The sequence below is a fragment of the Vicia villosa genome, linkage group LG3 (assembly GCF_029867415.1).
Source record: "Vicia villosa cultivar HV-30 ecotype Madison, WI linkage group LG3, Vvil1.0, whole genome shotgun sequence".
Taxonomy (NCBI): domain Eukaryota; kingdom Viridiplantae; phylum Streptophyta; class Magnoliopsida; order Fabales; family Fabaceae; genus Vicia; species Vicia villosa.
In genome coordinates, this window is record NC_081182.1 from 108,792,104 (window position 1) to 108,864,192 (window position 72,089).

Genomic DNA, 72,089 nt, shown 5'->3' on the forward strand with positions numbered 1-72,089 from the left:
TGCATAACAGGTCCCTAAAGAACAAAGTTTCTCATCTTCTTTCGCAAATCCCTAAAGTCGGATACTTACAACTCATGTGTGGCTTCATCAGAATCCTCTCTCTAGAAGTAATCTACAAGTTCAGATACGAAAGCTTGGTTTGGTTTCCTCTTTGGGGCACTTGGTCAGTCGATCAATAATTGCCAACCAGTCCGAGATAAGGTACAAGACCTGATTGATGCAAAGGCTATCATATTCACACCTGCAGGCCAGATTTGAAGTTCTCCCTCGACTCAATGGACCTTCTGAAGCAATAAGTTCATACGGAGAAAATCTCCTCAATGTTGGCAATTCGTAATTTCTCATGCATTTTCATGCGTAATCTTTCTTGTTCTTGTTCAATACTGCCTATATGTAATACTTGTTTGTTTTTGAACTATAATAACGATGCATTGGATGTGTTTGTCTTGAAAAAATTCATTCGCTCTCGCTCTAATATGTTCTTATTCGCTTGTGATACCAAACTCTCAATGATAAAGCATGATGACTCTGAGGGGAGAATGACGAACACATAATACCAATAATCTCAAATGGTGTGCTTTCGAGTAAAACCCTGTTGATGATGTACAGGCATTGTTTCAAATTCCCAAACACTGGAGATATAAGGAAGTTAATCCCTTGCCAACCCCTTTTGAGCCTTGAAGTAGGAGTTTCTTTTCTATACGAAAAAACCCTCACATTTAACCTAGGGGCAGGGTAGTGTTCAGTTAACCTGATTGGGCATTCAAAATTCATCAGGAGCACGCATCTAAGGATACAACAATAGTTATCTTTCAAAAGGTTGAGGAAAAGTCAATACCACAATGGTTATCCCTCGTCAACCAAGAAATGAGGCAGTTACAATCTTTCCAACAAATTGAAGACGTGTCAGGATCATACGACTTGTTCAAAAAAAAAAAGAAGAAGAACGAATAAGAAAAAAAAGGAGAAAGTAAAGCCCGCTAAGTCAACAAACTTGAAAACAAGTGACTTAGGCAAAAATTAGGGCTTCCCGCTGGACTGCAAACCTGAAATTCAAAAGAAATTGTCCAGGCAAAAGTTAGGGAAACAAAAAAGATCCTTAAAGATCGTGTGATCAGACACCAAGAATAAAAGGTAAGTGACTGCCATGTCCAGACACCTCATCGACTCCTCAATCGTACGTCTCAAGCTCCTCTTGAAGGATGAATGCTCGCGTCAAGTTAACTGAACTTAGGTTGAAGAACATCACGAAGGGGGTGGGCGCCAATAAAATTTTGAGCCTAAAAATCCTTTCTTCTAAAACCGTGAACTTGGCCACATTACAACCCTCAAAAGTCCTAATTGAAGCAGGGTTAATTCGAAAGCATACTGTAAACGGGAATACGGTAAACCGACTCCTAGGAATTTTGCTAAACGCTTGAGTTGGTATCACACCATCTTTCAAAAAAAAATCGATGTTTGACATCCTTTCAAAAAAAAAAAAAAAAAGAAACTTCTTTTTTTTAAACTTCAGGACAAACATGAACTTTGCATTAGATTTATATTTCTCATACTAAACATTCTTTGCATATGAACAAGTACTTGACACCAGGAAAACTTCCATCATGAGCTGCAGATGAAAAGTTTAACCCTCTCAAGGGACAAGTTGTCTTCAGAACTCCGTTGAGTTCGAGCATGAACATCTCAAATTATAATCACCCTCAGGGGCACAAAAACGGTTGAAATACCCCATGGACTAAGCGTTCAGATATTCGGGGCAATCAAGCCAAGATTCAAAGGATCTCTCAAAACTGCTGAAATTACCGGGAGCCTTCACCCAAGCACAGCTAGAATTACCTCCAACCCTGATCAACCAGGGGCATGATTCCTAAGTTCATGATACAGGGGCATGTTGCTTATGATAGCACGAATATCAGAAAGTCCCCCGATAGATAAAGCTGCAGAGACGTCTCGTACGCCCGACTCAGTCAGTCAAAAGCTTGTATATACAAGGGGCATGACATATCTCATTCATCAGGGGCAATCAAGTCAAGATTCCGAGAATCTCTCAAAGATGCAAAAAACAATCAGGGGCATGTATCCAAGTAAATCTTAGTCTATTTCCAATCAACATGGGGCATTGTCCTGGGCCAATGATTACGAGGGGCATGACGCCCATAGTGCACATCTCATAAAGTCCTCACGAGGCGAATCTTTCCGAAGTCCCTACTAACTGGGGCAAATCTATGCAAGTCCAGTTTGACAGCTTGATCAATACTCAGTAGGGTGTCCTAAATCGAATGGTAGTTACTACAATACTGGGGGCAATTTTCAAGACACCCATGTCTCCCCACAGAGCCAGGTTCACAAGATCATATCCCCACAGAGTAATCATTAAGAATATATCTTCGAACATACTCGTCCCGACAAAGACATGGCTCCCCACTAGAGTTTACATCTTCAACACCACCGGTTCTCCGACACTTTGCTCTTCTCCAACATGGCTTACTAATATCTTTATCTCCAGTCAGGGTACATCAAGTTACTGGTTATCCTCAAGCAAGAATCATAAATTCCCAGCTGAGCATCTTCAAAACAAGATCAGACATCAAAACCACAAAGGCATAGAGATTTATTTTCTCAATAAAGACAACATAAATCATATTCACATATCATATGGCATAAACATATTCATACATTGCATACATTACCTCATAATGAATTCATCCATAACATACAAAGTTTCTCTTTTATTCTGAGGGACTCATTACATAATACATGCATCATGACATTGCATAACTATACCTATTGCAGGATACAGGCACAGACAAATGAACGAAATCTCCAACCTTCCAAGATCTAATTCAGTTACTACGAACGGTACTGACACGGTCAACGCTCGAAGATCTAATTCATTTACCACAAACGGTAATGACACGATCACTTTCAAAGATCTAATTCAGTTACTACGAACGGTACTGACACGGTCAACGCTCAAAGATCTAATTCATTTACCACGAACGGTAATGACACGATCATTTTCAAAGATCTAATTCAGTTACTACAAACGGTACTGACACGGTCAACTCCCAGAGATCTAATTCTATCATCACGAACGGTGTAGACACGATCACTGACCTTCCCAGTCTAATTCAGTTACTACGAACGGTACTGACACGACAAGAGAATCTAATTCTATCATCACGAACGATGTAGACACGACTATCTCTCTAAGATCTAATTCGGTTACTACGAACGGTATTGACACGATCAACTCTCAGAGATCTAATTCCATCATCACGAACGGTGTGGACACGATCAACTGCTTCTAAGTCTAATTCAGTTACTACGAACAGTGCTGACACGACCAGCTCTCAGAGATCTAATTCCATCATCACGAACGGTGTAGACACGATCATCTTCCAAAGTCTAATTCAGTTACTACGAACGGTGCTGACACGACCAACTCTCCAAAGATCTAATTCATCTACTACGAACGGTAATGACACGATCAACATTCAAATACTCCTCAACACAGGGGATCAGTCTAACGCACGACTTATCCTCCAACCTAACGCACAACTCATTCCTTCAACCTAACGCACGACTCATTTCTTCAACCTAACGCACGGTTTTCCAGACATCTGCTGATGCAAGCTAGACCCAGTCTAACGTACGACTCAACCTAGGTCTTTTCCTCAGAAACAGTCTAACGTACGACACGTTCTGACTCTTAAGTACATCAAGTCAGATGGCATCTTCAAGCCCATCTCCATCATACATCTTCTCGACACACCTGGATGGCATCTTTAAGCCCATCTCAGACAATTTTCTGTCAATATCCGGATGGCATCTTTAAGCCCATCTCATACAAAAGTCCCTCCATCAACAAAGGCAAATTTCTGGGTATTCTAGTGTTCAATCCTCTTCCACCTTCAGATTCCGATAGGCACACAAGCCAATCTACATCCTCAGGTTTAAGAAGATTGAACAGGGGCAGCTGTCATACCCCAAAATTTGCCCACACTTTTCAAAAATTCAGAAATATTTTCAAAATTGGATTTTTATAAAATTTTGGGTTCATTTACATTGACATCCTGAATTTTATAAATATTTGATTTAAAGTCTATTTTAAAATATAATAGTTACTCTTAAATTATTTATATTTTAATAAATAGCAAAACGCTGACCGATGCTTCATATACTTTCAATTGGCTTTTTTCAAATAAATAATATAACACAATTGGTAAGGAAGTAAGGTTGCAAGTACAGGGTCTCGAGTTTGAATCTCACTTCTAACATTTTTTTTCCTTTTTGCTTCTAACTGTAGTTTTAATTATATTTTCATTTTATATCCAAAAATCACAAAAAAAAAGAAGATATTTTTATAATTTATTATTTAATTTTCGTTTTTTAATTTTAGGTTTTTTTAAATAATAATTTTTAATTCAGTTTATGCATATTTTATCAAAAAGAGTCCAAAAACCCCAAAAAAGAATTCAATATTTTCCATATTTGTCATAGTTGTTTTTTATTGGTCATATTGTGTCATGCTAACCTCTGATTGGTCCAAATAGTGTCAGCTTGTTCATTAAGAAAATCATGATATTATTTAATTGATTATTGGTTAATTCTAATATTATTTTTCCTTTTATGTTAACCTAATATTATAGTATAAATAGGCTCTAAATATCACACTTTTGAGGACAACAAGATTAACCCTAGCATTCAGCCATTCACGGTGCATACACCATACCAAGAACCAACCCCTTTTTTTATTCACACTAACTTTTGCATATATTCTATTCACCAATTCACTGTTTACAACAATTTACACACACAAGTCACTAACTAACCTTTGTTTCACGTTTTCATAAATTCTTGTATAGCAACATGCTAAAAGATAAACTACAATTACTACCGAAATCAAACCTGCAAAATATAAACCTTCACTAAAACCGCATCCAATTCCATCGCCATAATAGTTCGGAAAATAGATGCAAATAGAAAACTCAGCATCAACAATTTGAACACAATACTCAAACTAACGAATCTTATTCCATGTCCAAATTGTTATATGTTTTTTGTACAGGAAAAAGGAAAAAAATCGGGTTCGCCGAAGACGCATCAACATCATAGCTCTGATCCATAGCCACCGCCGCAAGCCACACCGGCACACACAGTCTCCGAACAGCCCCAGCGGTACTCCCGTTCTGTTCCGATCTCCTCCGCTGAACCGCTGAGAGTTTGCCGCCAGCAACAAGGTTCCGACGAAGCCGCGCGTTCAACCGCAGCCCAAGCACCTTCCAAACGCACTGCTCCGGCCGAGGACCATCACACCGGAAACACGGAACACGCAGTATTTATTCTGAATCTTTCATTTACTTGTTTAATTTAAGTGTTTCTTTTAATTATTTTTAAGATATTATGCTGTGATTTTGTTTATGAGGTGGTTTTTGTTTTGTTTGTCTTCTGACTGTGAGTTTAAGAAAAGAGAAATAGAATGGACAAAAAAGAGATTAGTGAGAGAATGAATCAAGACACTACCTCTTGTTATTCACTTTTAGTTTTAATTTAATTTTACTAATAAAAGGGGAGACATGTGTCGTGTACTTATTGGAACCAAATAGTTTTGAAAAGTCAACAACAATATTTAATTTTCAGGTCTTATACATCAGAGAGGAAGTACCCCTAATGTACATCATGTTTCCTATGTTTTTTTATTTTGTTTTATTTCTATTATCTAATTTAATTAGTTCTTCTTATGATAACTTAATTGGACCTTAAGTCCATATTTTAGGTTAATCTAATAACACCCTATGTATTTATCTCGTCTAAGTTATTTATTTACTTTTATTTTGTTTATAGTTTTAATATTTTCATTTTAACACTTAATTTTAGCTTCATTATAATAAATTAATAAAAACACCAAAAATATGTTTATATCTTTAAATTAGATTTTTACTTCTCATATAAAAATACAAATATAAATATGTCTTATTTTCACTATACGTTATAATATTAAAAATACAAAAAAATATATTTTATCTAGATGTTTATATTTTCCCTTTCTATATAAAAAAGAAAAAAAGCACAAAACAAAATATATTTTAAATTAGTCATTTTCTTTTAGAATTCAATATGTTTAATTTTATAGTTTAATTGATATTTGTTGGTATTTATCTCACCTATTCATACATTATTTTCTCTACCCATACTAACATTCTCTTAATTTTGCGAGGTACTATCATTGAGGCTTCATGGACATTTACAAGCTTTATACTCATATTTTTGTATATATTTTATTGTCGCTTTAATTTCATTTTGGGGGTTTGTAATAATTTTTTATTCCCCACTTGGTTTATTGTACTCCCCTCCCCGAAGCCTTGTAATAGTTAGGATTTATTTTCTGCTTTTTACTTTCTGCATTATATACTTGTTAGATGTATGGTAAGATTTAAAAACAACCGATAGATCACTTTCAAATCAAAGATAAAGCATAATTGAATTCAACACACTTGCACGCACTCACCCTTAGGGTACGCCCCTCTTGGTTGCCTTACGAATAAAGGTCATGTCCCTCGAACGTATAGGTACCTATTAGCAAAAGTCCCTCGATTAAAAATCATTGTAAAGATCATAAGTCCCTCGATGACCCACGATGTTGCCTCAGTAATATGATCTAGTCCCTCGAACGGTTGCCTTCGGTAAATGATGATTGTCCCTTCGGATTGCTAAGGTATCTCTACTTGTTGCCTTCAAACGACCTCGATGACCCTTCGATGACCCGCACGTCCAATATAAAGGATTTCCTACTTCTACATAGTATGGATAATCCTAGGAACCGTAAAAAGTATAGAAAAGACCAATTAGTTAGGGTAGTGTTCTTAATCTGCCTGGCTCAACAAAAATATCTTTTCAACACTCTTTCGAAAAACTAAGGCTACGCATTCACGCTAAAGTCCTTATGCCTCTTTTCAACTCAAAACAAACAAACATGAGCTAAGCAAATTAAGAGCCCGTAGATAACTACGGATGAAAAGGGTGCTTGCACCTTCCCTTTTCATAACTTACCCCCCGAGCCCGTTTTCTTTCAAAAAGGTCTTTTTCTGTACTTTTTTACCTTTCCTAACATTGGACAAAATAAAAGTCGGTGGCGACTCATGCTCACCGCAACATTTGTTGCTTAAAAAATAAAAGTCAGTTCACCGAGTTACAGTATGACACCTGTACCTAAAAAAGACGGGAAAGTCATAATGTGCGTGGACTACAGAGATCTGAACCGGGCAAGCCCCAAAGATGATTTCCCTTTACCACACATCGATGTACTGGTTGACAATACCGCACAATGCAAGGTATTCTCCTTTATGGACGGATTCTCAGGGTACAATCAAATCAAGATGGCACCCGAAGACATGGAAAAAACAACCTTCACAACACCCTGGGGAACCTTTTGTTACAAAGTAATGCCCTTTGGTCTGAAAAACGCAGGAGCAACCTATCAACGTGCAATGGTAGCGCTATTTCATGATATGATTCATCAAGAAATAGAGGTGTATGTCGATGACATGATTGCAAAATCCAACACCGAGGAAGAACATTTGGGTCATTTACACAAGTTGTTTGACAGACTCAAGAAATACAAGTTGCGACTGAACCCAAATAAGTGTACCTTTGGAGTAAGATCCGGCAAACTCTTAGGTTTCATCGTCAGCAGCAAAGGTATTGAGGTTGATCCCGCCAAGGTTAAAGCCATTCAAGAAATGCCTATACCTCGTACTGAGAAACAAGTCAGAGGATTCTTGGGACGCCTAAATTACATCGCCCGATTCATTGCCCACATGACTACTACTTGTGTGCCGATCTTCAAACTGTTGAAGAAAGATCAAGTGGAAAGGTGGAATGACAAATGCCAGTTAGCCTTTGACAAAATCAAAGAATATCTCCAAAAACCTCCAATCTTGTTGCCACCTGTGGAAGGCAGACCTCTGATAATGTACCTAACTGTGTTAGAAGACTCAATGGGGTGTGTACTAGGACAACATGACGAATCCGGCCGAAAGGAGCACGCAATCTACTATCTTAGCAAAAAGTTTGCCGATTGTGAAACAAGATACTCACTACTCGAAAAAACTTGTTGTGCTTTAGCTTGGGCGGCTCGCCAACTAAGACAGTACATGCTAAATCACACCACTTTCCTAATCTCCAAGATGGATCCCATCAAATACGTGTTCGAAAAACCTGCTCTCTCTGGAAGAATAGCGAGATGGCAAATGGTCTTAACAGAATATGACATTCAATACACTTCACAAAAAGCAATCAAAGGAAGTGTGGTAGCTGATCATCTGGCTCATCAAGCAGTGGATGATTATCAAGCATTGAACTTTGACTTCCCAGACGAAGACATTATGCTAATCAATGACTACAAACAACCAGGACCAGAAGAAGGACCCGAGCCAGGATCCCGGTGGACTATGGTTTTTGACGGAGCTTCTAATGCACTTGGCAATGGCATCGGAGCTGTGATCATTTCCCCCGCAGGAGGTTATACACCATTCACTGCCAGATTATGCTTCAATTGCACTAACAATATAGCCGAATACAAAGCATGTATTCTGGGTCTTAAAGCTGCAATCGATCTAAGAATCAAATTCCTGGAAGTCTACGGAGACTCGGCCTTGATAATCTACCAAGTCAAAGGGGAATGGGACACGAAGCACACGAATCTAATTCCTTACAAAGAATATGTGCTGAGTTTGATTCTTTACTTCGAAGAAATCACTTTCGAACACATCCCACGCGAGGAAAATCAACTAGCTGATGCTTTAGCTACCATGTCATCCATGTTCAAAGTCAGGTGGGACAACGAGGCGCCTATGATCACCATTTACAGGCAAGATGAACCATCCTATTGCAATGAGATCAATACCGAAGGAACCGAGGAAAAACCATGGTTCCATGAAGTAAAAAGATATCTCGAAGCTCAGGAGTACCCTGAAGGGGCATCCATTAATGACAGAAAGTTTCTAAGGAGATTTGCTGCCAAATTCTTTCTAAGCAATGGAACCCTATACAAACGCAACCATGACTCGACTTTACTTCGCTGTGTAAACAAGAAGGAAGCAGAACAGATCATGGAAGAAATACACAATGGTGCCTTCGGTACTCATTCCAGTGGACATACAATGGCTAAAAAGATCCTGAGAGCAGGATATTACTGGTCTACCATGGAAACAGACTGCCATCATCACTCCCGAACATGTCACAAATGCCAGATATACGCTGACAAAGTACATGTACCTCCAGTTCCATTAAGCGTCCTGACGGCTCCTTGGCCTTTTGCAATGTGGGGTATTGATATGATTGGAGAAATCAAACCTACTGCCTCCAACGGACATCGCTTTATCCTGGTCGCTATTGACTACTTCACAAAGTGGGTGGAAGCAGCTTCATTTGCTTCTGTTACCAAGAATGTGGTGGCCCGGTTCATCAAATACAATCTCATTTGTCGGTACGGCATCCCTGAACGGATTATCACGGACAATGGCACAAATCTAAACAACAGAATGATTACTGAACTTTGCACACAGTTCAAGATCAAGCATCATAATTCCTCTCCATATCGACCAAAGATGAACGGCGCGGTGGAAGCTGCCAACAAGAACATCAAGAAAATCATACAAAAAATGACAGTAACCTACAAAGACTGGCATGAGATGTTTCCTTTTGCTCTTCATAGTTATCGCACATCTGCGCGTACTTCAACAGGGGCAACTCCATTCTCTTTAGTCTATGGTATGGAGGCAGTACTTCCAATTGAAATTCAGATTCCTTCCCTAAGGATTATGAAAGAAGCCAATCTAGACGAAGACGATTGGATTCAAACACGGTTGGACCAGATAAACTTGATTGATGAGAAAAGGCTCGCAGCTATTTGTCATGGTCAGCTATACCAAAAGCGTATGATCAAAGCCTTCAACAAAAAAGTCAAAAGTCAAGCATACCAAACTGGTGGCTTGGTTGTCAAACGCATCATCTTACCACAAGGTGATCCCAGAGGCAAATGGACTCCCACCTACGAGGGACCATTCATAATCAAGAAAATATTCTCCGGCGGCGCCATGTTGCTTACCACCATGGATGGCGAGGATTTCCCACACCCTGTGAATGCTGACATAGTCAAAAAATACTTCTCTTAAAAAGAAAAAAAACAGCTCGCTAAGTTGAAAACCTGAAAGGGCAACTTAGGCAAAAAAATGAGCGTCTCGGTGGATTGAAAACCCGAAAGGGCGGTCCAGGCAAAAATTAGAGACTAAACAAATATTATCCCGATAGGCTGAAAACCTGAAAGGGCAGCCTAGGCAAAAGTTAGGGAATGAAGCATACAACTGTGTTCCGTTCAGCTGCCTACTCACCATCAAGATTCAACACCTCAAAGACACCGATCAGTCCAATCACTTTCTTCCAACAAGTGAGGGATGAGATGCTCGAGGACAGATTGGCAATAGCAGAGTTGAAACTTGACTGGATTATTTTCACATAGCTATTTATCTCTATAAATATTTTCCAAAACTTTCTGACAATTTCCTACTTCTAGGATTGTTGTCTCCCTGTGCTAACCAGCCTATCATGGCTCTTTTTCAAAAATCAATGCAGCTTAGGCTCAAAAATCACTATTTTCACTTTTTCTGTTTAAATACGTAAGCGTCCCAATGATGATTTTGAATGAACATGTGCATTTGAATATGATTGATGTTTACCAGAAAAAACAGGAATAGCATTCAGGAAATGTCCCAATTATCTGGACATCATCCCATCAGAAGAAAATCCCCAAGAGAAACGCATTTCTCAGCAAATTCCTCAAAAAGATTTTCTCTTCAAAAGAAGTCTTATTCCCCAGCAGGGTTGTTCCAGATTACTATCTTCAGAAGGTGTGATCCCCGCACCCGGACTTGGTCAGATAGTGCATCGGAGGATTATGCATCTTCCTCATTCCCATTTGAAAGGGCATCAGAACTTCCAGCTACCTTTCATTCTCAAGAGATATTCAAAGATCCTTCAACAGAATACCAGGGTTCTCAAAGAATTTCCCCAGCCGAGGGTACTCAAACAAGACAAAAGATCATCAACGATCACAATATAGTCATGTCCAGATGACTGGCGGAAATTTATTTTCCCAAATAGAAGCTCGACATCTCACATTCATACATCACATATTCATATTCATACATCATATTCATACATCATATTCATACATCATATTCATACATCATGCATCATGCGCATATTCATACGCATATTCATACACAACATCACATGCATATTTCTCCGGGAATATCTCACATTTACATGCATCATAAACATTGCATATCACTAACTTGATTTTTCAGGTAGACGGATATCTTCAACAAAGATGTTCTCAATCACATGCAGTGTTCACCTGAATTCCATGAACAGTTCTCTCAGATATAATCAAGCCGAAGATTCATTCTGATCACTTACCAACTCAAAAACAAACATCAAAGATCTAAAGTTGATACCTCAGACGGTTCCAGAACGATCTAACATCGCAGATCTAAGTTGATACCTCAGACGGTTCCAGAACGATCTAACATCGCAGATCTAAGTTGATACCTCAGACGGTTCCAGAACGATCTAATATCACAAATCTAAAGCGATACCTCAGACGGTTCCAGAACGATCTAATATTGCAGATCAAAGCGATACCTCAGACGGTTCCAAAACGATCTAGCATCACAGACCTAAAGCGATACCTCAGACGGTTCCACAATGATCAACTTCCAAAATCTAAATCGGAAAAACTTTGGACAAGTTCCGTAACGATTATCTTCCAAGACTTAAAGCGGTAACCTTGGACGGTTCCGAAACAGTCAACACAAAGACTTTCAAATCCTTCATCAAGATATAATCAATGAATTCATTCTGATGAACAAACCATCAACACATTTACCAGGTGGCATCTGAAAGCCCATCTCAGGTAATGTTTCAATCTGCCAACAACATTTCGCAGACGACATTCAAATGCAACTTCCAACATCTCTTCTGATCAAGGTAAGTGCAAATTTTCAGGGCATCTAAATATTCAATCATCTTCTACCTTCAGATTTCAGATAATCTCTTCAGGTTTAAGAAGATTGAATAGGGGCAACTGTTATACCCCAAAATTTGCCCGCATCTTTTTTCAAGAAAACTCCAATCTGAAAATTAAGAGTCTCATATAATCATGGATTTTTATTTCAACAAATATCCTGACATATGAAATACTTAGTTTTTAGAATTTTTCTTATACAGTAATTTGGCTTGCAGTTGAATTTATTCTTACGCAAACGCCAAATACTGTTTATTACTTCACACATGCTATTTATTTATTTACAGATAAATAGTACTCACACAATTGGTACAGAGTTAAATCTTTTTGCAGGCGCAGAATCAGGAAACTCATACTATACCGGAACAGTCAGTTGACAGCCAAACTGCTGGCAGTACAATTCTCAGTGTTTTGTACCATCAATCAAATCAATATTTCACAATTCAAAATTCCAAGATTTTTGTTCTAGAAGTCTTCTGAATATCACGCGATTAGCAGAGACTCAACACTGCACAAAAATCAGGTACGCTTAACTGTCTCCTACACAAACAGTCCCTGACTAGGGTTTTCTTGTTTTTACAGGAGAAACAAGTTTTTGAGACCTCAAATGGATTTCATGCACATCCATATATCTCAAAGTACCATCATACAAATTTTCAAACTTCAATTCACTCAGACGCACCGTCAGCAGCTCAAACAGTCAACAGACGACCCGTTTGACCAAAAAAGTCAACAGACAGTCAAAAATGAAATTTTTTGTCAAAGTCCATATTTTGTCAAAGGATTCATCATTTGATCATTGGATGATCATAATTCATCAAGGAAAGATCAAAAATCAACAAAACCCTAAGATTCAAAATTAGGGTTTTTGCCTGAAAAGTCAACTCAACTTTGACTGATCATAACTCTCTCATCCTTCATCCAAAAAATTCAAACCAAAGCTTATTTTGAAGGAAATTCAATTATCTTTCAAATGCCATTGATCCCATGGTCATTGGATTCACCATTTGAAAAATATGATCAAAGACATTACAGGTCATTTTCAAAGTCAACAAAAAGACACTTTTTTCAAAAGGACACACAAGGAGCATCAAAAATCATTTTGACATGAGACCAAAGGCATTGGTTAGAGGACTCTTTGAGGTTTCCAAAAAGTGCAAGATCTCCTTCATATGACAAAAATTGAGGGATTTACACCTTGTTGAAGTTGGCTAAATTTTGGAAAATGCATAAAACCAACATTGCTCAAAAATGCATTTTTTCCAAATGGGGCCAAGTTTTCATGGTTCAAACATCATTTCCATGATATTATGGGCCTCCCACGACCAAGACTAAGCCCATAACATTTTTCATCCATTTTTGCTTGATTTTTTCTTATTTTAAGATTAAATTAAAAGGAAAAATGGAAGAATAATGGGTAGCTTATTTTCCAAGCATGACTCATCAAATAATCACTCCAATTCTGCAGCATGAGATACAAGGAAGGTCTATGGCAAGAGGTGTGGAAAAATTAAGCAAGGGTTGCTTGATTCTTAAGCTAAAAAGGTCAAAATTTCAACAAAAGCAATCAATGCTTTTAGCTTCAATTTTAAGCACCTCATGGCTTATAAATAGGCAAGCATATTTCAGCAACAAGGGGGAGCCAACACACACGAAATTATAGCTCAAGCATAGCATAGAAACATCATAATCCTCACAAAAATCTCTAAGCTATGTAATTTTCATTTTCATATTTCCAATCAATATCAATACAAACAAACACTTTCAATCATCTTTTGAGATCATATAGAGTAAGAAGGAACCCTTAATATGGTCCCATGAGAGTCGTAGCACGTGCATAGTGTTCTTCATATTCATACATGATCAATTTTCGTTTTCCTATATTCAATCAGTCTCAATGTAATCTAATCATCCTAATGTGTTCATGAGGTCCTATTGGGAAGATCTGGGCTCTAACATGTTAGTTTCCACGTGAGGATAGCTCTATGCCATTAACAAGTGTTCATGCATGTTCCAACTTTGATCTCTTCGAATCCATAACTACAATACTCAAACAGCGAAACTAACGTCATATTTGGACTCAGAGCATCCTAATTAGGGGATCTGGGTCATTTATTTTTATTCCTAACACTTATTTTTGCAGGTTGATGAAGCTACCAAAAATGGCATTTTTACTGTACAAATAGAGGAGGTTTAAAACCCCCGCTATCTGTTTAAAAAATAAAGGAGATGGAGGTTGAAGACGACCACGCGTCCAAGCGTGGTTCGTCAGTCAAAATTGACCATTCTATCTGCACGCGTGGCACATCCCATGCTCCTCATTTGCTGGTCAACTAGAATGGGTCCCACGCTGGACTCTCAAACTCTGCATGATCACATGCTGTTTCCTTATCCATGCGCCTCATGTGACTTTAAATCTGAGCCACAAGATCTCCTCATAATTTAATCTCACGCCCCAGACAAAGCAGTCCTTACCATGGACTCTCAATCCCACCACACATGATCGGTATCCTTTTACTTTCTATTTTATTTTAATTTTCTTTGTAAAATTAATTAAAAATAGTTTTAAAAATCCAAAAAAATATACAAAAAATATTTTTAGACTTCTAAAATAATATATTATTTTCTAAAATAAAAATATTTTATTTTTCTTCAAAATTTCAATATTTGCATAATTAATTAGTATATATTTATATATTTGCTTTTTAATTATTCTAACCAATCAAAAAATCATAAAAAAATTGTTCTTTATATAAAATATTGTTTATATATTATAAACTAATTTTGTACATATTTTGAATAATTTTCTCTTTAAGTTTTAATTATTTGTATAATTATTTGCATAATTATGTTTTAATTAACTTAAATCAATTTCAAATCAATTTCAAAATTCCAAAAAAAATTAGTTTTGTTTTAAAATTAATTGATAAATATTTTGTACATATTTTAAACTTAATTTCTAGGTTTAAATTTATTTTCATCTTTTTTCTTCATTTTAATTTAATTAATCATGCATTAATTATAATTAAAACCAATCATAAAAAATCCAAAAAAACATGCCTTTTATTTTTCTTGCAATTTAAATTCCTAGATAAATGTATAGGATGTCAAATTCATGTAAATAGGCTAGTTTACATTTCCTGCACAATCGATGTAATAGCGTAGATTTACTTTCCGCACTTTACATTTCCGCATTTTAATTTCCAGCAAATATAAACTGCGTGTATGTCAAAGATAAAATTGAACCGTTAGATCACTAACTTCAAAGATAAAATATCTGAATACAAACACAATCACACTTGCACCTTTTAAGGTAATCCCTTCTCATTCTTTTCAAAATCAAAGTCAAAATTCTGCTATTTTGAGTACAAAATTGAACCTTGCGTTTATATCCGGTGAAAGGATAGATTTTTAAAGGAAATAGGATAAAGACCTTACAACTCAGGGTAGATCTCCTAGTTTGCTTGCTCAAATCAAAACAAACAAATTCTCATACACTGTTGTTTTTCAAAACAAAACTTTCCAAAAAGACAATATTTTGTATACATCCAAACACGGATCATTACAAAGTTAACGTTCTTTTCAAAACATCTTTCGAAAGATAAACAAGCATTTTGTATACATCCACACACGGATCATTACAAAATTCAATTTACAAAAGTATTTGAAACCACATATGAGCATTCTAAAGCAATTGAAAAGTGATCGAAAAACAAGTGAGCTAAGCAAACTTAAGAGCCCATGGATAACCATGGATACAAAGGGTGCTAACACCTTCCCTTTGTATAACCTACCCCCTTACCCAGAATTTCTTAAAGGTCTTTTTTCTGTTTCTTTTATAAACCTTTCCTTAATTGGATAAAATAAAAGGTCGGTGGCGACTCTGTGAATTTTCAAAATGCGAAAGCATTAAGCGATAAAAAAGAGTCAGTTCACGTATCTCTACAGAACAGAGGTATGGCCCGGGATTAAAAAACGGAGGTCCACAGTTGCCTATATGCCTGAGCGGGTGATGTGTCAGTTCGGGTTCACCCAAACAATTCCCCAGGATCCTACTGTAGCTATTCCTTTGACTGTGAGACAAAGGGATATGGATGAGCTTTTTTATGATTTTGAGAATCATCTTGTTCCTGAAGAGGCCAGGAGTATCGTATCTACATGCGATTGGAGCTACGAGTACTGTTACATGTTATGGTTCTTCCGGGTGTCCCATCCATACATGATACAAGATGTTATAGGGAACCTACCGAGGCCAGTTCATCAGGAGATCCTAGAGGAGGAGCAGGCTAGGGCCGATCATGCCACTGACATCTTGCCCATATGTCATCATATCTTGAAGCTTACGCAGGAGAGTATTGACCGAGGTTCTGATGGATCCAATGCTAGACGGACTCTGGATGCCATCACCGTGGAGGCTCGGACTACTGTGCTTAATAGGAGGCAGCGGAGGAACGCCTCGAGGATGACAGACCGACTCATCATCCGCCATACCTAGTAGTTTTTGTTACTTTCTTTTTGTTATGTGGTTGTAATTTTTTTGTATTACATTTTGGATTACATTTTTTGTATCTCGTACTACTACAACACTATATATTTATATATATTCAGTAGTTCTGGTTCAATAGCTTTTTGTTATTCAGTAATTTATGACTTTTTTCCATTTGTACAGGTATTTGTATTATGCGCAAACGAATCATAAAAATATTAAAATGGTAAAATGATTTTGTTCTGCTACAGGTAACAGAAGAATCCAGAAATATATTGCCAGTTTGAAACTGCAAATATACTTCCGGTTTTCAATCAATTTTAACAACAAAAGGTGCGCACCAGAAATATATTCTCGGTTTTAAAGGGGCATTTTGTAACACCCTTCTAAACCCCCGATAATTAAATAATAATTTCAGAGTAAACACGCAAATAAGAGCGTTACAACTACTTCATATAAAACAAAACATCTGTCATGCTATTCCGAGGAACATAAAATAACTTCAACATGTTTTAAACACAACGGAAACTTCATTCAGTTGAATAATAAAAAACAACGTCTACCATACTCAAGGCATAACAAAATTATTCAACAATAAAAACCAAAACAAGAGTTATTATCCAACTCTAAAACAAATGTTCCCCAGTGTTATAAGACCAGAGCATGACACGACTCTAAAACTATCGAAACGACCTACGAGCTATCCTCACCAAGGTACGTACGAATACACTTCAATCTGAAAAATGACAACAGTAAGGGTGAGTCTCATTCACAATTAAACAATGTTATCAGTTCATAAACAATAAAACATTAACGGTATAATATTCACCCAATATCAAATACATTCAGATTATACACACATCCACCAAATCACAATCATCAATCAACATACAACATTATAACATTGGAACACTTCCATTCATGTCATAATGATTCATACACCTAATGCAATGCAACTATATGCATGTGGTACCAATCATGAGTTTCTACTCATCTCACCGATCCACCATCATCAAGGATACGGTTACTTCCTCTCATTAATTCCATATAATGGGAATTAGCGACCAGTGATCCATCTACGTCGGAATTCAGCCACCATATGATTACAAAATGCATGCATCATCTATCACATGCTAATCACCACTTTAATCATATGAACACACTATCATAATAAAATTCATCACATAGTACATACGACAATAATGCCTTTCACAATCATGTACTAAGTACATCAAACCAACACAACAACAACAGGTTATTTACATCATTCCATACCACATACAACACATCCATCACGATTCATCATTTCGAAAATACCGAGTTATAAAATAAAAATGAGCTACTTCTCTTTGAATTATTTAGCTAAATAGAAAATAAAATTATTGATTCAACGCCCAAAACGGCACTGAAATCGGATTTACGGTTCAAAAGATATGGATTTTATAAAGTGATATTTTTCAAAAACCTACAGCGGTAATCAGTTACCCAAATGCCAGTAACAAGTTACCGTATCTCACAAAATTCATTACTCTGTTTTTTGTATGGGTAATCGGTTACCCCCCTTTCAGTAACCGATTACTAACTCCCAAACAACAATTTTTTTCCTTTTCGCGCAATGGTAATCGGTTACCCAAAGGCCAATAACCGATTACTCCGTACCTGTAACCCCAAAAATCAGATTTTACAACATCTTAAGCTCCCCAAACACAACCCAATTGAACCAATACGATTGTACACGAACAAACAGAGCCAAATCATAGGTAATACACGTTATATCAACAATCAAACAACACATACAACATCACCAATCATTGCAAACATATATCTACACATAATCTATGAAATTGAACCTAAATGATCAAAACCCCAACCTAGAATATATTCTCTATCGAATCAATAGCATACAATATCCATCCTACCATCTACAACCCGATAATAGAGGTTAATCGGAAGAGTCTCCCCTTACCTTCGATTTTAGGATCCTTGAAAGCTCTCTTCCTCTTCTTCTCCTCTTTCGCACTTTCACGTCCTCTCTACTTTGCTCTTCTTATACCTTTTGGATTTCTTATTCTTTTTCACAAAATTACTTTATTTTATGAAAATGAAATAAAAGTTAGTAGGGCTTAAATTACTTAACACCCAATTTCTTTGCTAACTGCACCACAAGCCCAATAACATTCATCCCATAATTATTCAAATTTGATTTAATCACCGCATAAGTTAGTAAATCCAAATAATTAAATTAAAAATTCAATTAATTTACGAAATTACGGGTATTACACATTTTAGGAATTATATAGGGTACTTCTTTCAACCATGGAAAGGAATAAGAAATCCCTTTCTTTTTTACCCTTAGACAATTTTCTAGTTAAAATGTATTTGGCAATAGTTATCATTGAAATGATGTGTTGTGTCTCCTCCCTCATTATTTTTTTCCGCAAACTTCACCTCGTGTGTATCACTCGGGACAACCTTCTCCCTCATTCATTTTCTCCTCAAAGTTCATCTCGTGTGTAACACTCGGTCAATGTTTTATGTACTACGAGGGTCTTGTTGTCCATTGCTTTAGAACTGACAAGTTTGAATAGGAGGTCCACTTTTGAAATTTATTTTTTTAGAATATGTTGAATTTATAATTTGTTGAACTTGGCTATAAAAAATAGCAATAGATACTACCACATGATTATATAATTAGCCTGACACTTCTCCTTGATTTGCAATGTGACAAGTTGTGGGTCATATTTGATTGCTACTTTTTCTGCTTTATCTCAAGAGCTATGAATAGTCCGAGACACGGGTTAGGAGTAGGGCTAAATTTGGCTTCCCGAGAAAAATTATCATCGATCACATTTAATGCAACACACATTTTATCAACCGATCACATTTGAGGAACTGTGTATACCATATTTATGAAGGGGCGACAAAGGACGGCATGGAAGATAAATGATGTAACACCTTGCCCACCACACCTTCATGATCGTTTGTTTTCTAGATTGATCGCCTATAACAGTATGGAGAAGGAGTGAGTGAAGTTAACAAAATGTTCCTGAATAATAAGGGATTATCTGCTCCATCCCCCCACTCCTAGAAGCGGTTATTACTGCCTGGGATTAGAAATCTAGGCCTAGGAATTTATATGAATACCTCAACCTAGCCTCAAGGGTTAGGTGGACCATTTTGATAACATAAATATACTACATATATACTAAGCTTATCAGTTCCTACGTGAGCTACCTCTAAACCATACAATAAACCCTAAAATATTTGATAGCCCTTAATTAATAGGGGGTTGTCACGTATTGTACTTTTAACAAATACATGGATCATTTACATGTCTTATGAAGAAATCACTCAATGTAAGCATAATATTATATATGGTTCAATTATGTCTCAATATTGGATAGGGTGGAGTAACTCAAGTGATATGTCTTAGTTGAGTTAAATGTGTATAAAACTATAAATTGTCGGTAAAGAGTTTAATCCCACATGACAATATTTATTATATTTTTGTATTAACGTAAACAAACAAAAGGGTGTTATTTATAAATAGAACAACTTAAAAAAAATATAATAATGTTTGAATGATCCATTTAAAATTCTATTTAAATTAACATTATTTGATTTAAATAAATATTAAATTATAATTAAATATTTTTATTAATTTTAATGTTATAAAAATAGAAAAAAATAATAAATTTAACCCACAAAATAAGGGGAAAATATGGCCACGCAGCACGAGTTATAAATTCAAAATTTCCGAAATCTCGCGCGTAAACATCAAATCAAATCAACAACCGTCTTTGTTTCAATGTTTTCTCTTCAATCTCTCACTCTTAATAATTCTCCTAATTCTCATTCAATTGGTTTTAGGGTTTGCCACCATGAACAACGAAGATGACATATACAAGGTTTGGGAAATCCAAGCTATGCAGGCGAGGCCAGGTGCAGACCAAGCTCAGAAGATGTTAGAGAGAATTGCCAAACAGGTTCAGCCTATTATGCGTAAACACAATTGGAGCGTCAAGCTTCTCTCGGAGTTCTGGTAATTTACCATTTTGTGTTTTTTGTTTGTTTTAAACTTTAATCAACACTTTGAAACTTAAAATTTCCTGTGGAATATGACTGAATAACTGTTTTAAATGAATGTAACACAAGGGATGCATATTATCTTGGGTTTAATTATGGAGGTGGAAGACAGTGTAATCTCATTCAGTTGGCGCTACGGACAAGTTCAGAACGGGATTCTAACTTTTTACCATATGATGAAGTTTTAGATACCATGCTTCACGAGCTTTGTCATAACGAACATTATTCTCATAATACAAACTTCTACAAGCTATGGGATCAACTTAGAAAGGAATGTGCTGAATTGATGGCTAATCAGATAACTGGCTTTGGCTTTGATCTCCCAGGAAGGCGCCTGGGTGGTTATTCTACTCAACCTCCTCCACGTAAAACTGCACTTTCTGCTGCAGATAAGAGACCGTGGTTGGGATATCGTATTGGTGGTGATAGTCTTATAATGAAGACACTTACTCCAGGGCAAGCTGCTGCGCTGGCCGCAGAAAGGAGATTACAGGATGACTTATGGTGTCGTTCTCAATCTTCATATCACGAAGCTGAAAACCATATAAAAAAGAAGATAATTGTTGGAAGCTCAAAACCATCTGACAATTCTACTCTAGCTTTGGATCCGACATCTCGAAAAAGAAGTTGGGACAAGGATTCAAGTTTATCACTTTATTCATCTAGTAACCCTAAATTTGTTGATTTGACAATGGATACACCAAGTTCGTCTAGGTCGCTATCTAACAATAATAGAAGACTTCATTCCGAAGAAACTGCAATGTGGCAGTGTCTGACGTGCACTCTGTTAAACAAAGTAAGCATTCAATTATATTGCTTTCGCTCATCACAACTATTTTTGTTTTCATTCTTGAGATATTGATGTGGCATTTATTTATTTGAAAATATATAGTTAGTACTACCTATGGTCTTGTAACACACTGCCTTTTTTAATGCATGTGAACTGTTCTGATTGATGTTCTGATTGATGCAGTCATTAGCCCCTATATGTGAATTGTGTGGAACACAACAGCCAAAAGTTGTTACTACCAAACACTACACTTGGTCTTGTAAATTCTGTACGATGGGAAATAGTGCAAAGTTGGAGAGATGCTCAGCGTGTGACGAGTGGAGATACTCTAATGGCCCCAGCCTTGGCCCTTGACTGAACCATGTAATTGCTGCTTGGTTTTTATGTTCTCTATACCTGCAATGAACTTCAAAATTGGTGCTTGCTATACTGTATTTTATCTATACTAATGTTAAAATTTGACTTTGATATGCAAACTTCATGAATTCATGGCCACCCTATTTTGAAAATTGAAATTCTCATTATTCCTGCTATTTTATTGTGTTTGTTTTGTTTACTATGCTCAACCTGAAATAACTACTTTTTAATTCTTTTGTTCTGATTAATATAAGAGATTTTCAAGGTAGGTTAGTAATTGGACTCTTAAAAAACCAAGTGTTAAATAAGCAACTGTTTGATATATTTCTCCCCATTTGAACTCATTTATGTGACAGCTTGAGTTCTTTAAAATTAAGCAATGTTACTTTTATAAAGAACGACCGCATAGGAATAAAAAGTAGTTTTCTATCTTCAATCAACTAACTTTTAGAGCAAAAGTATGAAATCTCTGTTGCTGGCATAATAAAGCCACTTATTAATGATGAAGCAATTCAAAACTGGTTGCTAAAATGCTGAGAGAAGTTCAAGCCTTTTGATAATTTTCAGATAGGAGAATTTGTCTAAATAAGTAGTAGCTAATAATCAAATTAATCAAGTAGAAAAGTAGCAATACAGGGTTGAATGCTAAAATAATCTATCAGCATTAAGCATTGACAGAGTATACAATAAAATACTCTCACTAAAATAACCACAATCCAACATTAGACATATAAATAAATATATATACTTCTCCAATCATAGGTAGTAAGTAGTAATCAAGTCACTGTCTTCGTTATTTGAACAAGCCAAACCCATTTTCAATGCATTTTGAACCTTTAAATGTCCTCACCCTTATCACATGTCTTTGGCACTTTGGTTATAATACCTCTCAGAAGATCAATGTAAAGTGGAAGTTGTGCTGCTGCATACAAAGTCACAGGGAAGCAAGTGACTGCATAAATCAGAAACACAATGTGCTTGAACTTGTGGTCAATCAAAAAGAAATGGCCAGAACAGAAAGCAACCAACATTGCAACAATGGACAAGAAAAGAGAACTCATTCCCCAAAGAAGCTTCCTAGGCAAATCATTTCTGAAATCTTTAGCATCTTTTCGAGAAGTGAGTATAGAAAGGAACATTATGAGTGCAGTAACAGAGAAACAAAGACCAATTACTGAAGACATAGCAAATGCATCAAATGCAGGCCTTCCTTCTAATGTTGGTTCACCTGTTTCACTTTTGTTGCCGCCCGGCACAGTGCTTGACGCAGCAAAGGAAACGCCGGCAAGGAGTGCTGCTACTACAGAACAAGACTCAGAAGTGTCTTTGAGCCACGTACTACCATCTTGTACCAGTGTTGCGTGTGATTTCTTGAATAATTCCCCTGCTGTTTTGTCCTTTTTGTTTGTTCTAACTGTGAAATGCTCTGGCACTAGTCCTTTAGTGTACTGCTTCATGGTGTAAAAGTTGTTAGAAGATTAAAATTATATCCAAACACAATGTGACCCTATTTGGACAGATAGTTTAATTCAGAGTTTATAGGATAAGCATTTATATATACCTGAAACCATTTGATATGCCACATCATTTGCAAGGCAGCTCCAGAAATGTGCCAATCTTGATCACTTCTTGTAGCTGCTAAATGTAACACAGTGTTCCCTTCCATATCCACATCTTGGATTAAGTTATCAAATATCGCTTTTTTATCACACTTTTCAAACCGTTTCCTTAATGCCTCAACAATGATGGTTCTTCTGTTCTCAACTGCTACAAGTAATACATTTTTATTTTCCAAGTTAACATCGTATATTGAACTTGGTATTTTTGTTATAAGCTCATTCACTATTTCAACTATGCCATTCCTTGCTGCTGTCAAAATCGCTGTCTCACTTTCCAGTGTCTTAGAAATCTTTGGCTCCTCACTGTTATTATCTCCTACAAGTTTCATTTTGTTATTTTCAATAAACTACATAGAGACCAGTTAAATAAACAGTTTGGAATTGGATACCTTGGTTTGACTTGTAAGCAGACATGAAATCTGTTCCATTGACATATTGTATTGGTTTGGTGCCGGTTCCCAAATACGATCCATAAGCGTTCACCATAAATCTGCTCAATAGTTGACCACTCCATTTGTGTTTATAAGGCGGGGCGGGCGGCGGGCGGGGCGGGCAGCCCGTTTTGCCACCCCTAGTTACTACGGTCAAAATGAACTAACTCATATGGACTGGCCGCCAGATCTGTAAATTTCTAGGATTTGGACCTTAAAATTAGAGCTCATATTTTTCAAGATTTTTTTTAGTCCGGCCTTAAAAAGTCCGCTACCCAAGTCCATGTGCAGGGTCGGTCTTTTGAATTTGGGTGTCCGGGGCGAATCAAAAGAGTGGTGCCCAAAAATTTTTTTAACAATAAATACATAAGGATAAAAGAAATAATTGGATAAAAACACATTTTCATTTGACATTGTGAAATAAAAAAAATTATGAAATAGTTTGAATGAATGAGGATTTTTCGCGTATTATGCTAATCTTCCAAGATTTAATAGACTATTCTCGAAAGAACGAGGATACAAACCTCGCAAGAAAAATTATCTCTCATGTGATATTATAATCCAATTTTTTTATGTATTCTTCAACTCTCTCATAAAACCTTTATAAAATTCATATACTATTGGATAATTTAATTGACAGTCACAAAATTCATAAACCTTTATAAAATTCAATTGATATTGCGTTGGATAATTCAACTGATAGTCACAAAATTCAATTGATATAAAACTCATTTCACTTAGTTGAATGAATCAAATTAACCTATCAAAATTTGAATTAATACGTTGCATATATTACTTATTTCACTTAGTTGCCCTAATAAAAGCTTTCCAAAATTTATTAATACAATTTGAATCCAAAATTGGCACGGTTAGAAGATTTCCAACCTATCAAATAACATTATCAATAATATAAAACATTATCTATATCATTATTTTAATTTTAGTGCCTCAACTAAACTCTTTAGTTGTTAAAATTATAAATATATTAATTGATTTTATTTTAGGGGAATTAATTGATTTTATTCTACTCTATATTTTATTTATGGGAAATTAAATTCTTTTATTAATTTTGACTTTGTAATAGCCCTATAATTTTGTTAACCAGTATTTTTCCAAAAAAAAAAAATTAGCAAGTATTTTTATATTAGAAAATTTTCTTTTAATATATATAAGGATAAAAAAAATTTTGGTGCCCCTAAAATTATGGAGCCCTGGGCTCCTGCCCCATGAGCCCGTGCTCAAGGTCACCCATGTCCATGAGGGGTCGGGGTACCCGTTAAACTATATTTATATTTTCTTATTAAAAAATTAACGCATTGATTTTCTCATCTCACTAAATTTAATCTCTATTATATTCAATTTTTCTCTTTTAAATATTAAACATTAATATAGTCAAAAGTCTTTTACTGTATTCTATTAGTTTTTCTCTTATGTTAAATATCCAAGTATCATTTTATACATTTAGACATGTATTGTATTTAAAAATACATTATAGTATTTATAAAAGATAATAGGTTTAAATGCACTTTTGGTCCCCTAGTTTGGGCTTTTTAAACAAGTGGTCCCCCTATTACAAAATTAGTTATTATGGTCCCTGAATTTAGAAGGTCTTTGAAAGAACCTCGCCTAGTTGTGGTACCTCATGTCAAGCTTGATCATAGCAAGCGCTACGGGAGTCAACATGAGCATCCACGTTAATCCTATGTGTCACTGGCCTGGGTAGTGGGCCTTTTACCTCACAAAAACCCCCCACCTGCAAAAACAATCAAGAAAATATGTGGCCCCGACGGGGGCCCAGAAATATATCCAGATGCATGCGAAAAGTAAACATGATATGCAAGCAAGAAATATAGATATGATATGCAAGCATAAAATAAATGATGCAACACATAAGCAATATATGGATACACCCAATAAATAAACAAATAAACAAACAAACAAACAAAGGCTAGGATCGACTCGCTAAGTACGGACCCGCAATAGGTCGACGTCCCCAGCAGAATCGCCAGCTGTCGCACGCTCGCGAAAAATGAACAGAGTCGCCACTAACATATCTATCTTAAAATGAAAGGAACGCTAGCAAACCTAAAACGAATAAGAACAAGGTCTTTCGACCAGAGAACTGGGTACGGGAGTCGGTTACGCAAGGGGAAGGTACTAGCACCTCTCGCGCCCATCGTACTCGATGGTATCCACCTATGTTTGTTTCTATCTAAAGGGTGTGTACTATGTCTAAAGCCTAATGCAAATGTATGCAAAATAAATATGGGGAAAAGAAGGAAATATTTACAATTGTGCATGTTCAAGCCCCGCGACTTGATGCCTACGTATCCCTTTCAGTAATCAGAGCGTCGTAGTCCGCCTCAAATTTTTTTGTTTGTTTTTGTGTTTTTTAGTTGGGCGGCGTTAACGTTCGCGCTCTTGCATAAGGGGACGACCTACAATGCGATCGAACGGAAATAACAAGGCCCTTAAGAATGCCAGGAAGGCAAGAGAGAAGAGAGAGTTTGAGTGTTTCAAGTTACTCCCTTAAGCAAGGAAGACTCGAGTTACTCTTTGGTTGGTGTTTTTTAGGATTGGAAACTTCCGCTCAAGTGATTCCCTAAAGCAAGGGAGACGAGAGCTTCCATTCCCTTTTTATTGTTTTCAACCTTTAGTAATATTTTTTAGGTGTTTTCTTTGTATTTTTTTCAAGAGAATTAGTTTGAATATTTGTTATGTGTTTTTGAGTTAAAAAAAAAAGAGAATGAATTCTAACCTAATTGTCACTGTTTTATGAATCTACCTAAAATGAACTAGCCTAATGTTATGTCATGATTACAAGTCCTAAAATCTAAGGGTACATGTAAAAGGAAGATCACAATCAATATCATCAAAAATGATCTAAAATATAGAGAATGAAGGCAATGAAAGAGCATGCATGGAAGGATACGATGGATGTCCCTGCTTGCCATTGGAGCAGATCACACTTCAATACTCATTCAAAGTGTGATTTACAGGTGAACAACATGTGTGAAGCATTCAATAGGGCAATCTTGGATCATAGAGATAAGCCTATTATCACCCTATTAGAAGCCATCAAGCATTACATCACCAAGACGATTACAAGTCAGAAGAAGTTGCTACAAGATTACAATGGAACCATATGTCCTAAAATCCAATTGGTTATTGAGAAGAATAAAAAGCAAGCACAAGGGTGGAATCTTACTTGGCATGGTGATGATGACCTATCAATATTTGGTGTCACCAATGACATTGATACTTATTGTATTGATCTGAAAAAAGAAACTTGTTCATGTAGAAAGTGAGATTTATATGATATACCTTGCTGTCATGCAAATGCAACTATATGGAACATCAAGAAAAAGCCTGAAGATTATGCTGCTGCATGTTATAGGTATGATTGATATACTATCTCTGATTATTGCATTTTTGACTGATATGGTATGAATTTTGCATGATTATGTTGCTAAGTTTTGATTGCAATTTTGACTGGATTATGTTGCTGCATGTTTAGGAAATCAACATTTATGAAGGCTTACTCCAACATTGTGTATCCAACCAAATGACCACTACTATGGCCTATAAATGATCAGTATACAGTGGACCACCAGTGATGACAAGAGCCACAAGTAGGCCAACAAAACAGAGGATCAAGACAAATGATGAACCAAAAAATCCTCACATACTGCCAAGGATATTTTCAACTGTGACATGTGCAAAATGTGAAGGTATGTGACATAACAAGAGAAGCTGTAAAGGAAAAAGGGCAGTAGATAGGGTAATTCCGAAGGTTGGGAATGTAACAGCCCGGGCCCCTCACAAGGCGCTCCCGACACTATTACCTCACGATCTTCTTTACCTCCCCCTCTAGTAAAGTTTTTGCCTTTCGTGGGAATCGAACCATGTACCCTGGGGTTCAAGTACATGTTTGGTACATGGTTCCATTCCTACGAAAGGCCAAAACTTTAGTAGAGAAGGGGGGGTAAAGAAGATCGTGAGGTAATAGTGTCGGGAGCGCCTTGCGAGGGGCCCGGGCTGTTACAGGGAATATACCAAAGAAGACCAAGAAAGTGAATGCTAAGTCCAAAGAAAAACAAAGAAATTGCTCAAAGTTCACAAGCTCCTCAAGCCACTCAAGAGTAGTGAAAGATTAAAGGTTTAAGTATTAATATATGGTTGTATTTTTGGATGTATTGTATGGATTTGAAGTATTTTGCCTCAAGGAATTCCTTGAGTTTTATTTAGGTTAAGATCTTCTCTTATCTAATGACTTGATATTTTGGTTGTATGTTGGTTAGGTTTACATACCAAAAGGTTAATGTTAAGTATTATTCTATCAAATTACATGTCCAAATATATGGCACATTATAGACAAATTGGTGCATTTTTCTGTCAAATTACATGTACAAACTTTGCGAATTGCACACAGTTTGGTTTGAGTCAAATTACAAGGCCAAATATATTGCATACTACTATCAATTTATATGGCATATAAATTGGTGCATTGCAGACAAATTATAGGTCAAGCATATATGATACATTGCAGACAAATTATATGTTAAAAATTATGTCAATTTGTAGATTAAGTATATATGGGACATTGCAGTCAAATTACAGGTCAAAATTTTGTCAAATTGTAGGTCGAAAATTCGAGACAAATTACAGGTCCAAAATAAATGGCACATTGCAGATAAATTTATAAGCCAAATTAACACCATAACATTAACTTTGGACCATTACATTAACTCTGAGGTCAAATTGTAGACATACTACTGTCAAATTAACACAATAACATTGATGGTTTGGACCATTACATTAACTTTGAACCATTACACCATCACAAAAATCCAAGGTGACTAACCAAGACACCCTTACACAACATAGAACCTAGTCAACTATATCATATTTCATCAATATTGTTCCAACAAATGCGACCGTGACAAAAAATCTTTGAAATATTATTGGTATTATCGTAGACAATGATTAATTGCAGACAATGATTGTATAAATGTGCACTATGGAATATTATTGGTATTATCGTAGACAATGATTAATTGTAGACAATGATTGTATAAATGTGCACTATAGAATATTATTGGTATTATCGTAGTTAGATGTATAATAGGTTGTATCCAGGAAGACGTGGACTTAAACCCAATTTTGAGGAAGGAGTTAAAGGGTTTATCACGTGGGTATTTGCTCAGGAATGTTATTGAAACGAAGGAAGAGTTAGGTGTCCTTATCTTAAATGTGAATGCAGACCTATAATAAGTGACTCAGAGGAAGTAGAACGTCATTTGAAAAGAAGGAGTTTCATTGAAAATTACTGGGTTTGGACATATAATGGAGAAGCACTACCGAGTAGCGTACTAAAGACTAGTAATACGCATGTTGAAGATAGGGCACCTATGGAATATGAGAAAAACTTTAATCTGATCGGTGAGATTGTTGAAGATGTTTTTGGTTTCAACGTGACCTATGATGAACATGAAGATTTTGATGGAGAAGAGTTATCGAGTGACGAAGCGCGAAGATTTTATCAGTTGTTGAATGTGATGCCCTCATCCTTCCAGCAGACTGGGGGATCCCGCACCCCACATCCCACACAGGTGCCCTCATCCTTCCCATAAAATGGGGGATCCCGCACCTCAAATCCCACACGGGTGCCCTCATCCTTCCAGCAGACTGGAAGATCCCGTACCTCACCCACCACAGAGGTTCCCTCACCATCCATGCAGACTGGGAGATCCCGCACCTTACCTACCACACATATATCTGCACGTGAGGATGATCATGTGGAGCCGGATGAGGACGATCTTGAGTTTGATGGGGACAATCTTCAGTTGGACGGGGACAATCTTCAATTGGATAGGGACGATCTTTAGGGGGGATGATCCGAGTGAGATTCATATCATTGACGGAAGATATTATATTTTGCCCACCATAAGTTCGTAAGTATCTTATTTAAATTTTTTTATTTAAGTATACATTTCCACTTTATAATATAAATTTATATTTAATTCTAATTCAAATTATTGTTGTTTAGTTTTGGGCTGAGTCGGAGTGCTATCAAGTGTGTAAGTTATTTAATTTAGCAAATGTATAAAGAAGCTTGGACGAGTTTTAAAGAAGTTCATGATAAATAAGCTTGGTTTAATTTATTTAAGGTATAATTCATTTATTTTTTAATTTATTGTTTTTTAAATCTTTTTTATTGCAATTATCAAACTATTTATTTTAGTGTCATGCAACATTATAGGAAAAGTCTATGTGGGAAGAAATGAACAAGAGGGATGTTAAAAAAAATTATTATGGCAGAACATCAAGAAGACTTTCTGCCATGCTACGGCGTACTAGAGCGTTGGGAACGTGAGAACATTTATCCCAATTGGACAGTCAAAGAACTTTTTAAGGAACTTCTTGTCTATTGGGATACATCAGGATTTAAGGCTAAATCTGAAAATGCAAAGAAAATGAGAGCATCTGAAAAAGGGGTAGCCTTAATGCAGTTGGAAGTATAAGTACTTACGAATAAGGATGTAAATGGATACCCATAGGGAAGGATAGTATGATATTCGTGTCCGCCCCGTTGGATAAATTTGATATCCACGGGTTTTAAGGTACCCGCGCATATTTACAGATATTCATGGATAACACTTTTTTCTAAAATTGTGTTTTGAATAAAATATTTTCAGTTTCTTTTAAAAACACAAGACATTATTAACACGTAACATTCATATACATCTCTCTTATTTTAACAACAAAATTTCATCAAATAAATTTCCTCCATTTTCACCAAAGCATAATATTCAATACATTTTATTTTTAACAAAAAAAAAGAATGATATCCATATAAATTTGATATCCGTTTTGATATCCACATATCCGTGCGAATATCCGCTAAACGGATAATCCACGGGTTTTAAGGTACCCGCGGATATTTACAGATATTCATGGATAACACTTTTTTTTTCTAAAATTGTGTTTTGAATAAAATATTTTCAGTTTCTTTTAAAAACAGAAGACATTATTAACATGTAACATTCATATACATCTCTCTTATTTTAACAACAAAATTTCATCAAATAAATTTCCTCCATTTTCACCAAAGCATAATATTCAATACATTTTATTTTTAACAAAAAAAAAAGAATGATATTATGATTGTGAATTATGGTGGAAGAGCGGACGATGGAGGAGTAGAAAGGATGATATTGGTTGGACGGGAAAAGAGCGGTACCAATTGATTAGGCGGTGGAATTGTTGAAGTGAGGTATGGAGTATAGAAGAATCTTTAATATGAAATGATCAATAAGATTTGTATAGAAAATAAGTAATTTTTATAATTTATTTACGGATATGAACATTAAACCCGTATCTGTATCCATTAATAAATAGGTATTTAAATATCTATATTTTATCTGTGAATATCTATTAAACTATCCACCCCATATCTGTGACGAATTTTATCCACTGATATCTGCTGGTATGGATATTTTTGCCATATATACTTACGAACATGCTCGATGCATGGTGATTATTACCACTTTAAAAGTTATATTTTGATTTATTATATGTTTTTAATTAAAGTTAATTTTATTATTTAGGCTAAGGAGTTTGGGAGACTACCACTAATGACCGAGCTGGTTAAAAAGACTCGGACAAAAAGTCAGGTGGTTTTGTTGACGAACATACACAAAAAGCTTTGGTAAGTTATTTAATTTATGTTGTTTATATTTTTTTTATTTAGTGGCAAAGTTGTGACGTGATTTTCACGTGGCAACTGAGAAGTTGCGGCGTGATTTTCATGTGGCAGCTGAGATGTTGTTGCGTAAAAATCACGTGGTTATATTTCATTCATTATTTAAGTTAATTTGATTTAACTTAAGTTATATTTAGCTTAATTTTTTACTGTATGTGTAGGAGGATTATCACACATTGCTCACAGAATTTTTGGTCCATAATCCTTAATATACTCTGAGAGGTTTAGAGCCGCATCATCTAGATGTGAATTTTTATATTTGGAGTCAAATCAATGGCAGAAAGGGGCCTAATGAGTGTTTTGGTGGTGGAAATTTGTTGGGAACCTTGAGAAGGGGGGATAGAACTTTATTTCATAGAGTTAGAGATGGGGAACAATCGTTACGTCCACGACAATTTACACCGGAAATGCTAGAAACAGTAAGACAATTGACGTTATATGAGGCGAGACGCGAGTCAACGGAACGTGAGGCGGCGCTAAAGGCCCAAATGGAAGAGCAATAGCGACAAATGAAGGCAATTGCTAAGAGGCATCTGATATGGAGGAGCAAATGTGGCTATTTATGCAATTCCAAAAAAGCGGTAATCAAATGTTTGGTTTAAACGAAAGAGTTAGTGGTCAAGCACCGATGAATGATGAGAATGATGATGATTATAACCTTGACAGTTTTCCCGACACAGAAGACCCATAGGATTTATTTTATTTTTATTTTACTTTGAAATTTTAATTTGTGTTAGATATTAAACAATCCTTTTTAGTATATTATATTTAGTAATACTAATTTATAGTTTTTATTTATTAATTAAATTTTTTTATTTTAATAAAAAAAATTAATATTTATTAATTTAGTTTATTTAATAAAAAATTTATTGAGTTAGAATTTAATTTAAAAAATGAAACATATTTTTATAAATCGCGTCACAAATTTGTGACATGAAAATCACGTCGCAAATTTCCTTCGTTTTTTTTACTTCTCTCCTGCCATGCATGTTATTGCTGTAACGCGCTTGATATATGTGTAGAGGGCTGCGACGTGATTTTCCACGTTGTGACGTGAGAATCACGTCGCTAATGAACTTCTTTTTCGTAGTGTTTCATGTTAAATAATCCGTGTATATGACATTTATTTCTGCGCAACGACACATGTATTCTTCAATTAAAGAGTTTACAATTTGTTAAATGCTTTGACATTAAATACTTTACTCACAATACACTTCTTTAAATTCAAGTTATCTCACATACTTAAAGAAGAAAATGTATGTGCAAATAGATTAGCAAATGTATATTTTTTGGGTTAACTATGACACTTTGTGAAATTCACTTTCTTTTATACTTTTAAAAACTTTTTGAGATATAAGTGAACATGTTCAACTATCGCTTTTGCTAATTTTTTAATGGGTTGAATTTTACGCTTCCTCATTCTTTCTTTTTTTATTCAATAAATTGTCTTTATTAAAAAATAATCTACCTCAATCATTATTAAGTCTACAAACAATAAATATAATATTTCCCTACCGTAACTCGTTAAATAACAAAAGAGACGAGTCAAAGACAAAAGATAAAACACTGGATGATTGACACACCTCGTGAAAAAGACAACTTTCATAAAAACCAACTAAAAATGCACAATCTAATGTTTCAAATTTGATTATGACTAATAAAATAATAAAAATAAATTAAATTAAATTAAAATAAGTATCAACGAATCATGAAGTAGCGTAATATAACATATTAATAAAATATATGCATGCAGTTTACTTTATAATTATGATAGTTAAATTTAAAAAGTCTTAGGGTATTTACAATGTTTATGCAAAACTTATGAGTGATGAATATAATTTAATTTTACGTTAAATTATTTTTTAAATAAAAATAAAAATGAAATAAGAAATTATAAATCATTCTATATAACAAATTCACAAACTATTGAATAAAACCTCAGTTTTATTCCCTCTTCTTTCCACTCCATTGGTTTTAACAAATCTAAACATGACATAAGATTGATTTTTCAATTCATTCTGATAAAACCAACTAAAAGATGTCGAGTGTGTCAATTCATTATGAGAAAGAAGTTCTAGGATTATCATTGTATGAAATGATGATAATTGTGGGGGTGTGTTTACTCAGAAAAAGGTGGTAGAGATAGCAATGTACAAAGTTACAAACCTATATTGCTAGGTTATGGGCCTATAGGCCCAAGTTTGAAAGAAAAAAAACAAATGAAGAAAAAAATAAAATAGAAAATAAAATAAAAGTAAAGATAATTCTAATTCGCAACACAATCCGAAAGAGAATCAGTGAAGAAGAAGGAGGTTTCAATTTCAATGGCGGTTTCTTCTCTCTCTGCAACATTTGTTCCTTCTCTTTCTCTCTCTTCCAATTCTTCACCTTCGTTATCTTCCACATCGAAGTTCCTCTCTCCATGCTTTCTTCCCGGTAACAACATGTTGAGGCTTACGAACCCGAAGCCTCTTCATTCATCAACTGTGGTTTATGCTGCTCCGGAAGTGTTGGATTCTGTTGAAGCCAGAGATGTTGAGTCTCTTAACAGTGGCTCTCTGGTTTGTGAATTTTCTTTTTTTGCCTTTATTTCATATCAGTTCATGTTCATTTAGCGTGTTCAGTAATGATTTAAGTGTATTTGATTTTTGAATGATTTTTAGGTGTTTGGTTCTTATACTTAATTGATTCAGTCTCTAGAATTTGTAGCTTTTGAGTTTAAACGTGATTTTTACATTGTAAATATGCTGTTCGACCCAATTTTACATAGTGTATGTTTGGTTTTTGGAAGAGGCAAAAACAATTTTAAGAGTGTAAAATTGATTTTAGGAATGATTTTGAGGTGTTTGCTTTTCTCACGGAGAATTGATTCTGCCTTTAAAATTGATTCTACATGAAGATATAATTTGTAAAATTGAGTTTTAAATGTTCAACACCCTTCTACATAAATTTATCCCAACATAATTCACTTTTAGTTATAATCAATTTTACAGAATCATTTCATTTAAAATCAATTCTTTTCACCGCAGAACCTAACATACGCATAAAGTTATCCAATCATAAATCACTTTACTTTCAATCAAAATCAATTTTTTTCACCGCAAAATCAAACATAACCTCATAACATGGATGTGATTAGTTGTAAGTTGTAACCAAATGAGTTAGTGTCATGACAGGATCTGACATTGACATGTGCTAGACACTTCAATTTGTTGTTACATATCTAATGAGTTTTCTCTTTGCTAGGGTAATTATGTTTATAGTGTATGAACTAAACATATGAAAACCTATGAGGTTTGAATTTTCATAATTTAAGCTTGATGGAGACACAAAAGAGGAGAATGAAAGTTGTTTATGGCAATGTCTTGTCAATTTTTTGGAGTTTGATATGTTGGTTATTAGGAGGCTTAGTGAATACAATTACGAGTTGATCTAGCTTTAACAATGTTATAGTTTAGATTGGCCTGCTGCTTCTTTTTTTCTCAATGTTTTGAATTTAGATCGATTAGTATGCTTGGTGATGAAATGTTTTGGTGTTTTAGGTTGATGATGACTTGGAAACTCCAAGCACTTCGAAAATTAGCGTTGGAGCTGATGCAGACATGGTATGTTGATGGATCGGTTTACTATTTTCAATTGTTGGTTAATGTTTGCTTGCTTTTGGGGTCTTGTTATACGTGATTCTCATATTCCAAATGTGTATTTTTCAGTCATTCGATATATATCATATATATATGAGAAAATCGAACATGCGCCGTCAGTGTATATTAGTTTTACGCTGATGTCTAATTCAATTTAAGTAATTTATTATTTTTAAAATACGGTTACAATGTAGGCTTAATGGGAAATATAGCTATATCATGCAATTTCGGTTAGAAAGTGTCTAGTAATAGACTTATGATGGGATTTATGAGTTAACCGATGCTTTTTAGAGTAGTAGAATTTTTTGTTGCGATCCATGACTTACCTATCTCCTGCTAATATTTATTCGCTTTTGTAGATGGCACCAAAGCAAAAAATCAGAATCAAGCTTCGATCTTACTTTGTGCCCTTGATTGAGGATTCCTGCAAGCAGATATTAGATGCAGCACGAACTACCAATGCAAAAACAATGGGTCCTGTTCCTTTACCAACCAAGAAGCGAGTTTACTGTACTCTTAAATCTCCACACGTACACAAAGATGCTCGGTTCCATTTTGAGATCAGAACTCATCGGCGCGTCATCGATATTCTCTTTCCCACTGCTCAAACAATAGATGCTCTTATGCTACTCGATATTCCTGCTGGTGTTGATGTTGAGGTCAAGCTCTAGAGATATTTGCTTCAGGTTGATAAACATTTTGATTATGAGTGAACTTCAACTTGCTTCTTATAGCAAAAAGTAGATAATTGGCAGATATCATGTATTTCAGTCTCTGAACTTGCTTCTTTGAACAACGCAAATGATCCTTTTGTTTGCTTTAGATTTTTTGAAAGCTTATTCCTTTTGTTGCATAGATATTTGCATATCCTATTCAACAATGTAATGTAAGTCTTGTATTATGAAGTGTTATTCTTCTAAATTGTGCACATGAATTTATATTTACTGATTTAAAAAGTTCATCCTCTTTGTACCAACAATAAAAGTTCCTCCTCTATGGCTTAATGTAATGTTCTAATTATGATAATTAATAAGGGCAATTTCTTTATCCACCCCAACCTTTTTAGAAACCCGCGCGAAATTCCTAAAATGCTCCAATATTTCGGAAGTGCATATCTGAATTCACATTTTTTCTGAAAAAAAATGATTTCGGATGTGCACTTCTGAAAATACCTTATTTTTTAGAAGAAAAAAAAAGGTGTTTTCGGAAATGCATCTCCGAAATAATAATGACCCAACAAACCTTATCTTGCAGGAATCATAGAGGTGCATTATTTATAGAAATGCATCTCCGAAATGCATCTCGGATGTTCCTCCTCTAGGTTTGTGTCATTGCTGTTTGTGGCTTGATGTTGATGAAAACGTAGAGGTGCATTATTTATAGACTTCTTGGAGTAATAATGACCCAACAAACCTTATCTTGCTATCAGTGGATGTTTCAGAAATGCATTTCCGAAATAAGCCCTGAAGTATTAAATTTTTGGAAGTGCATTTTCGAATTAAGCAGAAACAGAACAGAAAAAATGCATTTTATTGTATGCAATCTGTTTTGTCAAATTCCACAAATTGAACCAAATGACAACAACAACAAGTAAATGAGAATGACATAAACATTGACAACATTAAATATAGGTATATTATATATGTATTGAATTGGTTTGATTTTACATTCTAGAGGATAATACACACATTTGTCATTATAAACAAAAAAATCCGGTCTAATCTAAAATCCGTTGGCGCTTAAATCTAAAACCGGTAAGTTCTTCGACCTCTCTCTACTTTCCTTCCGCTCTTGCTTCATGATTTGTTAGAACTCCGCCATTCTTTCAAAAAAAGGATTCGGTCAAGCGTCTGCCTCTTTTGTATGATGTGCCATCCACTGATAAGAGGTAGGCGGAATAGAGCACCCCGATTTCAAAAAAACTTGCACAAAGTGGACACACACCCGGTCGTACGCACTTGCTATAAGATGACCCATCTCGGGGAATGATATCCACTTTGAAACCGGTGCGTGAGCAGTTAGTGATAGAACAAGGGAATCGTGAACTTTATCAAATTTTTCTTGTTTCTCATAAAGTCAGCCCTAGATGTCCTTATGCGAAGTCAACTCTGAAACAAGTGCCCGTTGAATAAGAGTGTGATTTTCTTCTCCTCTTCCGAGCAAACCGGCAACGGCTCGATACCCACAATTACCTTCGGTGCGCACATCAACTATATTATCAATGTATTTGTGCATAAATAGCGGCATCTCATCAATGTAGATCATCGGAGGTTTTTAATCGGAGGTGTGTGAGGCAGCTTTGAAATACGTGCTCCTTTGTTAGCACTACATTTGGACTTTGGTGTGGGTGAATCCGGGATCAATGCATCAACATGTTCAAAATAAAAAGGATCTCGTTTAGTTGATGTGTCATCTTGTGTAGTTTTCGGCTTTTTAGGCGCACCTTTGGTTTTAACCGGTTGAGATGGAAGTTTCAAATCGGTGGTCTTCGAAAATGCAATTTTTCGTAATTTTTCTTTTATGTGAAATTTCATGGTGTCATCCGCTTTAGAAAACTTATCCATTATCTCTTCCAACTCGTCGGAGATTCTAATTTTGGATTCACCCTCTTTCGCCGGTTCAAAATCATCAAAGCGGAGCTTTTTCCAATGATCAATTACTTCATCCATGCGTATCGGGGAATTCAACTTCATCTTTTTAGAAAGTATACAAGCACATGGAAGCCCGTAGGTTTTTCTAATTGTGCGCCCACATTTTGAACTATCCGGACCCGTTGTCTCCGCCCGGTTCACTTCATGAAAAATAAAATTCAATCTCGCACGGGATATGTTGTAAATCAATTGCGAGTATAGATTTTTCCCTTAAGCCGGTGTTCCACAACCGTCTTGCTCCGACCAAACGTTGTTTGAATTTCATTATGTTGATTTTGGAGCATTTGGTTCAGGGTGTCCCATCCCCTACACAAATCCCCTTGCTATCACCCAACAATTTCTCCAACGTTGCGTGTGCGGATTCAACTCGGTTATTTGTAGTGAAACCAAGATGTCTAACTCGGTCCGTTCAAGAACAAACAACTTTTTCTTTTACTTTTTCAAGGATAGTACTTTCGACATAATGACAAAAAGTGTTCAATCCGACACACAATGTCCAGAATCGTATCACTTTCTCGGTATACAATTCTTCTGAACGTGCATCTAAAATCTCCCTCCATGTGGCCATTATCTTTTCCACCACAACATCGGCTTTGATGATGTTTTCGTTGTCATCCTTTCTTTTTTCCGTGCCAACCGCGAGTTTGAGCTTAGTTCTCAGATTGCGTGTTATGTGATACCGGCAAAGTAATGTGGTTGATGTCAGGAAGACGTTACCGACCGCATTCATCAGAGCATTATCTCGGTCGGTAACGATGACACTAGGCATTTTAATTTGATCAACCAACAAATTCTTACATATTCCCAAAGCCCATGTAAAGTTATCTTCTTTCTCACTTTCCAAAAAAGCAAATCCAACCGAATATGTCTTGTCCGTGGATGTCACACCAACAATTTCTAGAAGCGAAAGCCTATACTTGTACGTCGAATCAATTATAAGAACGGTTGAAAATGTGTTGAACAAGTTTATACTTTCGGGATTAGTCCAAAATATGTCACGGACCGTATCTTTGTCCTCACAAGTTCTGAAGCTTGAAACGTATTGGTTATCACCCAAAAGTTTCAAAAGGTGTTGCATTTCCGACCTCGGCCCCATTTTCATGACTTTAAGATTGCACCGTTCATTGTATACTTGCTTGATATTTGAAACACTATCTGGTTTTTTCGCTTCAAATCCGCAAGTATGTTTCTCGGCACAACTTTGATTGTCGATAATTCCGAAATAACATCTTTCTCTTCGTGAGACAAGCGACTCCACTTGGATGCCCGTGTAGATTAGTTTCCAATGCATGATTATGAACTCCACATATGATGCTAAAACGCCACAATCCATTAATCCTACGAGTTACGCGCAACTTAAATGGACACGCACACTTTCTCGATCCCGTGTCATCGTGTTTTAACACCCGATTTGTTCATATATACTTCCCACCCCTCTCGCAATTCAACACAACAAAAGCTTTCCTTATACTACTTCCATTGTCGGACCTTAATATCACAATTCCAAATCAAAGTTTACTAGCTTCATTTCTGACCCAATCTAGCAAATGTTCACGACAAGCGAAAGTCATATCATTTGAAAATTGTGGTCAAACATCCACCGCAACGATAATGGTTTTACCATCGTTAACCGGCTCATTAGACTTAGCATCTACGTTGACCTCATCCGGGACTACTAACTCATTGGTGACAATGTTGTCCGGATGCACCATACCTAACATATGCAAAATACATCAATGCTGTTAAAACATATTTTTAAAGTTTTGCATTAGAGCTTATTTCGGAAGTGCACTTCCGAAAATTGTTAGGTGGTGAATTTCATAAGTGCATTTTTGAATTGACGCAGTTTTCTTCATCAACAAATCAGCAACAATGTAGTGGAATAAGAGATGAAATGAAGATTATTTACCTCAAATTGTAGCTTTATATGCCCTCTTTAGTATGATCAACCACTTGAAACTTGATTTGGAGACGAAAAATGGATTGAAAATGATTGAGGTTTTGGAGAGGGTTTGAGTTTTTGTTTGGAGGAAAATGAATGAAATAGTGAAGGAGGGAAAAGGTATATGAAGGGTGTTTTAGGAGATGCATCTCCGAAAAAACACGTGACAGTTTAAATTCAACGTTTAAATTGAAAAATTAGTGCTTTCAGAGATGCACTTCCGAAAACACCCAAAAATGGGTGTTTTCAGAAATGCATCTCCGAATTCTGAGAAAATAGGGGAAAAAATGACTTCGGAGATGCATCTCCGAAGTCAGGGATATTATGGGGTTTTAAGAAGGGGTTCTCATTCCAAGGGGGTGGATAAAGAAATTGTCTTAATAAGTTCAAGTTCTATAAGCCCATGATAAGGACACATAACGTTGAGTCACTATTCTTTAGAAAGATTTAGAACTTGATAATTTGTTTATGCTAATGTGATAATTATTTGATAGGTAAATGTAATTATCATCAAAGAAAAGAAATAAAAAATTTTAGTTTTAGAATAGTTAGCATCTTTTAGTATAATTGCTCTTTATTTCATCAAGTAGCAAAGTTATATTCATCATAATTGGTGTTATCATTTTCGATCTCATTACTCCAAATTAGACTAGATGGTGATTTCAGTGGTTGCTATGTATTGAGAAATTTTTTAAAGAACAAAGAACACCCGATACAATGAAGTTATCAAAAGTTGTGATGAAATTGCGTGGTCGTGCTTTTTGCTGGTGGCTATGGCAGTCTCAACGTAAACCACTAACAATTGGGAACACATTTACCACTCTGTTTCTCTATTATTTTAAACCCGTATGGCAAGAAATTGTACCAATAGAAGAAAAGGACGAACTAGATTTGGATTCTATAAAATTCATCAAGAAAACTTCCTTTCTTGAAGATTTTGTTACTCAATCTCGAGTTCTTAGTGAAAGGGAGTTGCACCCCAAAATTTGTCCTCCCATTTTTTTTAACCTAGAAGAGGTTTTGCATCACAATCATATACACATTCCATTTAGGTCATAACTTAGTGCATGCATCCATAACATAGGTACTTCTCCAAGGAATTGACAAGAAAGGAGCTTCTCTTGAAAAGAATTCCTGATTAAAAGAAGGAGAACTGAGGTTTCATTGGATTGCAATACCTTCACCAAGTTCCTTCTAAAATTAGGGTTTAACAGTCATCAAGCTCATGATTTGTGATTTGAAGTTGCAAGTTTCCGGTTCATCTGGTCCTCAAAACTAGGGTTGTGATCAAAGTCAACTCAATTGACTTTTTGGTCAATAATTTTTAATCAGGAGCTGAGATATGTTATAAGGTGTCATGGGGTCCATTATGAGCCACTTAGTTGATTTCATTGGTTGATTATTGATTGAAGTTGAATTGGAAACTTATCGATCAAGAAAGTCATCTGGGACCAAAGTCAAACAGTTGACTTTTCAGGAAATTAGGCAAAATCAGAGTCAAATCCCATATTATGGATTTTTGGTGAAATTTGGTTAAGAAAATGTCACAAAAATAATCAATATCAAGATTTAATCAAAACTTACTAAAAGGGGAGTTGGTTGAATTTAGAAGTTTCTAAAAGAGGAAATACACTTAGAAATAATTTTTAGGAGATTTTAGAATGGTTGGCCAACTGACTTCAGATCAAATATACACATGGATAAAGGCTCTATTTCAAGACAAGGTCAAGAGAAAAATTGTTTCATTCATGGCATACTACAACTTTGTAGTTGGGAACTTTTTCATACAAGGCTTGAATCAAAAGTTATGAGTTGTTGAAATTCATGAGTCAAGTTGTTAAATTGCCAAATGTTGGGATATATTCATGGAAGTTGGAGAATGGTTGAGTGTAAGACTTTCAAGTGTGTCTAAGTGAGGATCCGGTCTATAAATCAAGATATCTCTAACTATGAAGTTATCAAATCCATGGCAAGCTAAAACTTTATAGTTGGAAGTTTATTTAGTAGAGGTCGAGATCGAAAGTTATGTGCACAAGAAGTTGGCAGTTCATCAAGGAACGCGTGCTGAGCGCATGACAGAATTTTGGCCGTTCATGACATGACCGAACAACTTGCTTTGAGTTCGTTTTATACATGGTTGTGAGCATTATCTCGAATCGGGGTTAACTACAATGTTATTCATCTCCTTGCAATCTGCTAATGTGTAGAAGGAATCATCTCTAAGTAAGATTCAGGACAAAAGTTATGAAGAGGGAAAGTTGGTGGTTCAATAGGTTCACGCATGGGATACCAAGCAAATTTGAGAAGAATTTCAAATCTGGAAAAACGCATAGAGATGTCAATTTTCATCTGTTAACAGGAATTTCCGTGGAGATTATCTTTTCGGAGCTTCGAAGTTGGAGATTTTTTCCTCCGTAGGGATGGAGAGAAAAGCTCCCCCGATGACACTGTGGGGCGGGGATTGGAAAAGTATCCTCTGCCTCACAGATTCCCCGACCCCGGACATATTATTTATATTTTATATTTTATATATTATTTAATATATAATCATATAATTTTACATGTTTTTTTATAAAAAAAAAAATACTAATGTATTAGATAATGAAGAGTCATTAGTGGGTGGATTGTTTTTGTTTTATTGTATAATGTAATGTATTGTTTTTAAAAAATATAATAATTTATTATTTAATGTATAGTGTATTCATTTTTGTTCCACACTCACGCTTAATCAATCACTTGTACTAGACAACTGTGGTAATGTAGCAATAAATTAACGAAAGAGTTTTCTTAGAATAGATAGAGATACATATTTAATGGGGGGTTATTGTTGTTTTTTTGCTTATGTATTGTCGCATTACATCATGGTTGTAATTAGTGGATTTATGAGCTCTCTTTTTACAGATTATTAATGGATTTATGATGTAATTAATAAGTCTTAACGAATGCCCCTGAGATACTGGTTAGCATTGCCCTTAATTTATTTATTGTATTTTAATTTTATTTTCTTAATAAGCAAGTGAAGAACTATTGGAAATATTGGTTTAATTTTTTAATTTAGTAAAAGAATCGAATCAAATATGTTCATTAATTTTGGTCTTATTATTTATTTAATTATCTTCCTTTTTTGTTTAACCTAGAAAAATCACTATAAATAATACACACTGTTTACACTAAGGGAAACAAGTCAAAACAAGAACAAAAAGCCACAGAAGAAGTAAAACCTTCTTTTTATTCCTCACGTGTACATTTTGCATTTTGCAAAAAAAAAACTATATCTCTCCCTTTCCTTCAACATCGATTTTAGGACGATTTTCAAAAAAATTGGGTTTTTGACTGATTTTGACGTCCGTTCATAAATTTGTAGGAATGAAGGGACCACTGTTTAAGAACACAACACTTAATAATCTAATATAAGTTAATAACAAGAGTCCCTAGCAACTGTGCCAATTTGATTCGCTGTCGTACACGGGTCAAAAACGAGTAAATAAAACTGTAGTTGGGGAAGCGACACTTGAGTCGTATCTCAAGGACTCTTGAAAAAATTAACCAAATAATGAAACGATATAGGTTGGTTTTTAGATTCGATTGAGAATAAAGGGAAAATAAGTGACAAATCAAAGTTTCTCAACTTATCATCAGTAATTATAAATCCAAAATCCTAAGCGGATTCTAATCTCTTTTCGATTACAATATCAATTAACAAGCAAAATTGACACTACACAATTTACACTCCTATTATTCCAATGAAGCAAACGGATTCAACACTCACATATTAAGCAAATGTGATTCAACATATGCAATTTAATGCTAAAGCAATACTAAAACGCCATACAGATCAAGTAACATAAACCAATTGAAATAAATCAACATGAATTTATATAAATCGAATTAAGCATATAAAATATATAAAAGAATGTTGAAAGGGAAAAAAATTGGATTGATAATATAAAACCTCAAAGTATTGGCGGAAACATGAATCAGTAGGTCATTCCTTGGTGATTAGTTCTCCATGAATCGTACAAGCAATATTGTATCGTGAAAATTCAGAATGAATGACAAGGGAAACAATTTTTTGTTTTTGCTATTACAACTTACAAGGGAAATTGGGCCTAAAGCAATCCGACCCGAAAACATAAAGAAAACGGCCTAATTCTAAATATTTTAAGTCTGGAACTAAATTGAATTATTCGACCCTTCAACACTCCAAATCAGCTTTTGGCTTCAACATGAAACTTGTAGATATTTATCTTAGCTTTCCAACACATATCAGAATGCATCAATCCGATTCCCGTAGCCCAAGTTATGGTCTGCACAGTAAAAAGGTATCAATTAACAGGTCAGACTGAAAATAAGGTACGAAAATAAAATAAAAGTAGAAATAAATTCAAATATAAAAATACACTAAAATAGTAAAAATAATAAAATAAACTACAGAGTTGTCTAAGTACAATAATAGAAGAGTGTGCATCAAAATGCACTGATTAATCATGCAAACTCAATTGTCCTAAATGCTAAGATCATGTAGAAGACATACTTCAAATATAAGAGTGTAAAACACCTAACCCACACTCTAGCATCTAAGACTTTGTTTGAGAGTTTTGAGGGGATGAGAGAGAAAGGAATGGCTTTAAAAAACAATTTTTTTTTAAATTATAGAAAAATATTTAATATTTAAAAAAAAATTGTTTAGAATGATAAAAAAATTCTTATCATTAACATATTTTTAATTTTTGAAATATTATAACATAAATTATATTTGAACAATCTGTGTAAACCTTTCAAAACTCTCTAAATTCCTTCTTCAATACAATTTTTTACTTCCTCCGAATTAGAGGGATTTTATTATTATAAATAAAAATAAAACCTTCCAAAACTCTGCCAACCAAAATCTTTCTATTCTTTTTACTCTATCCTCCCATTTTTCAAAACTCTTCCCTCCCTTTCCCTCAAAACTCCCAAGCAAAGTCTAAGAGATTGTAAAAAAGCTCTAGGATTCAATGACATAAATTTGAACAACCACTATCATGCTCTGTACTAGATCAAAGAAAACTGCAATTGCAAGTTTATTCTTAGTTGGTTTGTGGTGGAAATGGAGGGCTATAAACTTAGTGTTCATTATCAACTCAACTGATAGCAAAATGGCCAAGTTGATCCAAGAGATGTGACTAGAGACAATAGTGGTAATTGTATTAAGGGATGTAGCCTTTTTCTTGGGAGTCATCAACATCACCCATGCGAAGTTTATAGCTCTTTTCCTCGGGTTGAACGAGAGCATCTTGAACAGAACCAAACTCCAAACCTGTGAGTTAAAGTTCTTCGAAGTTGTATTGTCAAGTTTTGCAGTAAAACAAGAAATTAAGCAAGAAATGAATGTGAAAACTGCGTGAGCACTGCACATGACATGGCGCAAAGTGCCTGTTCCTTACAAAGTTACAGTGATTTTTTTATAACAATTCAATGACACATGCACTTATTTTCTTTATTAAAGTTATTACTCTTCCATTCTATGACAATGAGCATGTTTGGTTTTTTCACACTAAAAAATATCTAAATGAAAGAGAAAAAAATAATACTTTTTTGTTAAATTATTTTTATCAAGTGTTAATATATTTATAATTATTGTTAAGTAAAATAATAGTTCCAAAAAAGTAATTGAAATTATTTCAAAAACTGAATGTGATATTCCAATAAATGGGATTCTTTGCAAATAGAAATCTGACATGGTTAACACATCTATAACACTTGGATCTATATCAGACCATCAGATTTTAAAAAGCAGACTTTAATTTTTAAAGTTAAAACATATTTTCCATCTTCATTGCGGCTTGTCTCTAGTCGTCTAATTTAGGGAATTTGGCTACCCTTCATTGTTTAGAGATATGGTATGTATTGTGTTTATAAGTGGAAGCAATCTTCACCTTACAAATCAGTTTTGTATGGATGAGTTAAGTCAAATTCAAATTCTAAGATGGAATCAGAGTCTATCCTAGATCATATGTTAAGCTTCTCGCATTGGCCACATTTTAGCTTCATTGAGGTCCGAGCCTAAGAGGGTGTATTGAAATTTCAGCCTTCATTGCATTCCACTCCTAGTCGTCTAAATTGTGGCATTTGGCTTGCCTTCATTGCTTAGAAATATGGCATGTGTTGTGTTTATAAGTGGAGCAATCATCACCTTACAAGTCGGTTTTATAGATGAGCTTAGGCGTAAAATCAATCATCACCATACGAACCATATTTATAGAGACGAGTTAATTACAATCTAAATTCTAAGACATACTACCTCCGTCCCAAATTATAAGACATTTTGAGCATTTCGCACAAATTAAGAAATGCAATTATTATTTTATGAGAAAGTGAAATGATGTATAACTTTACAAAAGTATCCGTCAATAATTACATTGAAAAGCGAAATTAAAAGAGTATGAGAAAGAAAGAGTAATAATGATAGAGGGTATATTAGGAAAAGTTGTATTAATGTTGCATTAGAATTGTAAAGTGACTTATAATTTAGGACAAATTTTGTCTTCAAAGCGTCTTATAATAATTTGGGACAGAGGGAGGACCAATTTTGATCCAACAACTTAGGATAAGGTGACTGCATGCAAGCAATTTTAGTTCTCATATTGTAGACAGGTGTAAGTAACGAGAGTTTTTGGAGAATCTCTGCATTGAGCATAACTACAAGAGAATCATTGATTGAAAGCATTCCAACATGTGTGAGAATCTTTCTGTGAAAGTCCCTATGTATAGGGGTATCACGGAGCAACAGTGTGCATCAATAAAGTTCATACTTTTCATTATGCCTGAGAATCTTATTTATCATGGCTTCAAAATTCGTGCCTTTAAAAGTTGAACTTTATTTAGCTTTTAAAAAGACAAGTTTGTTTCTGTATCAGAGAGCATATCACTAATTGCAACAAATGTGTGTTTCCCAAACAACTTATTCAGAATCTACTGTATGAACACAGATATGTTGAGGAGATAGATATTACAAAAAATCACAAGTCTATAACACTTACCTTTCATAAATCAGTTCATCATCCAACTGCTTATTAGTTTTGCACACGATTTCTCCTAGCAATGGATCCGTATCAAAACATGAACAAAAAAACTAATGCAGCAAAAGCGCGATTGAGAAGAAAGATATTCCTGCAAGAAAGGAGAGCAAAGAAACACAAGACAGTGCATCAAAAAGAGGCCCAGCCAAGGTTATTATTTCAAAGTACTTCACAGTCTGAAATAGCTTCTCAAATGTTGAATCAGCAGAATCAGCTCAATCAGAATTATAATAGGAGCATCAACAGATGCAACACTAATTTTCAAATGTATACTCAGCGTAATACTATCCTAGAACCATATCCGAGGGAAAAAACTGTGGCTGGTATTGACTCCTTGCGTGTCAATCTAACGAGCAAGTTTGTAAATATCAATACAAATGTAGCTTCGTCTTCGTCAAACCCGAAGTTGCCAACTGTCACAAGATGGAATACATCAAGTGCAGATAGATATGTGCAAAACACTAATTTTCAAATGCATACTCAGCGAAATACTAGCCTAGAACCATATCAGAGGGAAAAAACTGTGGCTGGTATAGATTCCTTGCGTGTCAATCTAATGAGCAAGTTTGTAAATATCAATACAAATGTTGCTTCGTCTTCATCAAACCTGAAGTTGCCAACTGCCACAGGTTGTATTACATCAAGTGCAGATAGATATGTGCAGGAGAAAAGTGTCTATGATTCCTCAGAAGGTACTAATAACAATCATATCGTATAAATTATTAATAAAGTAGGTTATGTTTTTTACTTTTGTACTGATCCAGTGTAAAACAAAATAATAGACTCTTCAGGTTCAAGTGATGATGATAGCAACTCAAGTCTTGACGAAGAAGAAACGCATGCAAGTTACAAATCTAAGGGTTATGGCATTCTTACTGAAGGTAGTTTAAAACCATTTATATAAAGTGCACAACAATACAATGGTATAATTGATATTATTTTGGTGTTAATCTTTATAGGTTATTATGATGTTGGTGATCCCCTAATTGAATGCGAGTATTGTGGAGCAAAAATGTGGTACCAAGAGAGAATGAATAAACATAAACATGCTGCAAGTCCTAAGTACCAACTATGTTGTGGAAACGGAAAGGTTCAACTTCCTCTCTTGAAATCACCACCTCCATTTCTTCAACATCTTCTATTTGATCGTGATTCATCGGTGAGCAAGAACTTTCAACAGCACATCAGAGTTTATAACATGATGTTCGCATTCACTTCACAAGGAGCAAAGCTGGATAACAAATTTCAAAGTAGTAGAGGGCCACCAACAATCAGAATACAAGGTCAATCATGCCATAGAATAGGAAGTTTATTGCCTGTGCCAGGACAATCACCGAAATTTGCACAGCTTTACATTTATGATACAGAAAATGAAACACAAAATAGACTTCAAGGGGTAAGGTATGTACCAGCTTGTTTATCATACAATTTATACTACCGTTGGCCCTTTATACAAGACCCTGTTGACTAAATTACTAGAATTAGGAAAGTTGGTAGTTATATTATATTTAAACCATTCTTTAGAGCCAACCTCTTTCTCTGATTTGATTTGATTTATAGGAACAATAACAACATTGACCCAGATACTGTTTGCAAATTGTCTGAAATGCTTTATCAACATAATACACATACAAAGTCTTTTCGGATGGTAAGAGAAAGATTGAATCAAGGTAATGTTAACAATTTGAAGCTAAGGCTGATTTCTGAGAGGATTACTGATGGTAGAATATACAATCAACCCGATGTGTCTGAGGTAGCTGCTCTTATTGTTGGTGATGTTGGTACTGCTTCAAAAAGAGATATAATAATGGAGACTCAATGTGGTAAACTTCAAAGAATAGATGAATTTCATGCAAGCTATTTGGCCTACCAATATCCCTTAATATTTCCATATGGCGAGGATGGCTACCGACGTGGCGTAGCTCATAGAGATAGAGGAAATTCTAAGAGCAGAAAAAGGAATTTGGTGACTATAAGAGAATGGTTGGCTTTTAGAATTCAATCCAGAACAGAGGAAGCACAAACTTTATTATGTTCAAGAAGACTATACCAACAATTTTTAGTTGATGGATTCATTATGATGGAGTCTGAAAGACTTATTTGGCTCAGGAAAAATCAGTCCAAGCTACGAGTTTCTAAATATCGTAGTCTTAGTGAATCTGATCACCGAATCCAAACTCAAGGGTCAAACAAAGGAAAAAGAGTAATATTACCTGTAACACATGTGGGAAGCCGTAGATACATGAATCAGTTATATTTTGATGGAATGGCAATTTGTAGCTATGCTGGTTTTCCAGATCTTTTTATTACATTTACCTGCAATCCCAACTGGCCAGAAATACAAAGAGTGCTAGGATCAATAAATTTGAAAGCACATGATCGTCCTGATATAATATCAAGGATATTTAAAATGAAATTGGACGAGCTCATTTCAGATTTGACCAAGAAAAATGTGTTTGGGAAAGTTCTTGCACGTAAGGTTATTATTGTTAATGCACAAAACATGCATATATTACTTTATCTACAAGCATTGATTGTTTATATCAACTAACAAACTTATTAAAATTTTGTTTACTTTCAGATATATACACCATTGAATTTCAAAAGAGGGGATTACCACATGCGCACATAGTAATATTTTTACATCCTTCTAATAAATACCCTACCCCGGATGATATTGACAAAATCATTTCAGCAGAGATACCGAATCAGGAACATGAGAAAGAGTTATATAATTTGGTTAAAAATTACATGATTCATGGTCCATGTGGTTTATCTCACAAATCATTACCTTGCATGAAAGATGGAAAATGCTCAAAATATTATCCTAAGAAGTTTCAGAACTCAACAATTGTTGACAAATATGGTTATCCAGTCTATAGACGAAGAGACGATGGTAACACAATTGTCAAGAATGAAGTTTCATTCACTAACAAAAATGTTGTACCATACAATCCTATGTTGCTAATGAAGTACCAAGCACATATAAACATAGAATGGTGTAACCAAAACACATCAATACAGTACTTATTCAAGCACATAAGTAAAGGTTATGACAGAGCAACAGCTGTTATTGATCCGTCACAAGGCATAGGTTCAACCCAACGTGGTAACATTGATGAGATCAAACAGTATATTGATTGTAGGTATGTGACACCCGCCGAAGCATGTTGGAGAATTTTTTCATTTCCAATACATGGTCGAAAACCAGCAGTTGAAAGGTTGTTTTTTCATATTCCAGGAGAGCAATTGGTCTACTTTAACGATTATGAGCATATTGATGATGTCTTGTTGAAGCCAAGTATCATTGAATCGATGTTTACATCTTGGATGCAAGCAAACACGATTTATCCTCAAGCCAAAAATTTGACTTATGTTCAGTTTGTTTCTAAATTTGTATATGACAAGAGGAAAAGGTCATGGAAACCGCGAACGAGAGGTTGTACTATTGGGAGGTTAATGTGGGTTCCTCCGAGTACTGGCGAGCTTTTTTATTTGAGAATGATGCTTACTGTTGTTAAAGGACCTGGAAGCTATGAAGATATTAAAACTGTTAATCATATCCAATATGAGACATTTGGAGAAGCATGTTTTGCGATGGGTTTTCTTGAAGATGAGATAAAAAATATAGAGACCATAAAAGAGGCAAATGGATGGGGTTCTGGAAAGTACTTAAGGAAATTATTTATTACTATGCTCTTGTCAAATACCATTAATAGACCAGACTGTGTGTGGAATAAAACTTCGAAATTGTTGTCTGATGGGATACTTGATGATCAAAGGAAATTGGCTGCCAATCAAGGTATGGTTCAGTAACTTTATTTCATAGATTAAACACTTTATTCACTTCATAAAATACTTATTGAATATGAGTTTGTCTTATTTTTAGACTTGCAACTTACTTATGAAGAAATACAGAATTTATCTCTAATTGAGATTGAGGAACATCTGCAAACAAGTCAAAGAAGTCTGAAAGAATTTCCGTCAATGCCATATCCAAAAAATTATGTCACGAGTCAAATAGAAAATAGACTAATATATGAAGAACGTGACTATGATCAAGATGTTCAACAACAACAATTCCAACAACTGTTCGGTTCTCTAACAGGTTATTTATTTTTGTTTACCAACAACCCATTCACTATTCTAATTATCAAATCTTTGTGTCAAGTTTTAAAAATTGAATTGGATTTTGTTATAGATGAACAAAGAGGAATATTTGAAACAATTATGCAAGCAGTAAACAACCAAAAGGGAGGGGTATTTTTCTTGTACGGTTATGGTGGAACTGGAAAAACTTTCATGTGGAAAACTTTGGCATCAGCCATACGTTCTCAACGTCAAATTGTATTGACTGTGGCATCAAGTGGAATAGCATCACTCCTATTACCAGGAGGAAGTACTGCACATTCAAAGTTTAAAATTCCTATTCCTACACTTGATGACTCGACTTGCAACATAGAAAAAGGAAGTGAAATTGCAGAGTTGCTAAAACTAACAAAGCTCATAATATGGGATGAAGCTCCAATGGCTCATAAATTTTGTTTTGAGGCATTGGACAAAACTCTTAAAGACATAATGAGTTTAAGCACTTCAATATTTGGAGGAAAAGTAGTAGTTTTTGGCGGAGACTTTAGGCAAATTCTACCCGTCGTTCCAAGTGGAAGTCGTTCTGACATCGTCCATGCAACAATTAATGCATCATATATTTGGGATCATTGTCAAGTGTTAACTCTAACAAAAAATATGCGTTTGCAAGCTGGGTCACAAAGTTCCGATACTGCAGAACTCAATGAATTCTTACAATGGATGTTAAAAATAGGCGATGGGAAGATTTCTGAGCCAAATGATGGTTATGCTGAGATAGATATTCCAAGTGATTTATTGATTACCAATTTTGACAATCCTATTGAAGCAATTGTGAAAAGCACATATCCAAATTTAATGGAAAATCATAAGAAAGAAGATTTTTTGCATTCTAGGGCCATTTTAGCATCAAAAATTGATGTTGTCGATGAAATAAATGAATATGTCCTACAACTGACTCCAGGTACTACTTGATTCCTTATGTTTATTTAATGTCAAACCTTATTTTCTTCAAGATTTATTATGTTCATTCAAATAATATCATGTTACACTATAGGTGAGGAAATGGAGTATTTAAGTTCAAATTCTATAGATCGGTCAGAAGCTAATATGAGTGAAGCATTTGAAAAACTTACCCCAGAGTTTTTGAGCTCACTAACAACATCAGGTCTTCCTAACCATAAAATCAAACTCAAAATTGGTACTCCGATAATGCTTTTAAGAAATTTAGACCAAAAGGAAGGGTTGTGTAATGGAACTAGATTAATTGTCTCAAGGATGGAAAATCACGTGCTCGAAGCAAAGATCATTTCTGGAAAGAATATTGGAAGCATGATCTACATTCCACAAATGTCTCTCTCTCCGTCTCAATCACCATGGCCATTCAAGCTTATTAGAAGACAATTCCCTATAATCATCTCATATGCTATGACTATTAATAAATCACAAGGTCAATCACTCGACTACGTCGGGTTGTACTTGCCTAGATCGGTGTTTAGCCATGGCCAACTATATGCGGCGATTTCCAGAGTTAGGAGCAAGCAGGGTCTCAAGATCTTAATACATGATGATGAAAGGCAGCCGCTCAACATTACCACCAACGTTGTTTTTAAAGAGGTCTTTCAAAATCTTTAATTAGTAAGTTTCTCAACCTTCATATTCAATTTATATATAGTATCATCATATGCAGTCATAATCATAACTATATACAATACATTTTTAGTGTAGTCCTGTCTGAGTTATAGTCAAAAATATATATAACCTACAACACTGCCTTAACTTAATGCTAACAAACACTACAAACTCAAGCCCCTATCGCCAATAGCGATCCATATTTTGGATAATCCTGACTAACATGCTTGAATCAGTATTCTGTTCGCATGATATCAATGACACTATTTGACTCGCCAATTAAAGACATTTATTTACCTCTCTCCTTCCCATTTAGAGCTGTAACAGAACTATTTTCCTGCTAATATTTTCATTCTACTCAAATATCTTCCCTGTGGAAGCAGTCCGTAGGGTGCCCAAAAGGACAGAAAAGAGCTTTTTTTGCAATTATCCACCATGTCAACAATGATGTTTGTTCACTTATAAAGTTTCACTTTTATTGGATTGTAACAATTTATAACAATGATCTTTCTGGTAAAGCATCCTCAGTGGCATGAAAGCCATAAATGTTAGTTCTGGTCCACTTCGTAGTTGCATTTTCTAACTTTTCATCTTCAGTTTAATTCTTTCTTTCATGTTATCACCTACTATTGATATCCTCTATTATATTGCTAGCAGATTCTTAAACCGGTGTACCACAAGAGCCAGCGCGAGATGAACAAGAGGACAAATTGGGGGATAGTACTATCGCAAGGAGGATTAATGCATGCATTTTGTTCTGTAGTGTTGGCCAATCCTAATTTATGTAGTGCTGATATAACCTGCATCTCTTTAAATTCTAAACTGAATATATATTTTAGTGTCGGCTTGAAGTGTTGATGTAACCTATGTTTATGTAAATGATGACTATATATTTTATAACGTGGCTTTCTTTGGAAAAATACTTTCTGATATTCTTTTTCACATTGAGTTTCAAGTGACAGACATTCACAATAAAAACATCAATCCATTGGTGAAAAATGCATATAAAAATAATATATGAAAAGTCTCATACTATTAAAAAGAGGAAATTTTAAAGTAACAACTATCTATACTAAGTGAACACATGACAAAAGTAGATGTTAAAGTAAGTAAGAAACTAAGCTAAGCAACCACAAAATCAGTGATGTTCTAGTGAGTCCTTATCCTCGTCCAATGAAGAGGCTTTCAATCTTTTCACGCGTTGTATAAAAATCGAAATAAACTCTTTTGAATTAATAACATTAAAGTAAGGAGTACCTATTTCCATAGACTTGTGAATCCACTCGTGGAGAGTTGAAACTGTTTTTTTCCAAACACACAATCTTCATTTGGAGAATGTTGATCCTTGTTTTGTACATTTCTACTCTGCCGAAACAAAAACATTATAGTTCAGAATGAAGGATAGAAAAACACTTAGAAAGGGGGGGATTGAATAAGTGTGACTTAAAATCTTGAGCGATAAAAATAAAATGCACAATTATTTTTATCCTGGTTCGCTGTTAACGAAGCTACTCCAGTCCACCCCCGCAGAGATGATTTACCTCAACTGAGGATTTAATCCACTAATCGCACGGATTACAATGGTTTTCCACTTAGCCGCAACTAAGTCTTCCAGAGTCTTCTGATCACAACCTGATCACTCCAGGAACAACTGCTTAGTTCACTCCTAAGACTTTTCTAGAGTCTACTGATCAACACGATCACTCTAGGCTTAGTTCACTCCTAAGACTTTCTGCTCAGCCAACTGCCAAGACTTCCTGCTCAGCCAACTGCCAAGACTTCCTGCTCAGCTAACTGCTAAGACTTCCTAGAGTATACTGATCAACTGATCACTCTAGTTCCTTACAACTTAATGTAATCTATTCAAGAGTTTACAAATGCTTCTTAAAAGCGATAATCACAACTGTGATATTTCTCTTACAATTTAAGCTTAATCTCACTAAGATATTACAACAGCAATGTAGTGAGCTTTGATGAAGATGAAGATTCTGAGTTTTGGATTTGAACAGAGTTTCAGCAAGTGAATTTGAATTGTATTGGTGCGAAAATCGTTAACCTTGCTTCTCATCAGAACTTCATATTTATAGGCGTTGAGAAGATGACCGTTGAATGCATTTAATGCTTTGCGTGTTCCGTACAGCTTTGCATTTAATGTTATACGCTTTTGTCAACTACCTCGAGCCTTGTTCACGCTGTGTCTACTGACGTAGCCTTTAGTAGCTTTAACGTTCCTTTTGTCAGTCAGCGTAGTCTGCCACGTGTACTTCCTTCTGATCTGATGTTTGTGAATACGACGTTTGAATATCATCAGAGTCAAACAGCTTGGTGCATAGCATCTTCTGATCTTCTGACCTTGAAGTGCTTCTGAGCGTGATACCATCTTCTGATCTTCAGTGCTTCTGATCTCATGTTCTTCTGATGCTTCCATAGACCCATGTTCTGATTCTGCTTCGACCATCTTCTGATGTCTTGCCAGACCATGTTCTGATGTTGCATGCTGAACCATTTGAGACACATCTTCTGAGCGCTGAATTATGCGTACTCTTTATATATATTTCCTGAAAGGGAAATTGCATTGGATTAGAGTACCATATTATCTTAAGCAAAATTCATATTATTGTTATCATCAAAACTAAGATAATTGATAAGAACAAATCTTGTTCTAACAATCTCCCCCTTTTTGATGATGACAAAAACATATATAAATGATATGAATTTGCGATCAGAAAGAGTAGACGGCAAAAGACAAATTACACAGCTATAGCATAAGCATATGAATATGTCTCCCCCTGAGATTAACAATCTCCCCCTGAGATAAATAATCTCCCCCTGAAATAAATACTCGAAGAACTTTAATAAAAGACTTCCCTGATTATTTCGGTAGAGACGATCATATGAGCTTCTGCCTTCAGAGAATCCATAGCTTCTGACTTCTGCTTCCATTGGACAGCTTCAGAACTTGAATTTCTTTGATCTTCAGAACATTCACAGCTTCTGACTTCTGCTTCCATTCAGGACAGCTTCAGAACTTGAATTTCTTTGATCTTCAGAACATTCACAGCTTCTGACTTCTGCTTCCCTCGGATAGCTTCAGAACTTTGAATGTCTACTAACATCACTTCATGCTAGATTTGTATCAGAACATTGTTGAATGTACCAGAGCATCATTTGAGCATCTCTACATCCTGAAATGTTACAGAACAAAAACTAAACGACAAAAGTCAGCATGAACGAGTTAGAACATAAAATGTATATTCAAATACATGATATGTATTAGAGCCAAATGTATCAGAGCATTTTAGGCTAAAAACATGTATCAGAGCAAATAATGTATCAAAGCCATAACATTATGTGTATTAGGGCAAATAGAATTTTGTCAGAACAGGAATGTTCAAATTCTATTATCAGTGCTTCTGATTCATTCTTCTTTCTTGCTTCTGATCTCTGAAGCTTGACAGCACTCAGCTTGCTTCAGTTTCAATGGTTTTGCTTCTAGTGTTTGCTTTGAAGATTCACTTCACTTCTTTGTACCTGCAAAACACTTAAACCATATAGAACTTGCAGTTCATGTTAGTGAATGTGTGGGAGCCTTTACCCAGCAACTGATAGATTTAATCAAATCATTTATCATTTATCTTTCTCCCCCTTTTTGTCATAACATCAAAAAGTATATTTAAAAAGATTCAGATGTATAACACGACAAAAGAAAACATTTACTGGAATGTAAAACACAAGGAAACTTTTTCATTGATAAATCAAAGTTTTACAAGACAGGAATGCAGGAAAACAGATGCAACAAGGAAAGGAGACTACAAAGACTAAAAGACTAAGATCCTAGCCTACGCAAAATCCGCGCCAGAACAGCATGAATCCCGTCAGTGCTTGCAGCTTGCCTTGTCATGAAGGAACGAAACTCAGCATTGGCTGCTTCTTGCGCATCCAAACGAGAAGCCAGCATATCTTGATTCTGATGAAGAGTTTCCAAGGTCTCCATCAGAGCTGAGGTTTCACCCGAAGAAGAAGCACCAGTATTTCTGCCCAGAGGGACAGCAATCTCAGCAGAGTGATCTTCTGGAAGATCTTCAGCTTGTGCATCTCCCATTTCCTCATCTGAGTCTGACTCAGAAAGAGCCTTAGTATATTCTGGTTCAGGCAGCTCAGAAGTTCCATCTTCCAATGCTTGAAGAATAGCTGCAAGGTTTGTTGGAGGAGTAGGACCAGCAACTTCAGCACGATAAACCACTACTGGAAAGACCATGTGAGGTGCATTTTCAGAAGGGTTCATTCTGAACCAGTTGAACAGCCACTGAAAATCTCCAGTCAGCACAGGAAACCAGAGCACAGAAGACCGGGGTTTCCACACCACGATATCTCTGCAGAGATTTTCTTCTTCCAACTCATCTGCAGGTATCTTCTCTTCAAGAACTCTTCTGTTCCTGATGAGACAGTGATGGCTGCTCTCACCAACTTCCAACCGGAGACCACGAACACCAGGAGCTTCAGACATAATCCTTCTCTGAGTGTCTGTAGCCTTCTCCAGAAAATCCTGACGAAAGGTATTCCAGAGGTTGTTTGTAGCATACTCATCCAGATGATTAAGGTGAGCAGCACCAAGAATCTCCAACCAGCCACTTACATCAGCATGTAAGAGCTCCAGATATGTTTGAGTGGTAGGGGTTGGAGGGTTGACAGTGATCCTTGAGTCGGGAAGAACAACACTATAGGGATTAGGTGTTCTGGTGGGAAAAGGGTATGAGAGGGATGAAGAAATATCTGAGGGAAGGGTTAAAGGAGAGGAGATATCAGATGGTGAATAAGGTGGTTCCGAGAGGATGAATGAGGAGGAAGAGGTGGTGGAGGTCTTTGAAGAGGGAGGTGATTGACGAGAATCGTCAAGGGGTTGATATATTTTGAGAGGGTCATAGGAGATCCTAACTCTTTTAGGTTTGGTTTCAGGTTCAGCAGATGCCTTTCTCTTTTGTTTCTTATCATTGTCTTGATTTCCAGAGCCTGACGATGGATTCATGATGAACTTTCAGATAATGGAAATAGCTAGGGTTTATGATATGAAAAGAGAGAGATGAAAAAGAAACCGAATGCAGAGAGAGAGAAAAATGAGAGGGAAAAGAAACGTTTGAAGAGTATAAAAAGAAAACTGAAAAGAGAGTAAATGATGAAAAGCATTTAATGTTACGTGACATGAGGAGAGATAATAATGACAAAAGACGTGATTTGCACAGTTACCTAGGAAGACGTCCCCTCAACTGCACGCACGCTTGTCCAGGAATAGTGAACACGTGTTTACCATCTGGATAGTCAGTTACAGCTGTTTTGCTTTGAAGAGAGATTCTGAATCAACTTAGACACTGAAACGTTAGTAATAACTGAATCACAATTTCTAATTGATTTCTATCAGAACTTCTTAACAAAAAAAATTTCATATCAAAGGATACTCATACGTAAGAATTTCTCATCTTCTCATTCTGAGCTTGTTTCTGAAGACCCATTTTGTACTGATTATATTGAATCCATCTGGTCTAGGAACAAGATCCCAAACATCATTCCTTGTAAACTGATTTAGTTCTTCTTGCATAGCAATTATCCAGTCTGGATCTTCTAGAGCATGATCAACAGAAGTTGGCTCGATCAAAGATACAAGACCTAATTGACAGTCTGCATTGTTCCTAAGGAATGCTCTTGTTCTGATTGGATCATCCTTCTTTCCAAGAATGACATCTTCTGAATGACCAGAGATGAGTCTGGATGATCTTCTGACAGATGGTTCTTCAGAAATACTTAGATCCTCCAGAGAAGCTGTTACTTGATCTTCAGATTCTTTGCTTCTGAGGAGCTCTGCTTCTGATACGTTGCTTCTTGGCTCAACAACTTCTGATATGTCAATATCACAACCTGCAAAATTATCAACTTGCTTTGGTTTTTCAGAACCAAGCTTATCATCAAACCTGATATTGATTGATTCTTCTACAACCAATGTTTCAGTATTGTATACCCTGTAGCCTTTTGAGCGTTCAGAATATCCAAGAAGGAAACACTTTTGAGCTTTGGAATCAAACTTACCAAGATGATCTTTAGTGTTCAGAATAAAGCATACACATCCAAAAGGATGGAAATATGAAATGTTGGGCTTTCTATTCTTCCACAATTCATAGGGAGTCTTGTTTAGAATAGGTCTGATAGAGATTCTATTCTGAATATAACATGCAGTGTTTATTGCTTCTGCCCAGAAATGCTTAGCCATATTGGTTTCATTGATCATGGTTCTGGCCATTTCTTGAAGAGTCCTATTCTTTCGTTCTACAACCCCATTTTGCTGTGGAGTTCTAGGACAAGAGAAATCATGGGCAATACCATTTTCTTTGAAGAATTCTTCAAAGGATTTGTTCTCAAATTCACCACCATGATCACTTCTGACCTTTATGATTTTACACTCTTTTTCAGATTGAATCTGAATGCAGAAATCAAAGAACACTGAATGAGTCTCATCCTTGTGTTTTAAGAATTTTACCCATGTCCAGCGGCTATAATCATCTACGATGACTAATCCATATTTCTTTCCTCTGACATATGCTGTTTTGACTGGTCCAAACAGATCAATGTGCAAGAGTTCTAATGGCCTTGAGGTAGAAACAACATTCTTAGACTTGAATGCAGGTTTGGAGAACTTGCCCTTCTGACATGCTTCACAAAGAGCATCTGATTGGAATTTCAGATTAGGGAGTCCTCTGACAAGATTCAGTTTGTTAATTTGAGAGATCTTTCTCAAACTAGCATGACCTAATCTCCTGTGCCAGACCCACTGCTCTTCAGAAACAGACATAAGACAAGTCACCTTCTGACTCATAAGATCTTGCAGATCTGTCTTATAAATGTTGTTCTTCCTCTTGCCTGTAAATAGGATTAAGCCATCCTTCTGATTTACAGCCTTGCAAGACTCTTGATTAAAGATTATATCATAACCATTGTCACTTAATTGACTGATAGATAAAAGGTTATGTGTTAATCCTTCTACAAGAAGTACATTAGAGATGGAAGGAGAGTTACCAGATTTTATAGTTCCAGAGCCAATTATCTTGCCCTTCTGATCTCCTCCGAACTTGACTTCTCCTCCAGACTTAAGCACCAGGTCTTGGAACATAGACCTTCTTCCTGTCATGTGTCGCGAGCATCCAGAGTCCAGGTACCATGACATGTTGTGCTTTGTCCTTCTTGCAGCCAAGGATATCTGCAATAGGAATAATCTTATCCTTAGGTACCCACATCTTCTTGGGTCCTTTCTTGTTAGATTTTCTCAAGTTCTGATTGAACTTGGGTTTAACATTGTAAGCAATAGGAGGAACAGCATGATAATTCTTAATGTGAGTTTCATGATATTTCCTAGGTTGTGTCACATGCTTCTTAGTGTGTGTAATGTGAAAACTTTGTGCATGTGAGGTGTGCCTAATATCATGTGAGTGGCCATACTTGAACTGATCATACAATGGCTTGTATGTAATTTTCATTTCATCAACAGGTTCAAGTTTGTATGGGGTTTCACCCTCATAACCAATGCCAACTCTTTTGTTTCCAGACACAGCATATATCATAGAAGCTAGCTGACTTCTGCCAATACTTCTAGATAGGAACTTCCTGAAACTTAAATCATATTCTTTCAGAATATGGTTCAGACTGGGAGTGGATTTTTCTGAATCAGAAGGAGATCCAACATTATTGGATAATTTTAAAAGTTTTTCCTTTAATTCAGAATTCTCCAACTCAAGCTTCTTTGTTTCAAATTCAAATTGCTTTTTCAGCTTTTTGTATTTGAGACTGATCTGAGACTTGAGTTCCAGAAGTTCAGTTAGACCGGAAACTAACTCATCTCTAGTAAGTTCAGAAAATACCTCTTCAGAATCTGATTCTGATGTAGATTCTGATCCGTCATCTTCTGTCGCCATCAGCGCACAGTTGGCCTGCTCATCTTCTGAATCATCTTCTGACTCATCCCAGGTTGCCATAAGACCTTTCTTCTTATGAAACTTTTTCTTGGGACTTTCCTTCTGAAGATTTGGACATTCATTCTTGTAGTGTCCAGGCTCATTGCATTCATAGCACATGACCTTCTTCTTGTCAAATCTTCTTTCATCAGAAGATTCTCCACGTTCAAATTTCCTTGAACTTCTGAAGCCTCTGAACTTCCTTTGCTTGGTCTTCCAGAGTTGGTTTAGCCTTCTGGAAATCATGGACAGTTCATCTTCTTCTTCAGATTCTGATTCTTCAGGATCTTCTTCTCTAACCTGAAAAGCGTTAGTGCATTTCTTGATATTAGATTTTAATGCAATAGACTTACCTTTCTTTTGAGGCTCATTTGCGTCCAGCTCAATCTCATGGCTTCTCAAGGCACTGATAAGCTCTTCCAGAGAAACTTCATTCAGATTCTTCGCAATCTTGAATGCAGTCACCATCGGACCCCATCTTCTGGGTAAGCTTCTGATGATCTTCTTTACATGATCAGCCTTGGTGTATCCTTTGTCAAGAACTCTCAATCCAGCAGTCAGAGTTTGAAATCTCGAAAACATCTTTTCAATGTCTTCATCATCCTCCATCTTGAAGGCTTCATACTTCTGGATTAAGGCAAGAGCTTTTGTCTCCTTGACTTGAGCATTTCCTTCATGAGTCATTTTCAAGGACTCATATATGTCATAGGCCGTTTCCCTGTTAGATATCTTCTCATACTCAGCATGAGAGATAGCATTCAGCAAAACAGTTCTACATTTATGATGATTCCTGAAAAGCTTCTTTTGGTCATCATTCATTTCTTGCCTTGACAGCTTCACGCCTCTGGCATTTACTGGATGTTTGTAACCATCCATCAGAAGATCCCATAGATCACCATCTAGACCCAGAAAGTAACTCTCCAGTTTATCTTTCCAGTATTCAAAGTTTTCACCATCAAATACCGGCGGTCTAGTATAACCATTGTTACCGTTGTATTGCTCAGCAGAGCCAGATGTAGATGCAGGTGTAGGTATAGTCCTTTCACTTTCATCAACCATCTTTTAAATGAAGCGTTTTTCTCTTCCTGAATCTTTTCTAAACACGGTTAAGTGCTTGCACCTTAGAACCGGCGCTCTGATGCCAATTGAAGGATAGAAAAACACTTAGAAAGGGGGGGATTGAATAAGTGTGACTTAAAATCTTGAGCGATAAAAATAAAATGCACAATTATTTTTATCCTGGTTCGCTGTTAACGAAGCTACTCCAGTCCACCCCCGCAGAGATGATTTACCTCAACTGAGGATTTAATCCACTAATCGCACGGATTACAATGGTTTTCCACTTAGCCGCAACTAAGTCTTCCAGAGTCTTCTGATCACAACCTGATCACTCCAGGAACAACTGCTTAGTTCACTCCTAAGACTTTTCTAGAGTCTACTGATCAACACGATCACTCTAGGCTTAGTTCACTCCTAAGACTTTCTGCTCAGCCAACTGCCAAGACTTCCTGCTCAGCCAACTGCCAAGACTTCCTGCTCAGCTAACTGCTAAGACTTCCTAGAGTATACTGATCAACTGATCACTCTAGTTCCTTACAACTTAATGTAATCTATTCAAGAGTTTACAAATGCTTCTTAAAAGCGATAATCACAACTGTGATATTTCTCTTACAATTTAAGCTTAATCTCACTAAGATATTACAACAGCAATGTAGTGAGCTTTGATGAAGATGAAGATTCTGAGTTTTGGATTTGAACAGAGTTTCAGCAAGTGAATTTGAATTGTATTGGTGCGAAAATCGTTAACCTTGCTTCTCATCAGAACTTCATATTTATAGGCGTTGAGAAGATGACCGTTGAATGCATTTAATGCTTTGCGTGTTCCGTACAGCTTTGCATTTAATGTTATACGCTTTTGTCAACTACCTCGAGCCTTGTTCACGCTGTGTCTACTGACGTAGCCTTTAGTAGCTTTAACGTTCCTTTTGTCAGTCAGCGTAGTCTGCCACGTGTACTTCCTTCTGATCTGATGTTTGTGAATACGACGTTTGAATATCATCAGAGTCAAACAGCTTGGTGCATAGCATCTTCTGATCTTCTGACCTTGAAGTGCTTCTGAGCGTGATACCATCTTCTGATCTTCAGTGCTTCTGATCTCATGTTCTTCTGATGCTTCCATAGACCCATGTTCTGATTCTGCTTCGACCATCTTCTGATGTCTTGCCAGACCATGTTCTGATGTTGCATGCTGAACCATTTGAGACACATCTTCTGAGCGCTGAATTATGCGTACTCTTTATATATATTTCCTGAAAGGGAAATTGCATTGGATTAGAGTACCATATTATCTTAAGCAAAATTCATATTATTGTTATCATCAAAACTAAGATAATTGATAAGAACAAATCTTGTTCTAACACAGAAAAGCAATGACCGTCAAACATTAGCTCAAATATGTCCTTGTATGCTATTACACACACATCTTTTTGGTAATATAATACCAATTTCCTTGTGTTATTGGATATGGTTGATTGTCATTTTTCTTAGAAACAACTTCAATGAGTTGGTATTTCCTTATTTATTTTTCCTCATATATGAGTTGGGGACGATCGACACTGTGTTATGCACAATGCTTTTTCAACTCATGGATTGTTCAATTAAGCTCTATTTACATGAGATGCCTAGAATGAATGGTAAGATAGCTTTATTTACTTAGACAATGAAACCACAAGAAAGCTAGAATGGGGAATCTACTAAAATGAAATTGAGAGGAGACAATGGATTATTACCTGAAAAGTGAAGTGATTGTTGGCCTTCTTGATCATGATACCATTCTTATTAGAAGCTTCCTGCAAAGAAACCTACTGTCACACAAGTTATTGCATAACCCAACATGAATTTATCATCACACAATCTATACTACTTTTTTAGTGACAACATTCTAACTACATATTATGAATGCCGTGGAAATCCAGTTTTAGAAGCATAATGCATTTCTTAGTACAACTTGAAGAGAATATTAGTAATAAGAGATAAAAAAGGGTTCGTGAAGAAAGAACATATATGTATCGTTCTTGTAAGACTCGCATGAAACACACATGGAACCTTTATCATGGGAAGAATCAGGTTTATTTCTAAAAACTACATAATGTCTCCTCAAAAGTAATAGCTGATATTGAAAAAGAGCGCAAAAAAAAAAAACAAAATTATGTGATTTGTGTGAAGGCACAATCACTAGCAAAGTAATGCATACCCTAGTTTGATCTTATTGGTAACTCGAAAACTGATATGAAATGATTCAAGTAGTTCATTATCCACATAGAGACAAAAGCTCAAGGTCAAGGGTCAAAATCCATGATAAGCATGAGTGTGTGTTATCACATCATTATAGAAAGCAAAATTCAGTAACAGGATTACTCAATTTAAATACAAGAATGAGAACTTTCATCACACAAATCTTAAACCAGAAAAAGCAAATTACAGTAAGTACTTACTAAGCATTAGAAAACTATGAAGCACGGACACCAGAAACATGACAACAACACACTCACACATCGACACCAGTAATAATTTGAATAAATAAATAAATAAATAAAACGTAATCACAAGTGTTGGTATTGATTTCAGACACCGACACTAACACGGACACGCCTTTTTTCAGAGGTGTGGGTGCTACTTAGTTAGAAAACCAACAGAGTAAGAGAGTAAGAACTGCAATAATAGGATAAACAAATACAAGGAGGAATCATGAATTATAGATACCAATTCAGTGTTCAGTTTAGAAACTAATTCTCATATCATAGATTGCAATACAGTATATCAAATTCTAACTGCTCAATTTTAACCTAATGTTGGAGAACCATCAGCACAATTAACCCCAACACAAGGCACTGTGAGGAAGTATGTTAGAATTGCATCAATGGAATAATGTTGAATGTTGAAAATCAAAGGAAAAGTCCAAATGCAGAGGAAATAAAATGTGAGAGAAAAAGCAAATGAAATTGACACACACGCAGCGCAATGAAGAGAAAATGGCGAGACAGTGAGAGAAGATGATCGATGACGAACCAGAGAGGGGAAGACAGGATTGGGTGGTGCCTTGCAAAACGAAGATAGTAAAGAGGCGCGGGCGGTAGTGAAATTTACAAATTTTAGGGATCAATTTGAATTGATAGAAAATTGATTTATGTTTCAAAATTTACAATTCTTCTTTATAATTCCAAAGATTCTCAACCAATCTCATGAATCTCTTAAACACCACACGAAATTTTATTTTTGTCCCCAGTTTTCGTAGATGCACATCCGGAAGCACCCATATTTTAAAAAAAATTTATTCTTTATGTAAATACATCTACGGAAGCGTAATAAACTAGTGTATATGGGAAAAAATACACATAAAATTAGTTGAGGGACGTTTCCGTATGTGCATCTACGGCATAGCTTAGCGCCACATTGTCCCGTAGATGCATCTACGGAAGTGTCTAATATAGTTTGAACCAGCATGATCACTGGCCCGATTGTTTCATTTCTTCATATCCCACACCCTAAAAACCCTACATCATCAATACCCTATTTCACTCCAAGACTCGAACTTTTTGGTGCAACAAATCAAACGGATCGAGAAGAGTCTGAATTTTAGGTAAATAATCACTTTCAACCACTACATTGTTCACATTATCAATGATTTTTTCTGTAAAAAGGTTATGTAGCTTCCATAGATCCATCTACGGAACGTGTTGAGGAATAACACTTCTGTAGGTGCATCTACGGAATAATCCCTGCAGTTTTTTTTACCATTTTGTAATTCTGTGTGATTTGGGCAAAATAGGTATGGTGCAACCCGATAATATTTCAAGAGAATTAGCTACTTTAGTCGATGTTTGTACGAGTATCGATGGGGTAGTCGCAAATGTGGTAGATGTCGGAGGTGACTTTAGTAGCCAGCAAGACTTTGATGATCTTGAAAGCATGCTAACATGGATTCGTAGGAATGCAACTAACCTTGGTTTTGGTGTGGTGATAGGAAGATCCGATAATGGTACGCGAAGAAGAAACACGTTTGTAATAATATTGTGCGAAAGAAACGGGAAATATCATCTTCCTCTAAAGAATTTTAAAAGAGACGTCACGGGAACTAGAAAATGCGAGTGTCCATTTAAAATCTGTTGTTACATATTGGCTAGCAAGAAATGGAGATTATCTGTTATTAGTGGTTTGCATAACCATGATTTGTGCTCAAAATTACAAGGCCATCCTAGGGCATGTCGGCTCAATCCGATTGAGAAGGCATCTATTAAAGACATGTCCTTGAATTTTGTCCAACCGAAAAAATATACTTGCCACATTGAAAAGGAAGGAATCCGACAATATGTCAAATATAAGGCAAGTGTATAATTAACGGTACCACAATAATAAGGCGAGTAGGGGAGATAGGAGAGAGATGCAACAATTGTTGAAAATGTTGGATGATAACAAATACGTGTCGCGGTACAGAACTTGCGATGACGAGGTTACGGTCCAAGATATTTTTTAAACTCATCCGGATTCGATAAAGTTGTTCAACACTTTCTCGACAGCGCTCCTTCTCGATTCTACCTACAAGACCAACAAGTATCAACTCCCATTATTTGAGATGGTCGGTGTTACATCTACCGAGAAGACATTTGTCGTTGGTTTTGCTTTTTTGGAGTGTGAAAAAGAAGATAATTTTAGGTGGGCATTGGAGGTGTGTCGTTCACTTTTGAAGAAACAAGTTGGAATGCATAAGGCGATTGTTACGGACCGCGATAACGCTTTGATGAATGCGGTTGCAATGGTATTTCCTTCTTCTGAACCATTACCTTGTTGATACCACATAGCGTGTAATGTGAGAAGTAAGGTTAAACCCGTCATGGGATCGAAACAAGTAGGGACCGAAGGTGGAAAATCAGTGAAGCCCAGAGTGGTTGTTGACAAAAGAATTGTACGCCGATGTCGTATTTCAATTTCGAAAAATATGTGAAAAATATCTCGACTTATTGAAATACATTGAAAGCACCATTTTTGACAATGTGAAGGAGAGATTTGTTTATGCATGGACGGATAAGGTCGGACACCTTGGGAATACGACCACCAATAGAGTTGAGTCGGCACATGCTACTTTAAAGAATTGGTTGTGTAATAGCAAGGGTGAGTTGTGTAAAGCATGGGACACCATAAATCACATGATTTCGAACCAACACAACGAAATATAAACCTCGTTCGGTCGGAGCATTACGGTTTTGGAGCATCGATTTAAGGACAACATCATTTACTCTCAATTGATCGGCAATATGTCTCGGGCCGAATTGAATTATATACTTCACGAGGCAAAACGAGGTGAAACCTTTGGTGGCGATAGCGCAAAGTGTGGTTGCACTATTACTAGCACGTATGGTGTAACGCCCCGAATTTAATTAATTATTTAATTAAATTAATTAAGGATTTGTTGTTGGAATTAGTCGAAGTTGAGAGTTATCGGTATTATTCTAAGAGACGTAATTGGATTAATATGTTGATTGGAACTGTTAAGTTGATAGTCGAGTAACTAGTCGGTTTAATCGAAAGAATAATATTAAAAATAATATTATTATATTAGACTATTTATTGAATTAAATATTTAATTATTTATTGGTGATTTATTGGTTGATATTGTGTTACGGTGATTTAAGTTGTTAAGTCGGTATTTAAGTTGACTTAGTCGTAGAATTATATTAGAAATAATATAATTGAAACATTATATTATTTAGTCGGGAGAAATTAATATTAGAAATAATATTAATTTTCGAAGAATATTAATTAATTAAGTTGTAGAAATAATATTATTAATAATATTATAATTATATAAGACTATTTTTTAGTGGGTTTAGTTATTATGTTAATCGTGAATTATTGGTGAAATTATGTGATGTTTTGATGAATATGATATCTTGAGGTGAGGTGTTGTGGGGTAGAGTGAAGTGAAATAATTATGAGGATTATTTAAATGATTTTAGATAATTAAGATAGTTATTTATAATTATTTTTAATTAGTATAATGGAGTATTATTGGTGTTAGAGATAATAAGGGCAAAATAGCCAATTATAAAAGAGTAAGTGAGGGTAAAAGAGGTAATCATAATGAGGGACTTTATAAAGAAAAAAATTAGAGAATGAGAATGGAGTTTTAATCATACGTGAAAGTGAGAGTAAAAGGGATAAGAGGCTAGAGCAAGAAGAATGGAGGAACCCATTGAGGAAGAGGAAAAAGCTCATCAATCTAAGGTAAGGGGAGTTATCTTGATTATTATAATTGGTATAAGGTTTAGATAGTTGTGGGTTTTGTGGTTAGGTTTTGGTTGTTTGTTGTTTTGAGTTAATTTGTGAAAATTGATCATAATTGATGTTATAATCTTGTTTGGATTGTTGTATAATCTGTGTATGGAATTGGTTCAATGGAGAAATTTGATTTGGTATGATTTAGGGAGTTTTGGATTGAGTTATAGGGATTTGGTATGTTGAGGTTTGAGATTTGGGATCAAAATCAATGTGTTAAAATTCATGTTTTAGGGTTCCAATTCACTACTATATGTTAGGTATGAAAGAATATGTGTTTGTTTCATGAAAAATAATTGAATTGGTTGGATTTTAATGGAAAGATGCATAAAACTCGTAGCTGTTCCTGGGCAAAATTCTGGTTTTGGGGAAAACTTCAAAAATTCATATCTTTTGATCTGTAAGTCCGTTTGAGTCCCCGTTTGAAGCGCTAGGTAGTTAATAATGAGTATTTTCTTATAAAAATAGTTGCATGTTCTGGAAATAAATTTAATTAGTGTGTAATGAGGTTTTGTTGTGTTGATGCCGGTGTTTGCGCTTTCCGAAAACTTAGAAAACTCGTAACTTTTGACTCGGGTGTCCGTTTGACACGCCATTTGGATTGTTGGAAAGCTAAAGTTATTTTCTATCTTGTAAAACTATTTTCAAAACCAGTAGCATAATTTTTGGTAAATCGATACGACTTTCCGTGCGTAATTTTACTTAAGTTTTGGGAATGTGTGGATTTTCTCGTACGTTGAATATGTTGTTTTGTCCTAATTATGGGCAAGTTTTGGTTGGAGGCTTAAATAGCCAAAGTTGAAATGTTGATTATGTTGTTCTGAGTTTCATTTTTTGTTGTTGATATCATTGATTGTATGTCATTCATAATGTCGCATACATTGCATTGTTTAAGTTGGCCTTGATGGCATCCGATTAAGTAGGCCTTGATGGCACCTGATTAAGTTGAAAATGCCTCGATAACATGGCATATGTTTAAGTTGGGAGTTTTACTCCAATGGTACCATATGCATATGCATAGTTGAGTCGCATGTTGTGTCGCATTATTTATGATGTTTATGTTTACTGGGTTTGTTGAAGTGATTAAGTCGTTCACGTTGATTAAGTTGTTCATGTTGATTAAGTTGATTAAGTTGTTTTATGTTAATTAAGTCGAATAAGTTGTTTATGTGGTTTATGTTGATGAAGTTGCTTGTATGATTATGTTGATGTTGAAGAAGTTGAATATGTTGTGTATATTTGTTGAAGTTGATGAAGGTGTTTATGATGATTTTATAGTTGAAGTTGGTTATGTTGATTAGGTTGATTCTAGTGATCATGTTGTAAATGTTGATATGTGTATGGATAAATGGGTTATATGAGTATACTGCTGTCCTACTATATTTATTCCTTACACTTTTTATAATGATTGTGATTTCTCACCTTTTCTGCTGATATTTTCCCTACCATGAGAAATGGGCAGGTACTCAAGAATAGCAGTGGAAGTTTGAGATAGTTCTTTGTGAAGTCTAGTTATTATTCCGCAGTGAATAGGGTCTTGCTCTGATAGATGTAACATCGGATCGTTGGGGATCGTTTGAATTAAATTATATGTTGATGATGATGTATTTGAAGTGTTTTAACTTGTTTTAAAAATGATTTAAACAAGATTTATGAATTATGAAGTTGATGATACATTTTAAATCAAAGTATTTTAATAAAGATATTTTTGAATAAATTATTTCTCTGAGATGTTGAAGTATAAATTTTGAGAACCCGTGTTACGGAGCAGGATGTTTTTATTAAGAAGTTTTATGAAGAAATGTTGCACCCTTTTAATGAATTACTCTGATTTAAATTCTTAATATTACATGAATATTCATGGGTTTTAGAAGGGTGTTACAGAAGTGGTATCAGAGCAGGTCGGTCTGTCCGGCCAATGTTGTCTAATGTTGTTTGTCCCTTAGTACTCGACATGTGTGTGAAACACTGTCGGTACTTGTTTGTTAGTTCCTAGTCGTTGTCTACAGGAGTTGGTTTGGAATAAGTGGGGGAGAAGCTTGCTCCCGGACATGTTGTTGGTATGTAGAAGTTGGTTCAAGGTGATGTTGATTGCAAGAGTGAAAATGTTGTCGAAGTGATGTTGCGAACCGGCGAGAGTATGGACTCATGATTATGATCGGTCGAGTTGGAGATGTGTGTAGATTATGGACGGTAAATTAAAGATAATTGTGAATGAGGATCTTTCCAAAGGGAATGACAAGTTGATGGATTAATGCGGTAGATGGTATGTCTTGATGTATAGTTGGATTAAAGTTGGGTGATTTTCGTAGTTGGATGAAAAGCAAGAATGGTTGGTGGATTTTGGAAGCAAGAGAAAGAGAGATGGAACTTATGTTCATCAATCTCAAATTTTGATTTTTGTAATTTTGGAGCAGCTACTAGAAAAAGAGGTATAACTTTTTACTCGTGATTCCGATTAAAGAGATTCTTGACTTTTTGGAAAGCTTACGAAATTCCCTAGAGTTTTCATATAAGATTTGTCTTCAGGAAGTTTGTAAAGAGGGAGAAAAGTGCATTTTAATATTTGGGTCTGATGCTGATTTTTGGAAAATTCTGCATACGGGAATTCTGGACCAGTCCCATTGCAAGGATGATAACTTTTTACTCGTAAATCGGATTTGAGCAATTCTTAAAGTTTTGAAATCTACACGAAATTCTCTTCATTTTGGAATATGATTTTGTGTTTGGGAGGTCTGTATTGGAAGAGAAAAATGTGTTCGAAGTTGAGCGACTATTGCTGAAAATTGAGAAAGATGAAGCCAAGTGCGAAATATTGATAAGGAATAAAATGTTGGTATTTGTAAGAATGTAACGGTATCGGAGGATACATAGAGATGCAATTTATGTCGAATGGGGATGATTAAAGTGACTATGTTATGTGATGGTAGCGTTGAGAGAAAGACGAATGTTTGATTAGTGTTGTTAAAATTTTAACTTGGATGAAAGTTGTAATTGAAGCGAACCGATTTGAATTGTACTTGAGGTAGTGGCAATTCCGATGTTGGAAAGGTATTTAATAATTGGGTTGTGCTACGAGAGTGAATAGGAGAACGTGTAATGGATTTTGAACATTTTGTATCATTGACAAAGTTGGAATTGAGGAGACTAAGAAGACGTTGGTAAGCCTTAGAGAGTTGGCGGAGCATTATGCTTATGGACTTTGGGCACAAGTTGAAGTACACTATTGTCGTTTGGTAATGATGATTTATGCCACTGTTATGGTTGTCGGTTGTCTATTGACAAATTGAGGAATTGATCACCCTTAATCTATTGTTGATAGTAGACGGAATCATAATTGATGAATAAATGTGTCATGCCAACTAGTATGGTATGTACGTTGAATTGGTTGAAGTCAAGTCGAGCGCTTGAGTATTGTTTGATTTGTCGATGCAGATTCGTATATAAGCATATTAGTTGAATTTAAGAATGATATCATGAGGTTGCGATTGGATTGATGAGTAGTATGGAGACTCACAGTCGAGTTCGGGATAACTTGAGTCGTTGTTTGTGATGAAGCGAATGGCTAGTATGCCTTAAGGTGTATGTATGGAGTATGAAACGTATCTTCCATATTTGTTTGGATGGGTTGGAACTGGTGTTTGTTGCAAATGTTTTGAGCTGTTATAAAATCAGAAGAAGAGCGCGTAGAATATTTGAAAGTTGAGTTGTGATTATTAAAGGAAGTGAAATTTTAAGTTGGTTTATTAAAGTGCGATTTTGGTTGGAAAAAGATGAGTTACTCGGTTGTGTTGATTCGGACAAGAATTATGGAGCACTATGTCAATATAAGTAGGAATCGATGGTTTGGTATATTGAATTATTTGGAAGTGAAGAAGATGAGTTATCTTGTTAGAATTAGTTGGACCCATGTACAATATGTGGTTGTAATGTTGTTATGTGTTTAAGACAATTTTGGAGAATGTGTTATTAAAAGATGGTAAAACTGTAGTTATGTTCTATAACAATTGGGAATTCATGGAAGTATATGAATATCTCATCCAAGATTTGGAAGTAGTCGTCGTTGTAATTATGTTGAAATAATTAGTATGTATGTATTGGATTTAAAACCATGTTAAGTTGTTGTAG

General features: G+C 35.6%; 4 protein-coding genes across 4 annotated transcripts; 3 read left to right on the top strand and 1 right to left on the bottom strand.

Moving 5' to 3' along the window:
• The first annotated feature begins 20,450 nt into the window (after nt 1–20,450).
• Nucleotides 20,451–21,804, top strand: LOC131658776 (DNA-dependent metalloprotease WSS1-like). The gene is made up of 3 exons (XM_058928035.1): nt 20,451–20,616; nt 20,724–21,456; nt 21,634–21,804. Exons 1-3 carry the CDS (start codon nt 20,456–20,458, stop codon nt 21,802–21,804), a joined length of 1,065 nt encoding a protein of 354 aa, XP_058784018.1. The 5' UTR covers nt 20,451–20,455.
• A 605-nt stretch (nt 21,805–22,409) lies between these two features.
• On the bottom strand, nt 22,410–23,912 carry LOC131658777 (uncharacterized). The gene is made up of 3 exons (XM_058928036.1): nt 23,816–23,912; nt 23,369–23,742; nt 22,410–23,255 (listed from the first exon to the last, which is right to left on the bottom strand). Exons 1-3 carry the CDS (start codon nt 23,910–23,912, stop codon nt 22,644–22,646), a joined length of 1,083 nt encoding a protein of 360 aa, XP_058784019.1. The 3' UTR covers nt 22,410–22,643.
• Nucleotides 23,913–33,887: 9,975 nt separating this feature from the next.
• Nucleotides 33,888–36,203, top strand: LOC131662287 (uncharacterized). The gene is made up of 3 exons (XM_058932027.1): nt 33,888–34,183; nt 35,165–35,227; nt 35,623–36,203. The coding sequence occupies exons 1-3, from the start codon at nt 33,947–33,949 to the stop codon at nt 35,932–35,934; spliced, it is 612 nt and encodes a 203-aa protein (XP_058788010.1). The 5' UTR covers nt 33,888–33,946; the 3' UTR covers nt 35,935–36,203.
• Nucleotides 36,204–46,449: 10,246 nt separating this feature from the next.
• LOC131662288 (uncharacterized) lies at nt 46,450–53,557 on the top strand. Its single transcript, XM_058932028.1, has 9 exons — nt 46,450–47,609; nt 47,700–47,798; nt 47,877–48,318; nt 48,478–49,391; nt 49,499–50,719; nt 50,807–51,025; nt 51,119–51,967; nt 52,061–52,641; nt 53,293–53,557. Exons 1-8 carry the CDS (start codon nt 46,940–46,942, stop codon nt 52,636–52,638), a joined length of 4,992 nt encoding a protein of 1,663 aa, XP_058788011.1. The 5' UTR covers nt 46,450–46,939; the 3' UTR covers nt 52,639–52,641; nt 53,293–53,557.
• Nucleotides 53,558–72,089: the final 18,532 nt, after the last annotated feature.

Bases quoted from the DNA above. Each gene is read 5' to 3' on its own strand.
- LOC131658777 (XM_058928036.1), bottom strand. From the start codon at position 23,912: ATGGTGAACGCTTATGGATCGTATTTGGGAACCGGCACCAAACCAATA. The intron at 23,743-23,815 runs GTATCCAATTCC...TGAAACTTGTAG, and splicing joins TGCTTACAAGTCAAACCAAG to GAGATAATAACAGTGAGGAG. The intron at 23,256-23,368 runs GTATATATAAAT...ACCATGAAGCAG, and splicing joins GGCATATCAAATGGTTTCAG to TACACTAAAGGACTAGTGCC.
- LOC131662288 (XM_058932028.1), top strand. From the start codon at position 46,940: ATGGATCCGTATCAAAACATGAACAAAAAAACTAATGCAGCAAAAGCG. The intron at 47,799-47,876 runs GTAGTTTAAAAC...TAATCTTTATAG, and splicing joins TTATGGCATTCTTACTGAAG to GTTATTATGATGTTGGTGAT. The intron at 50,720-50,806 runs GTATGGTTCAGT...TCTTATTTTTAG, and splicing joins GAAATTGGCTGCCAATCAAG to ACTTGCAACTTACTTATGAA.
- LOC131662287 (XM_058932027.1), top strand. From the start codon at position 33,947: ATGGCGGTTTCTTCTCTCTCTGCAACATTTGTTCCTTCTCTTTCTCTC. The intron at 34,184-35,164 runs GTTTGTGAATTT...TTGGTGTTTTAG, and splicing joins CTCTTAACAGTGGCTCTCTG to GTTGATGATGACTTGGAAAC. The intron at 35,228-35,622 runs GTATGTTGATGG...TCGCTTTTGTAG, and splicing joins TTGGAGCTGATGCAGACATG to ATGGCACCAAAGCAAAAAAT.
- LOC131658776 (XM_058928035.1), top strand. From the start codon at position 20,456: ATGAACAACGAAGATGACATATACAAGGTTTGGGAAATCCAAGCTATG. The intron at 20,617-20,723 runs GTAATTTACCAT...AAATGAATGTAA, and splicing joins AAGCTTCTCTCGGAGTTCTG to CACAAGGGATGCATATTATC. The intron at 21,457-21,633 runs GTAAGCATTCAA...TGATTGATGCAG, and splicing joins CGTGCACTCTGTTAAACAAA to TCATTAGCCCCTATATGTGA.